Below are 72,089 nucleotides of genomic sequence, written 5' to 3' on the forward strand. Positions count from 1 at the left end.
ACAGCACTTATTTGTTCAATACATGGCAAAAAGGTGCTAAAATGATTTACCAAGAAAAGAACACAAAAACTTGTGAGCTAAAACATATTTTTTTAACAATCAATAACAAACAATAAATAACATTAACGATTAGTATTATTTTTACTAAAAAGAAAATCATATTTGTTTTAGTTAATATGATTAATGTATATAAAAAGTATTTACTTTGAAAAACCACACTATTAAATGAAAATACATTTTAACACTATAACAAGGTAATATAGTACAAATATAACTGAAGAAACAGTAACAGCTAAACACTCAAAGATAGAGGAGGAGCAACCTCCTCTGCCTCTGTGGACCAGCCTCCTCTGATGTATGGTAACCCTAAACTAGCTATCACCATTCATCAAATTGTCAGTGTCATAGCAGAAATAAAATCCAGCACAGCAAGAGTATTTCAATGGTCAACTTACTGCGCACTGTCTGGTCTTGAGACTGACCTGCAGTGCGCATTGGAGAGCAGAGCGCAGCAGCAGGTGTGTTTGATCCAGAACTGCTCTCTCGCACCTCTATGCACCAGCCTCCTCTGGTATGTAGGTAGGTAGCAGTGGCCACACTGAACACAGGGCCCGATCTGTAATCAATGTATACCAGTGATGGCACCAGTGACTTTTCTAGTCTTAAACCCCCCCCACCAAGAATTGGGTCTGAGTTCATGGTCATTGTGCTTGTACATTAGTGTATGCGTACAGTTACAATTTACAGTATCCTTGTATGTGCTCGCTTTGCTTTGTGGAATGATGTTCGTTGCTTTATTGTTGTGTGTTTCAGATGATCATTTTATCATTTTCAGAGTTAACATAACTAAAGATTCAGCAATAATTTGGTGTTCATATGTGTGTAGTGTTATCGCTATTCAATATAGTGTGCCCAGTGTGCATAATGAGAAACATGTTCAGCTCATCTGCTCTGATGTTATGGATATCAAAAATGTCAACCCTCCACAGACACACACACACAGAGACACAGACACAGACGCACTAATAGGGACAAATTTTACTCCCTCAATAAACAGGCGGACAAGGAATAATCAGGACCTGATTTAACTGAAATAATACCAAAAAAGTTTATTGAGCTACAACGAAGCGCTCCGGAGATGGTCACTGGGCAAGACACATCTAAAGTTTTTCTAAAGAACTTGCTATCATATACAAGAGGACTCCCTTTGGTTTCTGGGCAACTAGATGATGGTAATGAGGTACCTCAAACTTTAACAAACACGTCTCCTGTGTCTTACATTATGTTCTTTCTATGTCCTTGGATGAAAATGTTTTTCTAAAAATCACCTGCACAGAACTACTGTACCTGTCCTCTCCGGAGCCATACACAAAGCTTAAATTCATATATGGGTTACACAATCTTGCTGCAACAATGGTGGGAATATAATATATTTGGCACTCAGACAGGGCACTGTCCCACATCACACACAGAGACACACACACACAAGCACAGACACACACAGACAGCCAGACAGACACAGACAGTGTGCTTGACAAATACTTCCCCTCACAGTCAAGTCAACATGAGCCGCATTATCTAAAAGAAGAACCCATCATTTCCTTTTGTGTCAATATCAGCGAGACAGGGATTAAAAAACACATCTGAAAATGCTACTTGTACAAGCACGCTGAGATGCCCCGTCATCAGTAGGCGTGCAGAACAGTATGGTGACAAATGTCTTGTGTGGCTCTGTGGCTTAATGGATAGCGCGTTGGACTTCTAGTGAAAAGGGCAGTGGTCAATCAAAGGTTGTGGGTTCGAGTCCCACCAGAGTCAGTGCTCACTTCATGAAACTTAGAGCTTGCTGGGCTTCCTCGTGACAGCCAGAGGTATCTTGCAGTCAAGTGCCTTGCTGATGCCTTCACTTCTTACTTTTCTGGAATGCCAACTTTGTCCCAAATCCTTGCTTGACTATCAAGACCTCATATGCTGCTTCTTTTCCTAGCCACTGTCACTGTACCAGTCCCCCTCCGTGTCAGTTGCATCTCCGGGAACAGCTGGATCAGGTGGCCTTGTACTTAAGGCCATGGACTACTAAGCCGTTGTGTTTTGCACCCGTGGCTTTCTATCCCACCATCGTTGTGGGCATTCCTTGTTTGACATTTCTTGACGACTGACGCCGTGTACGTCCAATGGACAGTTCCAAGATTCGCAAGACAGAGCTACTTGTGCATTATTGCCCGCTTAACCTGGCTGCCTCTCGAGTGAGCAAAGCCATTTTACCAAATAGAAGAACCCATCATTTCCATCCGTCTCAAAATCAGCGAGACAGGGATTTAAAAAACACAACTGTAAATGCTACTTGTCAAATCACGCTGAGACGCCCGGTCATCTGCAGGCATGCAGAAGAGTATCTTCGTCGTACAGTTTTGTGGTTCTGTGCCACAATGGATAGTGTGCTGGACTTCTAGTGACACACACACACACACACACACACACACACACAGACACTACAATTCAATATTCAATGTGCAAACAAGTTTAGCCAGAAGAAACAGAACTCTTTCAATCAATAAATCATGAATATACATTACAAATCGATTCAGAATATGCATAATACAATGTAAAAGCCAGACACAGGGATGGAGAGAATCTCTGGTTCCGTTGGTGTCCGGGCTTTATTGTGGTTCACAGGGTAAACGGGACAAAATACAAGGGGTAAAAACAACCAAAACGAAACATCCACACAAAACAGGGTGCTCCGGGCAGTCAGGGTTGGGAGTGTCAGTCCTCCTTCTCAGCGGGTTAGCTGCCTCCATCTGGGAAGGAGAGGGATTAAATAGAGAAGGCACAGCTGCCACTGACGTCACAATCGCCTCGGTGCTCATTGCCCGCAACCGTGAGTCCACAGCCTGTTAGCGAGGGAGCGACAACACAGCTGTGGCACATGAGCACCTCATCAGCAGACGTCAGCAGCAGCCGTGCCGTGACAGACAGCGGCCTGTCACATACAATTGTATATTTCCTGCGTTCCGTTCCTGCACTCTCTCATTCACCCATTCTAGCTGAGGCAGCCAGTGAGCCCACACACGTGCTATCCCTTCCTCTTCCTCTCACTTCACTGCTATATCAGCGATGACATCATAGAAATCTCTCACCTGACAGCAATGACATTACAGAGCACATACATTATGTCTCTCGCCACACTGTCAGTGTTGACTTTCTCGCTCAGTATGCCAGCTCTCCCGGAAACACTGCAATACGTGGATGAGTTTGTACCATTTTTGGATGCTCTACCCTGCTGGGGCGGAGCTGTGATCCAGCTGAAAAGCAGGTCAGGCATGTGGGCACCTGGGCAGCGAAAGATGTATTCGTAATGAAGAGAAACCCAGGTCCAACCCTCCGGTTCAGCCACAGACAGCCACAGAAGTAGTATAGATGGCGGCATCACTTATTTTGACAGCTGGAAGTCCCGCCCTCCCTATGAACCTTTGAACGGGAACTCCTCTCTCCTTCCCAGCACCCCCCTTGGGTTACCATTTGACCCTCCCTTGTCAGCCATCTTGGATGATATCGGCTATTTTGGATGTCAGCCATCTTGGCTGATATCGGCCATTTGTAAGGTCATAGGTCATCTGGTAAGATGGTAGCCATTTTGTTAGGGTGACATCCATCATGGTGAGTGTCCAAGTGCACCTCACCCTGCTGGTGTGGAGATGTAACGTTTAATAGCGTAAACTGTGTTTTTAAGGTTATATTGTTTTCATGATACTGTGTTGGAAAATTAAGAAATAAGAAAATAAAAGTTTTATATATGTTAGGTTATAATGTTTTATGATACTGTTTAAGTAAATAAAAAGAATAAGAAAAGTTATATATATATATATATATATATATATATATATAGGTTATATTGTTTTATGAAACTGTTTTAGTAAATTAAAAAATAAGAAAAGTTTTAAATATATATATATATTTAAGGTTATATAGAGAATAAGAAAATATAAGTTTTAAATACATATATATATATATATATATATATATATATATATAAGATTATATTGTTTTATGATACTGTTTAAGTAAATAAAAAGAATAAGAAAAGTTATATATATATATATATAGGTTATATTGTTTTATGAAACTGTTTTAGTAAATTAAAAAATAAGAAAAGTTTTAAATATATATATATATATATATTTAAGGTTATATAGAGAATAAGATAATAAAAGTTTTATATTTTATTTTAGGTTAAAATGTTTTATGATTTGTTTTAGTAAATTAAAAAATAAGAAAAATAAAAGTTTTATATATATACAAGATTATATTGTATACATTTAAGAAAAATAAAAGTTGTAAATACACATTTATATTTTATTTTAGATTATGTTTGATTATACTGTTTTAGTAAATTAAAAAATAAGAAAAATAAACGTTTTATATATATTTAAGGTTACAATGTTTTATGATACTGTTTTAGTAAATTAAAAAGAAATATGAATATTTACTCAGAGTGGGATTTGAACCCACATGTGTTTTTAGTTTATATGTTTTATGATTAGGCTTAGGATGATACTGTGTTTGCAAAATAAAAAGGTAAGAAAAAATCAATTAAGAAATGTATAGACTTACATATATTGCATGTCATTACATATATATTTAAGCAAACACAGATAAACACACATACCTATATCTCTTTAGTTTATATTTATCAATAGACAATAGAGAACAACAGTGAAATGTATAGAATTATATCTGTACATTTTGACCAGCACTGTACTTATTATATTTGTTACATTAGTGAATGCTCAAACGTAGCCTTAACATGTATCATATTTAAGAATATTCTGCATTTCATTCCATTACACACACACACACACACACACACAAACATATATATATATATATATCTTGTTAGGTTTTATTTATCAAAAGACACTAAAGACATGCACACCACTTTTCTTAGAGAGACACAGTGAAGCACTATTTGTGAATACTCATATGTAATAAATAATATATGTATATATGATTTGTTTGTGCTTTAATATATAGAATTAATAAAATACACACACACACACACACACACACAATGGTGACTTTTATTGTGACAAACAAGCATTTTACAACATGGAACATAGTCAGAAGTAGAAAAAGATACTCCATGAAATGTTTTATAGATACTTGTAATCATTAATTTCTTGTTAACAACACCAACATTGGACAGAAAGAAACACTGACCTGTACAGAGTAATGTCATTTCCAGCATATTCCATATATATTCCCAGTTCCTTCTATTGGGAATCCGGTGTTGGCTTCAGCTGAGTCGCAGTAGCCTGTTAGGCACTGGCTCCTGGCTTTTCTATCCCTGTCTGCCCCTGTTGAGCATGCTTGGGAAAAGCAATGCAGAACCGTTATCCCTTCCTACCGGACTGTGACTTGTATACAGTTCATTCTATAGGTGGGAGTGCATGTGTTTTTTCACGTGTACCCCGCCATTGTACATAGTTCCTTTGTCAGCAGGCCTTGGCCCCTCCCTAGCTATACTAGCTGTGCTTAGGGCCACTGCTGCTGTATTCAGCAGTAGGCTTTGAGTTTGCTCTTGTGCCCCGCTGTGTATATAGTTCATTTATTGACATCAGTAGAGCATCTGTTGCCGCTAGCTTCCGCAGTGGGTATCCTGCTCCTGTGTCATGTGTGTGGTGCATGAACTGGCTCCTGCGCCCCGCAGTGTATATAGTTCTTTAGAATATACAGTTGAGCTTGTCCGCTCCTTATTAAGTTTAGAATGGACAACTGCTCCTGTTGTTAGCGAGGGCACTCGTGCTTCGCTATGTATATAGTTCCTTTGCCAGCAGTCTGTGGCCCCGCCCTAGCTATGCTAGTGCTGAGGCCACTGCTGCGGTGTCCAGCGGAAGGCACTTGAGTTGGTTCTTGTTGGTCCACTGTGTATATAGTTCCATTATTCGTAATTGAACTATCCAGCAGTGGCTATCTAGTCTGGGTAGCCCGCTGTATGTTGAGCACGGGCTCAACGGACTGCGACCTGTGCTTATATGGTGTGGTCTGGGTATTGGCCCTGCTCCTAGCCCTGCTAGTAGAGCAGGAGACTGCTATTACTAGGCTTCATGGTAGGCACAAGGTCTTGTTGCCTGTGGATACACCATTGCTTATTTCTTCCCAGTTCAGCGTGACTGTGGTCTTCGCGTCTGAGCAGCCCAGATGTGGCCCAAGGGGCCCCTGTGGTTCTATCATAGAGTTGGTACGGCTCCTAGTAGGTTCGCCTCGGGGCAGGCTCTCTTACCAGCTCGCTGCCTCCTCCCTTGCGACGGTTTGGTTATACTGTAACACCTCCCCCTTGGGCAGTGCTTCTGACTCGAAAGATAACGATAGGTTGCGTATGAAACCCCGGTTATCTGAGAAAACAAGCACTGCCCAAGGGTTGCAAGCTCGCGCGGGAGTTCAAGCTCCCGGCAAAAAGAGGAAGTCCTTGTGCAGACGTCACCTTTTATACAAACAGGAAGTGGAAGGGTCCTGTTTGAGTGACGGGCACAAGGGCCAATGGCAGCTTTGATAGACAAAAGTCTTCGATGCGTTCCAGCGATGCACGCTGAAAACACCTCCCCCTTGGGCAGTCCTTCTTTTCTCAGATAACCGGGGTTGCATATGCAACCTATCGTTCTTTGTCTATGGTTAAATCCCTCTCACTTTGTAACTTTTACTAGTAAGTCAAATTGAGATTTTAAAAGTTGGTACATGTGAGTCAGAGCCAAGAAGTTTGAATTCAGACTGTAGGTTGTTTATGTACATGGGTAAATTACTTTTGCTAGCCTAGTATAGTACTATATACCAATGCTTTATTGTCCTTCAGGCTAAATCATTTTGTATACCAAACAATGGTGAGTGACATATTCTGAGTAATGTACTTAAACTAGTGCTAATCATGCTCTGAAACCAACCCATAGAGAACAAGGTGAAAACTGGAATTAATGGCAAAGCACAGCCATAAACAGTCAACATAATCAAGCCCAGTTAGAAATATAGATGTCTAATTATTTTGAGCACTAATCTTACATTTCATAAAGAAAAGCATTTAATTCTTAGCAATTGTTAGGTGTATGCTGTACGTATTCCAGTTAGTTCACTGTAATGACAGAAATGAGAAGTTCATTTCTTTAGCACACTCACGGAAAACCATTTATTTTTAAACAGTTACTAGATAGCCAGTTTAGGCCTTCATCTTAGTTATTTCTAATAGCAAGAGTGCTTAAAATTATTAATTGAATTATATATCTTTGTTCCCCCTTTTTCTTACTGCTCTCATAAAATAACATTTTATTCAAGCAATAACAGGGTAGCCTAAATATACAACATATCTTAAAGTACAAGGCATCTGAAAGCTGTGTATGGTCTCAATGCATTTGATGCGGAGGATTAATTCAACTGAAAATGGTCAAAACTGTGGACTTTTATTGAATGTTAAATTTGACAGTGTTCTCTCTTAAGGACCTGTTGCCTGTGGGACGTTGCTGCTTTGGTTGTGTCCAGTGCCATTTCAGATAAGAGAGGCTCTGCAGGACAAGCAGGACAGAAACCCGTCTCACAGACACTCTGCCTGCTCTGCATCTCCATTTCCCCTCTCCACCGCACACAGCTGAACGTTATTCTGAATCTTACACAGAGCGCTCAGCTTCTGACACTGATGGCAACATGGGGCCTGGCTCCGAGCCTGAGGAAAACCATGAGGTAATTCAAACTTATTTAATTTCTATACTGTGAAATGTCAGATTGAAAGTGGTTTCTGTTCTTAATGTTTGTATTGTTTATGTATTTCATGTATTTTTGTACAGTTTTGTGTTGACGAGTCCTACATCAACATGAATGTGAATTTCAATGTGAAGAGCACGTGTCATGCTCTGTAATGCAAGGGAGCAATGAGGGGCTGTAGAGACACTCATAAGAGTAGCAGGAGCACTTTTTTATGAACTACTAATTTGTTATATTTTAATAGAATATGAAATGTAGTAGAAAGTTGTATCAGATCAGACCACTGGACAGAAACACCCCACCAAGACTGAGTTTTCATGTTTCTGCACATGTCACCTACAAACTGTTGACAGAGTGGATGAGGGTCTACAGCAGAGGTTCCCCATCCTGAGGTTGTGACAAAGTCAGGGTGAGTTTTGTTTAATATGTTTTTAAATTATTATTATTATTATTATTATTATTATTATTATTAAATTATTATATTGTTATTTTAAATATATTATTCTGTAAGTAAAAATATGATTGCTTAATATGTTTTTGCATTATTATTACTATTATTATATAGTATTTGTTATTTATATATATGAATTTGTAATTAAAAATATGATAAAATTATGTCAAATTAAATCAAAATTATAAACCACATTAATGTACATAGTATAACAACATGATACATATGATACAAAAAACATGTCTTAGTATTTTAGGGGTTGGAGGCTAATTTGAAAATGTTACAATGGGGTAAGGTTTTAAAGCCCTGGCCTACAAAGTCATTTTAAACCCCACCGCACAGCATTGTCAAAGCCCTGCTACCCGCTATCAATGCAGTTGTTAGCTCTGTATTAGACAAGTGTCTAAAAGTTGCATGAATAGATTAATAATACCCCTGTACTACTGGTAAACCTTTAAGTTTACATCATAATTTTTGTAAGTGTTGGAATATGTTGAGGGTGAGCCTATTTGTTTCTGTGTCTGTGAAATAAGCCATTTTACAAAACATAGAGTTTGTAGTGATTTTTCAGAGTTTCAGGGTTTAGTAGAATGCAGTTTTGGTTCATATAAATATGACGTTGTGCTTATTTCAGTCTGCTGTGTGTGTTTCCTGAAGACTGACTGCATTTTCACTATGTAGTTTGCAGATTACTCCTAGAAGTTACATAAATAATTTTACAAAACTTAAAATTTGCAGTAAAATACCATTTGTGCTTATTATATCCTTGCAGTGTGGTCCCTATTTCTGTGTTTTGTATGTGTGTCATGCTTGCAGTTGTCACCATGTATTTGTAGGTTTGAAAAATAAGGTATTTCCAAAGGAATAGAAACTTAAGAGTTTCTCACTTTATTTACAATAGATACCTGATGTACTTTGTCGCCAGAACCTGGTATAACTTTGAAAAAGAAGCCAAGAGTGAAAGACTGAATAGAATATATATGGAATATGCTGGAAATGACATTACTCCGTACAGGTCAGTGTTTCTTTCTGTCCAATGTTGGTGTTGTGAACAAGAAATTAATGATTACAAGTATCTATACAACATTTCATGGAGTATCTTTTTCTACTTCTGACTATGTTCCATGTTGTAAAATGCTTGTTTGCCACAATAAAAGTCACCATTGTGTGTGTGTGTGTGTGTATTTTATTAATTCTATACATTTGAGCACAAACAAATCATATATACATATATTATTTATTACATATGAGTATTCACAAATAGTGCTTCACTGTGTCTCTGTAAGAAAAGTGGTGTGCATGTCTTTAGTGTCTATTGATAAATAAAACCTAACAAGATATATATATGTTTGTGTGTGTGTGTGTAATGGAATGAAATGCAGTATATTCTTAAATATGATACATGTTAAGGCTACGTTTGAGCATTCACTAATGTAACAAATATAATAAGTACAGTGCTGGTCAAAATGAACAGATATAATTCTATATATTTCACTGTTGTTCTCTATTGTCTATTGATAAATATAAACTAAAGAGATATAGGTATGTGTGTTTATCTGTGTTTGCTTAAATATATATGTAATGACATGCAATATATGTAAGTCTATACATTTCTTAATCGATTTTTTCTTACCTTTTTATTTTGCAAACACAGTATCATCCTAACCCTAATCATAAAACATATAAACTAAAAACACATGTGGGTTCAAATCCCACTCTGGGTAAATATTAATTTTTCTTTTTAATTTACTAAAACAGTATCATAAAACAGTGTAACCTTAAATATATATAAAACGTTTATTTTTCTTATTTTTTAATTTACTAAAACAGTATAATCAAATATAATCTAAAATAAAATATATATGTGTATTTACAACTTTTATTTTTCTTATTTTTTAATTTACTAAAACAAATCATAAAACATTATGACCTAAAATAAAATATAAAACTTTTCTTTTCTTATACTCTTTTTATTTACTAAAACAGTATCATAAAACAATATAACCTATTGATTATATATATATATCTGTATTTAAAACTTTTATTCTCTTTTTATTTACTAAAATAGTATCATAAAACAATATAACTTTAAATATATATATGTATTTAAAACTTTTCTTATTCTCTTTTTATTTACTTAAACAGTATCATAAAACAATATAACCTTAAAAACACAGTTTATGCTATTAAACATTACACCTCCACACCAGCAGTGTGAGGTGCCCTTGGACATTCACCATGATGGATGTCACCCTAACAAAATGGCTACCATCTTACCAGATGACCTATGACCTTACAAATGGCCGATATCAGTCAAAATGGCCGATATCATCCAAGATGGCTGACAAGGGGGGTGCTGGGAAGGAGAGAGGAGTTCCGGTTCAATGGTACATAAGGAGGGAGGGTCAAAGAGTAACCCAGGGGGGTGCTGGGAAGGAGAGAGGAGTTCCAGTTCAAAGGTACATAGGGAGGGCGGGATTTCCGGCTGTCAAAATAAGTGATGCTGCCATCTATACTACTCACAGACACAGTTAGCCACAGCCACGGCTTCTTCCAATTCTCGTCAGTGTTCCAGATTCGATGTTTTTTTTCTTCAGTGACGTTGTAAACACGCACGTGGGGAGCACATCAAAACCCAGTTTTGTGATTCAGTTACAGAAACAACTGACACAGCGGAGCAGTAGGGGTTGTAACATTTTTTGGTCCAAGGTCTGGACCACAGCGACTGAGTGGTCCGGACCTCGGCACTGTGGTCCACGGAGTGGTCCCGATCACGTAACGCAAATTGGGATGGGTTTTTGTTTAGTTTTTTTGGACACACCGTATAAAACCCATTTACTGTCAAATATATTATCGACATATCCAAACTACAAACATAATGATCATAAATGTACAATATTAATAGTATAATTCTCATTTGTAACATAGCCGATAGCTGATTTCTTTTTTAATCTTATCTATCAGACAATTTGTAGGAAGCTGTGCTAACGTTACTCTGAAAAATGCGCTTACATTGAGCAACTTTGTCATTCTGAATGAAATTATTCAAGTTATCAATTTTTCCTCATCATGACTGAAGAGAAAAGATAGCTTATTTAGAATCTTATCTTTAATTTAATGTCAGCCTATTTACATGTCCTCTGTTTGCGCTCTGCCAAGAAATGTTTCATCAACTTTTTTGGTTAAACCATATCTTCCTTATTTTATCACTGTGAGATCTAGCAACATTAAAAACAAAAGCATAGGTTGTTTTGTTTATGTATGGTTAACATTGTAATAGTTGGTATTTTAAAGAGAGATTATAAGAGATGTATTAACGTATTGATCATCTGATGCCCTTTGTCTTTTCTTGAAGGATAATGTCATTATGAAGAAGATAAAACTTTTTTTTTTAAACACCTCCCCCCAGCAGGATTTGGGTCGCCTCCGCACTGTTTCTGCTGAAACAAAAAAACAAGTGTCAATCTCTGCAGGAATCTACTCCGGCTCCCCCTTCTGGTGATGAAGAGGAACCCGAGTCCAAGATGCTTCCAACCAGCCCTCAGGCGCTCTCTTCGGCTGTAGGTCACGCTCCAGGGGGCCGGGGGAGTTAAGAGGGTGTCACTGGACGGGGACGACAAACGCCTCCAGTGACAGACGGACGCACACAGAGAGAGAAAGAGACAGAGAGAGAGAGTTGCACTTCCTCCTGCAATGCAATAAATATGCCCAAAATAAGGGACACATTCCTTAACAAAATAATGAATGCCACCCTACCTTTGACAAAACTGAGAAAAAATAAAAATGGTCAGTCCTCCTGGAGGAGGGACACACAGCCTCCCTGGCTGCCCAATATGTCACCGCCTGCCACAGCCTGAGGGGCACAGTGACACATGAGCACCAGCTGTAAATAAAATGTAAATACTCATTTGTAATGCATGTCATTGTATTTCCAAAAAGGAATCTGTAAACACTAAACCTATTTTCTTTAGTTCTATGTATTAAAGATCATTTTTAGTTTATTACATTTTGTTTTTCTGTACTTTTATACATCTTATTGTGATTTTGGCAGGATGCTGTCTGTCACGGCATGGCTGCTGCTGACGCACACTAATTAGGTGCTCATGTGTTGCAGCCGTGTTGTCCGCTGCTTCGCAGACAGCTTGTGAGCTCACGGCTGCAGGCAATGATCACTGAGGCGACTGTGACGTCATTGGCAGGTGTGCTTCATCTATTTAATCCCTCTCCTTCCCCGAGGGAGACTTTATTGTGACTGCCCGGAGCACCCTGTTTGTGTGGATGTTTTGTGTGCTGGTTTTGCCTTGTTTTCCCCTTTTTGTGTTTTTTTCTGTTGGACTATTGTGAACCCCAATAAAGCTCGGACACCGCCGGAACCCGAGACTCTCTCCGTTTATTGTGTCCGGCATTTACATTTGGTGGCCAATGTGGGGAAGCTTTGTGACATACTTACCCTGAACTCTGTACCCGGAAGGACAGCTATGGAGGCGTCTCCAGTGGAACAGTTGTTGGCCCCAGTGGTGAAGCTGCAGGCTCAAAAACAACAAACTCTCGAGACGCTTGTCCAGCAACTTCAAGTACCAGCTCCTGCACCTAACCCTGCTGTTTACCGCAGCAAACCCGGCTTGGGCAGGTCTGCAGATTCCAAAGATGGGACCGGAGGACGACCCAGAGGCTCTGAATTTCTGTCCAATATTAAAGATCCTAGGCTCTCATTGTCTGATTTGGCTGGGGCACAATTGGGACATGTCTCTGGGGACCGATCACCATTAGTGACTGCAGGTGATGAGAGGGGCAGGGACAGCCTTCCCTCTGACTCCAGTCGTGTAGCAGCCAACAGTACCCTGTTGGACCCAGGGGAAGGAACGAGTTCTGGGACTCACCTCCTCTCTCCTTCTTCCAGTGGAAGGCCCGACACTGGATCCCGCCTTCAACCGGGTTTCCGATTTCGCTATGGACCAGACACAGGATGATGCCCTGGGACATATATATGACCAGGTCAGAGTTGTTGATGGTTGCATAGTGAATACACAGAGGGCACTTTGTGTTTCTCTCCAAACCAGCAGCCAAACCGATCATGCTGGATGATGTTGCAGACAGAATAACGTTCACCACGGTGCCTCCACACTCTTTCACGAATACCAATCGAGCTGCACGGTGCTGGGCTGTGAGCACAGGTCCCACTGGAGGATGACGGGCCCTCGTGCCACCCTCATAGAGTCTGTTTCTGACAGTTTAGTCAGAAACATGCACACCAGTAGACCGCTGGAGGTCATTTTGGAGGGCTCAGGCAATGCTCCTCCTGTTCCTCCTCGCACAAAAAAGCAGATACTGGTCCTTCTGGTTCTTCTGATAGCACGGATGAATGTGCCATACTGGAGGAGCTGGACTACCTGTGCAACCTGAATGGGCTGCAGGGAGCACCTCATAATTCCAGTAGTGACAAGGACACTAGCAAAAGGCAAAACTAGAGAAGAATCAGTCAGGAAGGATAAGGAGAGAGCTATCGTCTGTGGCCACCACCTGCAAAACCATTCCCTTTTTGGGGTTGTCTTGCTGTTGCCTATCTCCGGTGCACCTGCTGTCACTTTCATTTGCACCAAAACAAGAGACAGTGATTCACAACCGCTTAGGCTTCCTAACTGTACAGATTAATATGCCTGAACTGTAACTGACTTGGTATTATGCTGTGATGATTACTTGTTCCCTTATTTTTTTGAGAGGTGTATTATAGAAGATAGCCTTGAGAATGCGGCCACAGAATTGCGGGAATCCGTGACTTTCAACACTTATGCAACCGAGTCGAGGTGACCAACAGCTCAATGTCTGGTTGGCACCATGGCTTAGATGTGCCATTCATGAAACTTGCGTTGATTCTTGAAGCCACTGGCATTGCTTCCCTCTCCAAGTCTGTGTAATAAGGAATTGGCAGGAGCCCACGAGTTGAAACTATCAGAGGACAGAATGCAAATGAAGTGTTCTGAGAAAAGCAAAGCGGCGAAAGGACATTTTCCCGTGTGCATGTAGATGGCCGACTTTGACACGGCTTGATGAAGTCTTGTGGATCCTACCACTGCTTAAGTGCACTACTACGCTTGCCTTCAGGGAGTTTCATGTCAAACATTCAAAAAACAGGACTCGAACTAGACGGATGAGCACCTACGATCGGTCTTGGCCGATGTGGGGATCGAACCCAAGACCTTGGCGTTATTAGCACCACGCTCTAACCAACTGAGCTAACCGGCCATCAAAAGGAGTCTCTCTGCCAGGCATTTCCTCATGTTTATGTAATTTGGCTGCAAAATGCATTACACACAAGTGTGAAAAGAACACTTTTGCAATTCCTAGCATTGGTGATGCTATAAATCAATCTGTCAGGAGTGGGATTTGAACCCACGCCTCCATCAGGAGACCAGAAAACCCTTCTACATTCTTCAAGGGAACAACACCTTAAGTCTGGCAAATTAGACCACTCGGCCATTCTGAGAGGATGTATACGTCCACCGCGAGATTATATACTGATCAAGAAAACTGCGGGAACACTTAAATCACACATCGGATCTCCGTGATCAAAATCTAGGAAACCTCAAGATCTTCACCGTACATTGCATAATTCGTAACTCTCCCACCTCCATGCTTTTGAGACTGTACTGGGAGACACAGCAAACTTTCTTCAGACGGCACGTATGGATGTGCCATACTGGAGGAGCTGGACTACCTGTGCAACCTGAATGGGCTGCAGGGAGCACCTCATAATTCCAGTAGTGACAAGGACACTAGCAAAAGGCAAAACTAGAGAAGAATCAGTCAGGAAGGATAAGGAGAGAGCAATCGTCTGTGGCCACCACCTGCAAAACCATTCCCTTTTTGGGGTTGTCTTGCTGTTGCCTATCTCCGGTGCACCTGCTGTCACTTTCATTTGCACCAAAACAAGAGACAGTGATTCACAACCGCTTAGGCTTCCTAACTGTACAGATTAATATGCCTGAACTGTAACTGACTTGGTATTATGCTGTGATGATTACTTGTTCCCTTATTTTTTTGAGAGGTGTATTATAGAAGATAGCCTTGAGAATGCGGCCACAGAATTGCGGGAATCCGTGACTTTCAACACTTATGCAACCGAGTCGAGGTGACCAACAGCTCAATGTCTGGTTGGCACCATGGCTTAGATGTGCCATTCATGAAACTTGCGTTGATTCTTGAAGCCACTGGCATTGCTTCCCTCTCCAAGTCTGTGTAATAAGGAATTGGCAGGAGCCCACGAGTTGAAACTATCAGAGGACAGAATGCAAATGAAGTGTTCTGAGAAAAGCAAAGCGGCGAAACGACATTTTCCCGTGTGCATGTAGATGGCCGACTTTGACACGGCTTGATGAAGTCTTGTGGATCCTACCACTGCTTAAGTGCACTACTACGCTTGCCTTCAGGGAGTTTCATGTCAAACATTCAAAAAACAGGACTCGAACTAGACGGATGAACACCTAAGATCGGTCTTGGCCGATGTGGGGATCGAACCCAAGACCTTGGCGTTATTAGCACCACGCTCTAACCAACTGAGCTAACCGGCCATCAAAAATAGTCTCTCTGCCATGCATTTCCTCATGTTTATGTAATTTGGCTGCAAAATGCATTACACACAAGTGTGAAAAGAACACTTTTGCAATTCCTAGCATTGGTGATGCTATAAATCAATCTGTCAGGAGTGGGATTTGAACCCACGCCTCCATCAGGAGACCAGAAAACCCTTCTACACTCTTCAAGGGAACAACACCTTAAGTCTGGCAAATTAGACCACTCGGCCATTCTGAGAGGATGTATACGTCCACCGCGAGATTATATACTGATCAAGAAAACTGCGGGAACACTTAAATCACTCATCGGATCTCCGTGATCAAAATCTAGGAAACCTCAAGATCTTCACCATACATTGCATAATTCGTAACTCTCCCACCTCCATGCTTTTGAGACTGTATTGGGAGACACAGCAAACTTTCTTCAGACGGCACGTATGGATGTGCCATACTGGAGGAGCTGGACTACCTGTGCAACCTGAATGGGCTGCAGGGAGCACCTCATAATTCCAGTAGTGACAAGGACACTAGCAAAAGGCAAAACTAGAGAAGAATCAGTCAGGAAGGATAAGGAGAGAGCAATCGTCTGTGGCCACCACCTGCAAAACCATTCCCTTTTTGGGGTTGTCTTGCTGTTGCCTATCTCCGGTGCACCTGCTGTCACTTTCATTTGCACCAAAACAAGAGACAGTGATTCACAACCGCTTAGGCTTCCTAACTGTACAGATTAATATGCCTGAACTGTAACTGACTTGGTATTATGCTGTGATGATTACTTGTTCCCTTATTTTTTTGAGAGGTGTATTATAGAAGATAGCCTTGAGAATGCGGCCACAGAATTGCGGGAATCCGTGACTTTCAACACTTATGCAACCGAGTCGAGGTGACCAACAGCTTAGTGTCAGAAAATAAAAGAACACTTTTGCAATTCCTAGCATTGGTCATGCTATAAATCAGTCTGTCAGAAGTGGTATTTGAACCTACGCCTCCATCAGGAGACCAGAAAACTCTTCTACACTCTTCGAGAAAACAACTGCATTTCCGTCCTTGCACTCTCTCATTAATCCAATCTTGCCCAGTCAGCGAGAGAAGCCATGTACATGCTTTGCCTTCCTCTCCCTCTCCCTTCACTGCCAGTTCAGCGATGACATCTCAGAACTCTCTCACAGCTGACTTCTATGACATCACAGAGTGCATCAATTCCGTGGCTTCTCATCTGTCGCCACACTGTCAGGGTTGACTTTCTCACTCACTATGCCAAGCTTTCTCGGAAACACTGGAATACGTGGATGAGTTTGTACCACTTTTGGAGGTTTTGCCCACCTGGGGCGAGGCTGTGATCCAGCTGAAAAGCAATTCGGGCATGTGGGCAGCGAAAGATGTATCTGTGATGAAGAGAAACCCAGGTCGAAGATGTTTCCAATCAGCCCCATCGGTCCAGCCACAGACACACACACAGACAGCCACAAGCACAGACTGCCACAGACACACAGACAGCCACAGATAGACAGACAAACACACAGACAGTGTGCCTGACAAAAACTTTCCCTCACAGTCAAGTCAACATGAGTCGTATTATCTAAAAGAAGAACCCATCATTTCCTTTCATCTCTATATCAGAGAGAGCGATTAAAAAAACACATCTGTAAATGCTACTTGTACAAGCACGCTGAGATGCCCCATCATCAGTAGGCATGCTCTGTGGCGCAATGGATAGCGCGCTGGACTTTTAGTGAAAAGGGCAGTGGTCATTCAATGGTTGTGGGATCGAGTACCACCGGAGTCAGTGCTCACTTCATGACCCGGAGGCTTTTCTTGCCATCTTCAAGCGCACTGCCCGGTGTTGCGACTGGCCGGAGTCGGAGTGGGCGGTACGCCTGGCTCCCCTGCCACCCGAGTGCCCTAGACTACAAAAGTCTGAGGGACAGTGTCCTGGACCGGGTCGGTCTGATGTCGGACGGCCAGCGCCGAAAGCTCAGAAGCCTCCGGTTCGAACCTGGCTCCCGGTGCCTGCCACCGCTGGCTCAAGCCACGGAAGTTGCCGACCTGGTGGCCTTGGAGCAGTTCATCTGCCATCTCCCACGTCCAACCTGAAGGCTGGCACCAGGCTGGCAGAGAACCATCATTGCCCGGGACGATGCCACCTTCTGATGCCCGACGGCGGGCACCCTCCCTTCCATTCCCAAGACCCCCTCTGACCTGACTGTCCTGGATACCAGCATGTTGCCAAACACCACACCTAAACATGTTTCTCCCCGACCCACTTCCCCTTCTCGCCTTGCCTGTCCCAAAAACAAATCTGCCTCCTTAGCTCCTTCTTTTTCTCTCTCCCCCGGCAGTGTGTGGTCCCCTGGAAAAACCACGGTGACGTTGCGGGCAGCCTGGACATCGCCCGGCCGGGTGCTCGCTAGTGAAAACTATCTATCTAATATTAAGGATCATAGGCTCTCATCTGATTTGGCTGGGGCAGGTCACCTGTGTCGTGACAAGACCTTAAGCTGGATAATGGACCGATTCTTCTGGCCAGGCATCAAAAAGGAGGTAGAAAGATGGTGTGCTGCCTGTCCGGAGTGTCCGGACAATGTCAGCGACTAGGATCGCCGAGGAGCTGTTTAAGGTCTTCACTCGGGTGGGGATCCCAAAGGAAATCCTGACAGATCAGGGCTCTCCATTCATGTCACGCGTGATGCGAGACCTCTGTAGGCTGCTGGGGATAAAGTCCATCAGGACCTCAATCTATCATCCCCAGACAGACGCCCTAGTGGAGCTCTTTAATAAAACCCTAAAGAACATGATCTGTAAGTTTGTGAGCACAGACGCTTGGGACTGGGACAAGTTATTGCCACCCCTGCTGTTCGCTGTACGCGAGGTGCCCCAGACGTCCACTGGCTTCTCTCCCTTCGAGCTGCTGTACGGGAGGCGGCTGAGGGGCATCCTCGACTTAATAAAGGAGGACTGGGAGGCGACCGCCCCCTCCCAGACCTCTATGGTACAGCACATCCTGGACCTGAGAGATCGGCTATCGGCACTGGGGAAACTTGCACAGTTGCATCTCTTACAGGCCCAGGAGCGACAACAGCGCATGTACAACAGGAGAGCCCGGTTACGATCGTTCACCCAAGGACAAGGTACTGGTGTTATTCCCAAATTCAACATCTAAACTGCTGGCTAAGTGGCAGGGACCCTTTTTGGTCACACGCCGCTTAGGGGATGTTGATTATGAGGTGTGTCGCCCCGATCGTCGGAGGTAAAAGCAGATCTATCATCTGAACATGCTGAAGAAGTGGCGAGAGCAGGAAGCATTGGGTGCTTTTAGTTCCCCCCACAATAAAGAGTCTGAAGCCGCTGTTTCTGAGGTTCGCACTGAACTCAATTTAACAAACGCCCATTTAACAAACGCACAGAAACAGCAGGTTCGCTCTTTATTGTGCCGCTTCCAGCATGTCTTTTCTCACCGACCCGTGCTCACACTTCTCATTGAACACCACATCCACACAGCACTGGACCACTGCGTGCGTGTCAAACCCTATCGCACCCCCTATTACAAAAACTAGGCTGTCAATGAAGAGGTGCAGAAGATGATGGAGCTGGGAGTCATTGAAAAGTCACAATCGGAATGGTGTAGCCCTATAGTCTTGGTGCCAAAGCCTGACGGCAGCACTAGATTCTGCGTTGATTATAGGGAGCTCAATGCAGTGTCTAGGTTTGATGCCTATCCGATGCCCCGTGTGGATGAGTTGCTGGATCGGCTGGGCGCTGCTCACGGAAAACCCGGGCAAGTGAACAGTTGGGAGGAGGGAGACCAAGTATCTGGGGTACCTCTTAGGAGGGGGGCAGGTACGGCCAGTCGTTGACAAGGTGACCGCTATTGCCTCCTGTCCGCCTCCTAAGTCCAAAAAGGAAGTTCGGCAGTTTTTGGGGTTTTCCGGGTATTATCGCCAGTTTCTGCCGGACTTTGCCACCCTGGCTTACCCCCTGACCGAACTGACGCGAAAAGGTGCTCCAGATACGGTCCAGTGGACGGAGCAGTGCCAGGTGGCTTTCCAGGCAATTAAGGACCGCCTCTGCCAACACCCTTTTTTTAAATGCCTTGACTTCTCTCTCCCTTTCATTCTACAGACCGACGCCTGAGAAGTTGGAGTGGGCACGGTCCTGTCCCAGAGTGTTGGGGGTCAGGAACACCCCGTCCTCTATCTAAGCAAACAATTATCGCCCAGGAGCGTAAATATAGCACCATTGAAAAGGAGTGTCTCGCTATAAAGTGGGCTGTGCCCTGTTTATTTAATCCCTCTCCCTCCCCGACGGAAGCAGCTAACCGACAAGAAGGTGGACTGAGTCTATTACCCCTGTCTGCCCAGAGCACCCCGATTGTGGACACTTTTTGCTTTTGCTTTTGATTTTGTTTTTGTTTTGTATCTCCGCCCTTTTTTGACATACCTGAACAAAATAAAGCCCGGACACAACCGAAACCGGAGACTCTCCCTCTCTCTCCCCGTTATTTGTGTCCGGCTTTCACAGTAGGCTATTCAAGAAGGGGGGCTCAAAGATGGCCAGATATAAATTTATCTATTTTATTTTATTTTATTTATTGTGCTTTGTTGGCACAGTGTTTAATGTTCAGTCTTAAATACATATTTTTTAATTGTAGTTTTGTAATTGATTTTGTCTTTGAAAAGGAAGACAAAATAATAAAAAGCACATTTTAGATTATTTAATTTATGCAATGGTGAAAAAATTGTCAAATTAACTGAAATGTAAAAAACAACAAACAAAAAGTCCCTTTACTACCTCCTCCTCATTTATCCTGATCTCTCTTAGGGTTTGACCGGACTGGTTGTTAACCTGTGGAATGTTATCTGTTTTTTCTTTAGTAAAAACCTCAATATCGTCAGCTCAGCATACCTTAGTATAACTTAATATAAGCAACAGAGACGCTGCTGTGAAGGAGCGCAATAGTCTCTATAGCCACTCTGTCACAGCCACCTCAATAAATACATCAATTCATTAATCACTGTATTGACTTCAACCATTTAAACACATGTAATGTTTTGCTTTATGCTAGGGGTGGCTAACCCTGGTCCTGGATTTGAGCCCCCACCTCCCCAGGGATCTGTATTGGCAAACTGCTGAGCTGATGATATTGACTGCAAAGGGGAATCTCTCTGGAATGGTCCATTATACAGGGGAGCTAAAGACCTCCAGGAAAGCACTAACCTGTGGCCCTGGGGCCCTGGGGTTTGTCTGCCTAACGCTCGTCCTCTGTTCTTTGGGTCTGCACTGGTTCTGGTCCTATCTGACCAACCTGTTCTGAATAGGGCAGTGGTTCTCGACCTGCGGCCCGTCACACATGGAAGTGCGGCCCACGATATGACACCCACATTTAACACTACAAGCGCAGAGCCGGTCAATTTGACCGTTTTGGTTATTCAAATTTGAATTATACTGTGTTCCAAAATACACTGCGCATATACCCATTCGTGACTATTCCTAACTATATGTATTAAACATGCCTACAGCGTTTTAGCTGCATAAACATGAAAATAAATAAGTTATAAACACATTTACCTAGAATAGCCAAAATCGGGTTATTTTGACTGGTCATTTAAATACATAATAACTCAAATATAACACATAATCCTGCCTTCCCTTTACAATAGAGTCAGTCTGGCACTCAAGTGGCGATCTCTACCTGTCTACAATCTTTCATGTGCTTGAAAAACACATGCATTTGTACAGCATTACAGGTGTTTTCTTATAACTGTAGTAAGATTGAGTGGATACAGTGATTACCCGCAAATCAACATGGATTTGAAACGGAGATTGAAGAGAGCTCGTTTTGGAAATTGGACAAGTAAAATCATGTTCTGTGAAATTGCAGTGTCTCACCACACAATAAGATGAGTTACAACAACCTCAACTTGAACAGAATTGTAAAACTTTAAATAACGTGCTCAGGTAACCACAAAACATATGTTCTATGAACGTTTTGTGTAATGCGCATGTGCCAAAACCATCACGTCATGATGACATACTACTTTACCGGAGTTGAACATTTTTTTGTATTAATTAGCATGGGATAAAGTTGCTGATCATGCAAGAAAAGATGAAGTAGCCCGCGTTTGAATTATTATAGATGGACTTTGTGGATTGCAAATAATGAAATTAATAGTCATTCTTCCTCAACTTTCATTACTTACAGTGGGGGAAAAAAGTATTTGATCCCCTGCTGATTTTGTACGTTTGCCCACTGACAAATAAATGATCAGTCTATAGTTTTAATGGTAGGTGTATTTTAGCAGTGAGAGACAGAATAACAACAAAAAAATCCAGAAAAATGCATTTCAAAAGTTATAAATTGATTTGCATGTTAATGACGGAAATAAGTATTTGACCCCTTCGACTTAGTACTTGGTGGCAAAACCCTTGTTGGCAATCACAGAGGTCAGACGTTTCTTGTAGTTGGCCACCAGGTTTGCACACATCTCAGGAGGGATTTTGTCCCACTCCTCTTTGCAGATCCTCTCCAAGTCATTAAGGTTTCGAGGCTGACGTTTGGCAACTCGAACCTTCAGCTCCCTCCACAGATTTTCTATGGGATTAAGGTCTGGAGACTGGCTAGGCCACTCCTTGACCTTAATGTGCTTCTTTTTGAGCCACTCCTGTGTGTTTTGGGTCATTGTCATGCTGGAATACCCATCCACGACCCATTTTCAATGCCCTGGCTGAGGGAAGGAGGTTCTCACCCAAGATTTGACGGTACATGGCCCCGTCCATTATCCCTTTGATGCGGTGCAGTTGTCCTGTCCCCTTAGCAGAAAAACACCCCCAAAGCATAATGTTTCCACCTCCATGTTTGATGGTGGGGATGGTGTTCTTGAGGTCATAGGCAGCATTGCTCCTCCTCCAAACACGGCGAGTTGAGTTGATGCCAAAGAGCTCGATTTTGGTCTCATCTGACCACAACACTTTCACCCAGTTCTCCTCTGAATCATTCAGATGTTCATTGGCAAACTTTAGATGGGCCTGTACATGTGCTTTCTTGAGAAGGGGGATCTTGCGGGCGCTGCAGGATTTCAGTCCTTCATGGCGTAGTGTGTTACCAATTGTTTTCTTGGTTACTATGGTCCCAGCTGCCTTGAGATCATTAACAAGATCCTCCCGTGTAGTTCTGGGCTGATTCCTCACCGTTCTCATGATCATTGAAACTCCACGAGGTGAGATCTTGCATGGAGCCCCAGACCGAGGAAGACTGACAGTTATTTTGTGTTTCTTCCATTTGCGAATAATCGCACCAACTGTTGTCACCTTCTCACCAAGCTGCTTGGCGATGGTCTTGTAGCCCATTCCAGCCTTGTGTAGGTCTACAATCTTGTCCCTGACATCCTTGGACAGCTCTTTGGTCTTTGCCATGGTGGAGAGTTTGGAATCTGATTGATTGATTGCTTCTGTGGACAGGTGTCTTTTATACAGGTAACGAGCTGAGATTTAGGAGCGCTCCTAATGTCAGCTCATTACCTGTATAAAAGACACCTGGGAGCCAGAAATCTTGCTGATTGATAGGAGATCAAATACTTCTTTCCCTAATTAACATGCAAATCAATTTATAACTTTTTTGAAATGAGTTTTTCTGGATTTTTTTGTTGTTATTCTGTCTCTCACTGTTAAAATACACCTACCATTAAAATTATAGACTGATCATTTCTTTGTCAGTGGGCAAACGTACAAAATCAGCAGGGGATCAAATACTTTTTTCCCTCACTGTAAGTAATGAAAGTTGAGGAAGAATGACTATTTTGTCAATTAGACTTGGTTTATAGTTGTGAAAACTTGAAAAATTAAGTTCAATTAATATGTTTTTCAGTTGACTTAACTAAAAATTCTAAATGCTTATTAATTGATAGAGTACGTTGGCTCAATTTACTGCATGTTATTTCAACAGTGAGTGAACTTAACACTTCATGTTTGCTAAACTGAGTCAAAGCAACAAGATGACTTGACTAAGTCACGTTGCGTCAACAAATAATTTTTACAGTGTAGCGGTTACATTTATGATTTGAAGAAATGTGGCTTCATTTTTAGTAAGAGGCTCAACTGAGTGTAGGTCCTTGTTTTGTGAAAGTATGCCTCAAAGCTAACCATATTGTGACTGCAGTTCACCATTGGTCGTTTGAAAATATCAAATAGCATGTGCTCTCTCTGGTTGGTTCCCTGACTAATTGAGGTAGAAAGCAGTCGTTTGCCCTCTAAAACATTTCTACTACTGCTTCTGTAGTCTCAACTGGGCTTTCCCAGTCAATGTTAGGAAATCTAAAACCCCATTATAACAGCCACTATAGCCCAATTGAAAAATCGTTTAAAGTGGTAATGTTATCTCTGAATAACTAGTTGTGTGCAAGTTTCTATCAGCTACTTTCAGAGAACAAAAGTAGTGAGGGAGTTCAAGGGTGACGATCTCGAGTCATTGTACATTTTCCCTGCATGCTTTGAAGACACGCGATACTTATACTACACAATACTTCAGGTCCAAGTTCAGAACCGGACAGCCGTCTTTAGACTCTTTAATAAAGGCAACCTAAATTAATCAGTGGGCCGTAAGTCTGGGTGTCAAATAAGCACCTGGGCCACAACAGGAGCGTAGCCATGGGTGGGCCTGGGTGGGCCTGGTTGGGCCATGGCCCACCTACTTACCTCTCAGGTCCACCCAATCAGAGAGTGTAAAATTTCTCCCGCGTGTTAAAAAAACATTATAAATACAAGATTCTGAAGCAATAACGTGTTTCGGAAAATCACAGGCTTTATTCCAAAGCATGGGGGCTGGTTCTTTTCAAGTCTAATGGTTACATTTTGGCTAAGTTATGCACAAGCAGGTTATAACTGGCTGTGGTAAATGTTTTTTTACGTAGTGCATCACACCATGACAACTGAACAAATGTAGTTGTGAACGGAGTTCCTACAAATGGTGAAACAAAATTATTTGTTGAATTATTTCAAAAGACGAGAAGAGAACTATCAGAACAGCACATTACACAACCTGATAAATCACCAACTGCATCGGAAGAAACCAATATAAGCACTGCTTTGCATCCACAGGCCAGTGTTGAATTCGGTAAGGAAACATTTTACTGTCCCTCGGATTTATAAGGAATAGATGAGTCACCTACACGGCCAAAATTGCAGGCATTTGCTTTAATTTGTGTTAAATCCCAAAGTTTTTCATCACAGCGGTGGTATGAGAAGTATCGCTGGATGGAATACAGCATAGCCAGAAATGCAATTATCTGTAGATATGCAGGCATTTGTTCTGATTCCCACACCGAAGAAACATTCACTAAAAATGGTTTTAAAGATTTTAAGCATTTGAATCAGAGCCGTTCAAAACATGAAGCAAGCAATTGGTACTGTCCATCCGAAGGTTACAGACAAAGCCACACAGAAACATTTTTAATCGGTTAAATCGGGATTCCAGGAAGGCTTATTTGAGAGGAATTGTGATTAAAGCTGTGACTGACATTCTGATGTACTGCACAAAGCAGTGAATTCCAATCAGGGGTCTCAGAGAAGCTCTAAATAAAGGACATTTCTCTGAGCTATTTAAAGTAAACATGATAGTGAAATACAAACCTGTGTTGAAGAACTCCGCAAAAATGCAACACTATGAGCCCTGATACTCCAAAAGAGCTACTGCTTTACCATCACGCACACCTCATCACAGGGTACATTTCATGACCAGCATCAGTTCAGTATAGACCAGTGTCTCTATGGTTACCTTGTCCCAGTACAGACAAGTGTGTCTCTATGGCTATTATTATTATTATTATAATTATTATTATTATTATTATTATTATTATTATTTCTTGGCAGATGCCCTTATCCAGTGCTATACAAATTGCAAGAATACAGTTAAGGCATCAAATATTACAAATACAAATTTACATTGTACAAAGCAATTCAAAATATAATACATTTTACAACTTCCAATTTACACAGGTAAGTACAGTAAGTTAGGTCATACATCCTGGAACGTAAAAGCTAAGTGCTGTCAAGATGTAAGGTCACAGTCAAGGGTTACGGGAAAGGGAGCAAGGGGGAAATCAATCAATAATACAAGTATTAGTAACACAAGAAGCATGATCAAATGCTGTGAAGTGCTATCTTCCAGGGAATAAAAGGACTAATACGTAATATTACTAATGGTTACCTATGTAGAAGCCCCAGTATAGAACAGTGTCTCTATGGTTACCTATGTAGAAGCCCCAGTATAGAACAGTGTGTCTCTATGGTTACCTAATCCCAGTATAGACCAGTGTGTCTCTATGGTTAGCTATATAGAAGCCCCAGTACAGAACAGTGCGTCTCTGTGTGTAGAGTCACAAACACACAGAGGGAATTCTAGATGGGCAGGAACCAGAACCCTTGGATGATCTAGAGCAAGAGAGGGAGGATTCCCCTGTTGTGAGACGCTCCTAGAGATATAACAAGGGTACACTTCCAGTAAGCTTAATAGAAGGGTATTTACAAAAAATATGCAGTGTATTGTCATTATAGATCACAGACCCCTTAAAAGGTATCCTGAAATTGCCTTGAATGTTTTGATATATAACCTGTATTAATTCAGCAGGTTTTCAACAGGGGGGATACTGTAAGGGATACTACTTTGTTCAGAATACGGTATTGTTACATTAAGAACACCAGAGAGGTCTAATGTAATGGATGGCTTCGCAAACCAACTGAATTACTGAATCGCCTAACCTGCTGTCCAATCGGAATGTAGCTTTCTCGAGAAAAAGGGTGGGCTGTAGTTCGGGAAGAGTAGTCGCCATGATTAGTTGAGTGTGCAAATTGGAGCTGTGTAGTGTGCAGAGGAAATAAACATGTTTTTTATATGAAAACAATGAACTTTGTTTTTGAACACTGGCCTGGAATTGTGTATCTTTTCAAGTTTTTTTTTAGAAGAGACTGTTCTAGGTGCAAAGTGAACGGGACCCGTGTGACACGCAGTTAAGGAGAGCCCGCGTTGAACTAAGATGACTACAGTGAGATTTCCTGGACAAAGCTCGGGCAAAGGATAGCGCAGGGTGCACCTGCACCTGAGTTTTTGTCAAAAAGCATTGTGATCAGAGAAGGTAAAAAGGGAAAAACGCAAGTAAGCAGCAATAGCATTTTCTTTCTTTGAAGCATAGCATGACCATAGTTTTTCTATTGTATAAGTATCTTGGTGTAGGGGTGTCTCGCCTGTCCTGTAAGATTCAGGAGGGTAGGAATAGTTTAGTTATCCTCTCTGTTTACTTTTTGTGTGCCCCATTACTGTTAGTTCAGGTAGCCATTGTGAATTTAAATCTTGAACCCTACTTTGCCAAATTAGGTCACAGCTATACTTCGGTATGTAAAAAAATATATAACGCAGGATGGGCACATACCTCAAATTTGGGGGGTATAGGGACAAACTGTGTTGGGGGCGCGGACTTAGATCCTTTAGTTTCTCATCCATCCAAGATATCTAGCTTAGAACCCCTACAACAGCAGGACATTTACTAACTCCTCGTTACATATGGTTACCTATGTAGAAGCCCCAGTATAGACCTGATGCTGATGAAGTGAGGTCCGGGGGAGCTGGGGGGCTGCGAAAGTGAGGTCCGGTGGGGTCCAGGTTTCCTTCTTTGTTACCATCACTTAAGTTTACAAAGTGATCAAACACAAAGGCTTCTCTGACATTGTGAAAGTGTTTGTCCAAATCAGTAGGCAGTGGGTCCTCAGCCAGTCCAGGTTCAATCACAAAATTAGGGTTCTCAGTAAGAGTCCAAATCAAAAACGCAAGCAATCCTTAAAATATATATATATATTAACACAGTCAAAACCACCACAATCTTTCTACCCAACAAACAAGGAGAGCGAGGTAGGTCCTTATATAGTAAGTTTTAGAACAGTGGGTAATTTAAGATGGTTCTTGTGATATATCCTTCCCAACAAGAGCGCAGGACTAGGACACTGTCTTGTATGAGTGTCTGTTAGGTGGATGAGGAACTCATTGGCTGAGATTCAGATAATTATTACAAAATAAATTTTTCAGCACTTCCAAATCTCACAGCCACTGCAAATCTCGCAGCTGCTGTTTTATTTTTTCAGCAGTTGCACTTCAGGGCCACCGTAAGAAAGAAACTAGGTGTAACTCAAGTAACAGAAAGGTTGAGTACTTGTATGGTTTAAACGGGTCCACTGTGCCATCCTTAATGGACAAGTTTTCGGTCCAGAAATGTACCAGCTGAATGTCTCCATCCTGCCATCGGCTCCAGTGCGTCTCTTCAGTTTTCTGTGTCATTGTGCCCGCACCGTGTGAGTTCACCCGTGCACATGTTGCAGCAAACTCTCCAGTGTAAATTCAATGTAAAGTGCTCCTTTACTTTCCACGGGTGAAGCTGTTGCCTCTCTCAAGGTTTTTTCTAGTAGCTGCGCCCCAGGTAGACCCAAGTAATCGACGATTAATTACATTTTAAGATTTTATTCGATTTTAATCAACTTTATCGCTAAGTCGTTGGAGGCCCCGCTGTCGCTGAGTACTACTGTATCTGTAAGTGTGTTTTAATGACGAGGCGGCTAACGCCAGATGGTAGGTGATTGGATGTCGTACCAAATGTACCGCTGCAGCACTGGGTCATGAACGTCATTCACGGTTCTTGTAGTTTTCATTGCCTTCTCGGTTAATTGCGACAATCCACAACCGAACTACATTTCCCACATTTTCTAACGTAATAATGATTAGTGTAAAATATAATTATTATCAAAATCCTGTCAATGTAGTGTTTACTTATAGAGTTCAAATATTGTACATGCACTGTGCGCCCAAATTGTATTTCACACTCGCACATTATTTTCACTCACAAATTCGAGCATAACGCTCACACTGTAGAGCCCTGGGTTACCTATGTAGTAGCCCCATATAGACCAGTGTGTCTCTATGGTTACCTATGTAGTGGCCCCAGTATAGACCAGTGTGTCTCCATGGTTACCTATGTAGTAGCCCCAGTATAGACTAGTGTGTCTCTATAGTTACCTATGTAGTAGCCCCAGTATAGACCAGTGTGTCTCTATGTTTACCTATGTAGTAGCCCCAGTATAGACCAGTGTGTCTCCATGGTTACCTATGTAGTAGACCCAGTATAGACCAGTGTGTCAGGAAAAGAAAATTGTTGAAAATATTGTCAATTTGTATTATTTAAAACTGTAACAAACTTTGTTATTTCTTATTTAATTTGCACTCACTGTCACTCAATGTTTTGTCAATTTGCTGCATCATTCAGGCTTCTAAATGTGCTGTATTTGAACAATACCACTTAAAACACATGAAATACAGAGTATTCAAATTCCAGCTGCCATTTGGCCTGAACTGTAATACTCATTATTAAGAAGTCACACACATTGAGTGACATTGCCTTCAAGAATCAAAACATTTCATAAACATGGAACCATCGATCTTCATCGATTTTTACCAATCATTGTTTCATTATCAATTCACATCTGATTCATATACTCCTGAGCATTCTGAGGCACAACGTGAAAAGTAAATTTTAAAATCAAAAGTCATAGGCAGGACCATACTGGACTAGACCCAAAGAGAAACAGTTCCCACTGACTAGTGACTGACTAATGCAAGCCAGCTTGACTACTGTATAATTAACAGACTTCTCACTACGTTTGACACAACATTTGGCACAATGTGACAATTATAAGTCTAACTCTATAATACAGTCCATCTAATAGACCAGAGACACACTGGTCTATACTGGGGCTTCTACATAGGTAACCATAGAGACACACTGTTCTACTACAGGGGTCGATCTTAACGCGAGCCCGCTTGCCAATGGCTAGTGCAGCTCGCTGCGGGCCAGTACAGATTCTCTAGAACTAGTCCGTGTGGCTAGTGCATATTATCTTACGTTTTACAGCTGTTACGATTTAAATCCTCAGATTTTTCCTCGGTGCGCTATTCGGTGCGCTAGTTTCACGAATGCGTGCAACTGACAATGTGCCAGCGGTTGCGTTCGGTTTGTGTCCTCCAGCCTAACTCCGGTAGTATTTTATATAGAAATGTACTGGAAACGATCGCTACTAGCGCACGTCAAGATGTAATCGAATGTACCACTTGCAGCAGACAACAGAGGCAGTCTGTGGAGTGACCAGAGCATCATTAAACGTGAGTATAACCCTAAAACAAAGCCAAAAGACAAGAAAACGTGTGTATCAATCCTTAAATACAGTTGCATAGACCATAAATAAGCTACGTTAAAATACAAGTAAACGTATAGAGTGATATTGTGCAGTTAGGGATGGGCCATTTGGTATTGGGGGGGGGGTACTGGATTAAACTGAAGAAACCTTGTACATAAATCCTTTAACACAGTTGCATACACCATAAATATGCAACACCGTATTTAAGTCAATATATAAGCAAACATATATGATATAGATAGTGATATTATGGAGCTAGGGATGGGCCATTTGGTTTGTTGGGCGCTCACTATGGGTCGACCCTGGAGAGCTGTGGTGCAGGTGAGCGTTTCTCTCTCCTTATTTCCCTTTCTTCCTTTTCACTCTCGTCCTTTCTTGTGTTTGGTTTCAGCGCAGGGCACACACCCTGATTTCCAGTAACCATTCTGAACCGTTTTATTTTATTTCTCCAGGTATGGTGAGGACAATGACACTTTTAAAGTGGAGAGTTTCCCCAGCAGCGGCGATGATGACAATACCTAAGGAAGTGACGAGTGCCACAGAGAAGGTGACGTCAGACTACCACTCGGGCTCCACCTCGGTCTAAGACAGCAGCACCTGGGATGCCCAGCACGCCCCCCCCGCCACCCCACACACACACACACACACACACACACACACACACACACACACACACACACACACAGTGTACCGGTACTGAGCCAGCACTGTCCCCAGTCCCCTGGATCCAGCGATAATATAGAGAGCACAGAATTCAAGTGAGAAAAGTAAATTCGGATAATTGTGAAAGTCTACAGAAGCCCCCGCACTGCGACTGTCTGTTTACTCTGATGGTGCTCAATTCATGTTGCCGTTCTAGACAAGCGGCCTGTGTCATTAATGCTGGCTGAACACGGCTGATCGTGGCACAGAGCGCCAGCAATTGTGAAAAGGCACATTAAATGGTTATGGTTCCTTTCATCGCTTAGCTGGCTTGCCCTGTGTGATAAATGTCTGAGCTTTTATCGAGATCATGTATTCTACAATTTATGACAGTTGAGCAATAACATATAAACTGTTTTGCAGGCGCCTGATTTTGTGTGCCAGCCTGTTCCAGCATGGCAGCAGCTACCCAGGAATAAGTGTGTTCTGTACATAGCGTAGTGCTTTGCCAAACATAGTGCATTGTTTCTCTGACAGCAGATGGTGAAAGTTATCTAATATGTAAACATTGGTACAGGATTAAGTTAGTAACTCAAAGGTGTTGCCCTTTGGGTCAGATTGCAACACAAGTGCAGGATACGCACTAAATTGCAGCCTAGTATATAATTTCCTGGGGGATTGTACACACCTGGGGCTTATACCAATCAATTAGCAACAAACAAATGATCCGGAGGTCCGATATAGAGCAGAGGAACAGCTTTCCAAAGCCCAGTGGGTCATAGGGAACATGTTGCCTTTGTGATTGAAAGATGCTTCTTAAATAATGCTCAATTTGCTCTGCTTGTGCAACCAATGCATATATTGTTAGAAAGTGAAATTGATACGCGGGATACTCATTTTGCTGCCCTTATCCTTGTAGAATTTGTAATTCGTGTTCAGATCCTTTATGGAGAAAAAAATATGACATTCAATGTGCATCAATTTACTCCTCTGGCCTCAAATGTCAATAATTGGGGAGCCCTGTGAGCACATTCTGCTTCTTATTTTGAAAATGGAAATGGAAAGCTTGTTAAGCTGTTGAGGTGCACCACTACACAGTTAATATGTTTATGCTGTCAAAGACTCTCCATTTAGCAATCTACACAACATTACTGAGAGGGTATCGAATTTCTGTAGCAAATTAACTGAACCACCAGTTTTTTTTTAAAAAGGAAAATTAATAAAATCGTCTTGAATGGTTCAAAAACTGTACTCCTTGGTTTAAGTACATTTGAAGAAAGAAAAGAATGAAATTATTAGAAGGGAAACCACAAAACTTGAGACAGGGGTGACAGGTAGCGGTGATCTGGGGAATCCATGCAGCAGGTCCGACAACGAGACACTTGGCACTGGCAGCACATGCTTTAGTGCTCTGGGAGTGTTTACAGCCTGTGAGTTTAACACTTCATGACCGACAGCTGCCCTTCATGCCAACACAATACACATCAACAATGACTTTCATCACCATGTTCATCTGGACACTATGCACTCAGGGTGGGAATTATTTTGATTTTATTATTTCCATTTTGTATGTATTTCTTTGTAATATCTAAACAGGCACACATCAAACTCATAGACCAAATCAGATTGTTTTCATGTATATTACATATATATGTAAGCATTATTTTTATTCTTCGTTTCCAGAATCCAGCGGACAGTATACTGTGACTCAGACTCCATCAGTGAAATCTGTTCAGCCAGGAGAGACATTCACTGTGACCTGTAAACCCAGCAGTGCAGTGTATATTAACAACATCCTACACTGAGACCAACAGAAAACTGATTTATTTTGCCACTACCCGTCAGTCTGGGATCCCCATTATAGTGTTGGGCTGTGGTGAATGAGGGCCCAGAGTGTGAGCCATCTCTGAGTGACTGTGCTACACTGCTCCACAATATCACAATATGTACTGCTGGTCATAGCAATACAACAATAACAATACCCTGCACACAACACATGCCCTTAATAAGCTCCTTCTCTGTCAGAGGGCAGCCTGAGACACGTCTTGGAATCCAGCATGACTTCACTATTGACAAATAGTACATAGATTAAAAAAAAAAAGTTTCTACCTACTTTAGTCAGCTAATGTGTCACCTCACCCCTTTCTAGAAAATAAAATGATATTTGTTACATCAGTAATACTTGCATATCATATGAAAGAGGGAGACTGGGACACAGATTAATCTGATTAGACATTAGTATTAAACTGGGATCTCTGACAGGGGTAAAAATAGAAGAAAACCAGGAAAGTGTCCCACCCCTATCAAGTCCCACCTGTGTTCACAGCTCCCAACTCATCTAACTTTCTGTGACAGGATTTGGATGAAGGAAGCTGCTCTGCATACCTGTCCTCCCCGAGGTAACTGGATTTAAACTGCATTTTAGGTAACTTTTGTTTAATCATGCTGACAATGGATTTTATGTATTTTTTTCTTTGTTTTTATCCATCTTTAAACTATTGTTATATTATGATTTGTAACGTACAATAGTTTTAAAAGTCATCTGTCTAATTGCCACTTGGTGAACGGGTAGTTGGGGTTTCTTATTTGAATGGTTTCTTTTTTGGAGTTGAGTTGTTACAATGATCACGATTTGTTTTCACATTTAGAGTTTGGTTTGTAGTGTGGTTTATTTGTTTATTTTACTTCACTAACCCCAGTTCGCCTGTGGCATTTAAGATGAATAATTATTGAATCGTTTATTGCATATCCTGCTTTTATTCTTGGATTTTTGCTTGTAATAAACTGATAAACATTTTGTACAATTTATTCCGGTCTCTGCTTACTTTTATTTGATTAAAAAGATCTTGTAGGGGGAAACCTGAGTTGTGCGCATTATATCTAAAACTATTTGGGCGAAACAAGTGGCATGGTCAGTAATTTAGCCAAGGGTAGAGTGTACACATCAGCCACCTGGTTACAATTATTATGATGCACAAGACAATATGAATTATTGTGAAAAAAAAAATATATAGAGAGAGTCTGCCCATGATGACATCTGTCTAGGTCACTCACAGCAATAATTGCCCTCATAGAAATCTTGCACAGCGTCAGGGGTGGCGGCGGGGTATGGCTTGGTTAGGCTACAGCCCCACTTTAGCACCACCATGGAACAACCAAGAATATCACCGAGCAGAATAAGTGCCAGCCAGTTCCATTTGTGTCACTGCGTCATTGCTGCGTGAGCATGCAGTGTAGTGATGCAGCGCATCACACATTACACTGATCTGAGTCAAATTAGTTAACGCTAGCTAGCTATGTAAGTTGGGAAATTGGAACATTGTTAGCATTATTATGGATCGATCCAACCACGACAACCGGCAGATTGTGCTCCTTTGAAAACGTAAATGCCGAGTTTGAATATATTTTAAATAATAGGGTCGATTTGGAAACTGTGCTGACTTTGTCGTGTTTTGTGTGGCCTATGCGGCCACCTTTTGTGCTCCGTTAATTACTGTAGCGCTCTCTCTCTCTATCTGTCTCTCTCTGTGTCTCTCTATATCTTTCTTTGTGTGCGTCTGTGTGAGGGGAGTGTGATGCGTGATGTACAATCCGCTGGGTTTGCCAGACAATGTGAACGACTTTAAATAGCATGCATAGTAATTATTGCCTGAACTCAGTAGTAGTGACCATCCATGTCTGTTGCTCTCGATGTAATTTTGCGTGTGAAAAAAGGAGTCAGTGCAATCGTCTAACCCAGTGGTTTTCAAACCGGTCCTGGAGTACCCCCTGCCCTGCTGGTTTTTGTTCCAACTGCAGCGTACATTTTGTTGTCTCAAATTTGCATAGTAGTTATGCTAATCAAATATAATTTTGCTTAGCAACACGAGTTGCTTGATTAGCAACTTAAATTGGTCTACCAATTATCAAAAGTGGTGATTATTTGTTCTCACACAAACCCGCAGCGCAGCCAAGTACTCGGATATGGGCGTGTCTGGTGTAATTGGAAAGCTACAGCCCTGCCCTGTATGAGTGACAGACCCGCTGGCCAATGAGGGACGGGATTCGGGTAACAGGGCACGGAGTGCGGGCCGCCTCTCGGGCGTCACAGTAAAAAAAAAAAAATACGCGTATCTTAAAGGGGAGGTACCTCAGCATTGCTTATACGCATTTTTGATGCTTGATTTGGGACGGAAAAACGTATTTTAATGCATCGCAGAATCAGCGAATCGATGAAGAAAATACATCGCAAATGGAGGTGAATTTGTCTCACATTTTGCGATGTGAACCCTGACAAAATGTTCACTGCAACTGAGGTCTTAAATTGCTTAATTGAATCCTTAATTGACCTAACAAAGCAATATACCATTCAATTAAGTAATTAAAACCTAAATTGGAACAAAAACCAGCAGGGCAGGGGGTACTCCAGGACCGGTTTGAAAACCCATGATCTAACCCATAGCAGCCTAATGCGTGGTATTTCTAGCTACTGGGAAGGGTGCTATTTTATTGTGTATGTATTCACACTGAAATTCAGACGTTGCATTACGGGTTCGCCATCCCTGCCATAGTGTGTGTGTGTGTGTGTGTGTCAGTCCGACAGAGCAGAGCAGCGGCTGCAGCTGCGTGATTTCCAATGACACCGACACGTTCAAAAGAACCGTAACGTCGGAGCTCATCAATACTACAGTCTTTAATCATTTAGCACCGGGGCCCGTTTAATACCGGGTTGGTACACAGCCCTTCTCATGGCCAGTGAAGCAGTGTTTTTTTTTCTTATCTAGTGAAGTGAATGTGCTAACGTTACTTAAAGGTTAAGCTTTCTAGCTGACGTTTTATTTGCGAGTCTACCAGCTCCTCACTTTTGCCATGTTCAGCTTCGCCTATCATACCTGGTGTTCATGCTTTGCAAGAAATGTGGCCATTGCCTCTCTGCTTCTTTCGATTCCTTTTCCTCTCTGTCCCCTGATTTTTGCCTTTGGTGAGGCATTTTGACTCGCTAGTCAGTTTCCGCTTTGCTGAGCTGCAAAATGCACATCAGTGTGTTCCGCACATCTGACTGGCCAAGTGTTTCGACCGCACCATTTTCACAATAACAGCGTGGGAGTGGGGTATCAGATGTCCCGCTGCGTGAGGCTTCCTCTAGTTCAACTGCGTGTTGAGCTTTCTTTTCATACTTTCCCTACCATGGAAGATACTCTCAAAAAGTGGATACAAAATATTTGGTGTGAGCAGTTCAGCATAACCCCTCATACTATCGTCTGCAGTCGCCACTTTCAAGAGGAAGATTTGAGTGAGCCTAAGCTCCAGGCTAAACGGTCCCGAATTAATAAATTGGACAGTTTACTGTACAACCATGATAATAAGAAATCAATTCTGTACAACATGAAAAACAGGACAAAAATCATTTCACTGATTCTAGGATTTTGAAAATGGGGCGGGGGCCATAAGGAGGCCATGATTATTACAGAGAGGTCTGCTAGGGGGGTCTGGGGGCATGCTTTTAAAATTGGTTTTAAAAACTCAGTTTGTAAGTCAAGATTGAAGCAAATTACAAGGATAAGCTGGGCTATTCATAACAATCCAGCATTAATGTACCACCATATTTGCTACCATTTGCTAGTGACAAATGTATTTTAAAATGAACACAATAGACAACGGTGATGCCTTCTTGCCATGAACACAAGACAATACAGACAACTTTTCCACCCGCCTCACCCCCAAAAGTGCTTCAATATTGACACATTCCTTGAGCATGTGTTCAGTGCAAGAGGGAATGGTATTAGTGAACAAAATAGGGTCCCCTTAATATGCAAAAATAAAGAAAATGCCTGACTGGAGAGAATGGGTACACAACTCCCCCCAACATCACTAGAATGCATCTTTAACACTGTATGTTAAGAAGTACCTTTTACAACAAAGTGTTATGACGTCAAACAAGTATTTACGTGCAAAACAAAATCTATGTATTAATGTCTGAACAATAAGTTATGAGTGTAACATTCAATCCCTGGACCCTTATGTAACATTATATACTGTGCAAATATATACAAATAGGTCAAATAAAAAACAGCACTTATTTGTTCAATACATGGCAAAAAGGTGCTAAAATGATTTACCAAGAAAAGAACACAAAAACTTATGAGCTAAAACATATTTTTTTAACAATCAATAACAAACAATAAATAACATTAACGATTAGTATTATTCTTACTAAAAAGAAAATCATATTTGTTTTAGTTAATATGATTAATGTATATAAAAAGTATTTACTTTGAAAAACCACACTATTAAATGAAAATACATTTTAACACTATAACAAGGTAATATAGTACAAATATAACTGAAGAAACAGTAACAGCTAAACACTCAAAGATAGAGGAGGAGCAACCTCCTCTGCCTCTGTGGACCAGCCTCCTCTGATGTATGGTAACCCTAAACTAGCTATCACCATTCATCAAATTGTCAGTGTCATAGCAGAAATAAAATCCAGCACAGCAAGAGTATTTCAATGGTCAACTTACTGCGCACTGTCTGGTCCTGAGACTGACCTGCAGTGCGCATTGGAGAGCAGAGCGCAGCAGCAGGTGTGTTTGATCCAGAACTGCTCTCTCGCACCTCTATGCACCAGCCTCCTCTGGTATGTAGGTAGGTAGCAGTGGCCACACTGAACACAGGGCCCGATCTGTAATCAATGTATACCAGTGATGGCACCAGTGACTTTTCTAGTCCTAAACCCCCCCCACCAAGAATTGGGTCTGAGTTCATGGTCATTGTGCTTGTACATTAGTGTATGCGTACAGTTACAATTTACAGTATCCTTGTATGTGCTCGCTTTGCTTTGTGGAATGATGTTCGTTGCTTTATTGTTGTGTGTTTCAGATGATCATTTTATCATTTTCAGAGTTAACATAACTATAGATTCAGCAATAATTTGGTGTTCATATGTGTGTAGTGTTATCGCTATTCAATATAGTGTGCCCAGTGTGCATAATGAGAAACATGTTCAGCTCATCTGCTCTGATGTTATGGATATCAAAAATGTCAACCCTCCACAGACACACACACACAGAGACACAGACACAGACGCACTAATAGGGACAAATTTTACTCCCTCAATAAACAGGCGGACAAGGAATAATCAGGACCTGATTTAACTGAAATAATACCAAAAAAGTTTATTGAGCTACAACGAAGCGCTCCGGAGATGGTCACTGGGCAAGACACATCTAAAGTTTTTCTAAAGAACTTGCTATCATATACAAGAGGACTCCCTTTGGTTTCTGGGCAACTAGATGATGGTAATGAGGTACCTCAAACTTTAACAAACACGTCTCCTGTGTCTTACATTATGTTCTTTCTATGTCCTTGGATGAAAATGTTTTTCTAAAAATCACCTGCACAGAACTACTGTACCTGTCCTCTCCGGAGCCATACACAAAGCTTAAATTCATATATGGGTTACACAATCTTGCTGCAACAATGGTGGGAATATAATATATTTGGCACTCAGACAGGGCACTGTCCCACATCACACACAGAGACACACACACACAAGCACAGACACACACAGACAGCCAGACAGACACAGACAGTGTGCTTGACAAATACTTCCCCTCACAGTCAAGTCAACATGAGCCGCATTATCTAAAAGAAGAACCCATAATTTCCTTTTGTGTCAATATCAGCGAGACAGGGATTAAAAAACACATCTGAAAATGCTACTTGTACAAGCACGCTGAGATGCCCCGTCATCAGTAGGTGTGCAGAACAGTATGGTGACAAATGTCTTGTGTGGCTCTGTGGCTTAATGGATAGCGCGTTGGACTTCTAGTGAAAAGGGCAGTGGTCAATCAAAGGTTGTGGGTTCGAGTCCCACCAGAGTCAGTGCTCACTTCATGAAACTTAGAGCTTGCTGGGCTTCCTCGTGACAGCCAGAGGTATCTTGCAGTCAAGTGCCTTGCTGATGCCTTCACTTCTTACTTTTCTGGAATGCCAACTTTGTCCCAAATCCTTGCTTGACTATCAAGACCTCATACGCTGCTTCTTTTCCTTGCCACTGTCACTGTACCAGTCCCCCTCCGTGTCAGTTGCATCTCCGGGAACAGCTGGATCAGGTGGCCTTGTACTTAAGGCCATGGACTACTAAGCCGTTGTGTTTTGCACCCATGGCTTTCTATCCCACCATCGTTGTGGGCATTCCTTGTTTGACATTTCTTGACGACTGACGCCGTGTACGTCCAATGGACAGTTCCAAGATTCGCAAGACAGAGCTACTTGTGCATTATTGCCCGCTTAACCTGGCTGCCTCTCGAGTGAGCAAAGCCATTTTACCAAATAGAAGAACCCATCATTTCCATCCGTCTCAAAATCAGCGAGACAGGGATTTAAAAAACACAACTGTAAATGCTACTTGTCAAATCACGCTGAGACGCCCGGTCATCTGCAGGCATGCAGAAGAGTATCTTCGTCGTACAGTTTTGTGGTTCTGTGCCACAATGGATAGTGTGCTGGACTTCTAGTGACACACACACACACACACACACACACACACAGACACTACAATTCAATATTCAATGTGCAAACAAGTTTAGCCAGAAGAAACAGAACTCTTTCAATCAATAAATCATGAATATACATTACAAATCGATTCAGAATATGCATAATACAATGTAAAAGCCAGACACAGGGATGGAGAGAATCTCTGGTTCCGTTGGTGTCCGGGCTTTATTGTGGTTCACAGGGTAAACGGGACAAAATACAAGGGGTAAAAACAACCAAAACGAAACATCCACACAAAACAGGGTGCTCCGGGCAGTCAGGGTTGGGAGTGTCAGTCCTCCTTCTCAGCGGGTTAGCTGCCTCCATCTGGGAAGGAGAGGGATTAAATAGAGAAGGCACAGCTGCCACTGACGTCACAATCGCCTCGGTGCTCATTGCCCGCAACCGTGAGTCCACAGCCTGTTAGCGAGGGAGCGACAACACAGCTGTGGCACATGAGCACCTCATCAGCAGACGTCAGCAGCAGCCGTGCCGTGACAGACAGCGGCCTGTCACATACAATTGTATATTTCCTGCGTTCCGTTCCTGCACTCTCTCATTCACCCATTCTAGCTGAGGCAGCCAGTGAGCCCACACACGTGCTATCCCTTCCTCTTCCTCTCACTTCACTGCTATATCAGCGATGACATCATAGAAATCTCTCACCTGACAGCAATGACATTACAGAGCACATACATTATGTCTCTCGCCACACTGTCAGTGTTGACTTTCTCGCTCAGTATGCCAGCTCTCCCGGAAACACTGCAATACGTGGATGAGTTTGTACCATTTTTGGATGCTCTACCCTGCTGGGGCGGAGCTGTGATCCAGCTGAAAAGCAGGTCAGGCATGTGGGCACCTGGGCAGCGAAAGATGTATTCGTAATGAAGAGAAACCCAGGTCCAACCCTCCGGTTCAGCCACAGACAGCCACAGAAGTAGTATAGATGGCGGCATCACTTATTTTGACAGCTGGAAGTCCCGCCCTCCCTATGAACCTTTGAACGGGAACTCCTCTCTCCTTCCCAGCACCCCCCTTGGGTTACCATTTGACCCTCCCTTGTCAGCCATCTTGGATGATATCGGCTATTTTGGATGTCAGCCATCTTGGCTGATATCGGCCATTTGTAAGGTCATAGGTCATCTGGTAAGATGGTAGCCATTTTGTTAGGGTGACATCCATCATGGTGAGTGTCCAAGTGCACCTCACCCTGCTGGTGTGGAGATGTAACGTTTAATAGCGTAAACTGTGTTTTTAAGGTTATATTGTTTTCATGATACTGTGTTGGAAAATTAAGAAATAAGAAAATAAAAGTTTTATATATGTTAGGTTATAATGTTTTATGATACTGTTTAAGTAAATAAAAAGAATAAGAAAAGTTATATATATATATATATATATATATATATATATATATAGGTTATATTGTTTTATGAAACTGTTTTAGTAAATTAAAAAATATAGAAAAGTTTTAAATATATATATATTTAAGGTTATATAGAGAATAAGAAAATATAAGTTTTAAATACATATATATATATATATATATATATATATATATATATATAAGATTATATTGTTTTATGATACTGTTTAAGTAAATAAAAAGAATAAGAAAAGTTATATATATATATATATATATATAGGTTATATTGTTTTATGAAACTGTTTTAGTAAATTAAAAAATAAGAAACGTTTTAAATATATATATATATATATTTAAGGTTATATAGAGAATAAGATAATAAAAGTTTTATATTTTATTTTAGGTTAAAATGTTTTATGATTTGTTTTAGTAAATTAAAAAATAAGAAAAATAAAAGTTTTATATATATACAAGATTATATTGTATACATTTAAGAAAAATAAAAGTTGTAAATACACATTTATATTTTATTTTAGATTATGTTTGATTATACTGTTTTAGTAAATTAAAAAATAAGAAAAATAAACGTTTTATATATATTTAAGGTTACAATGTTTTATGATACTGTTTTAGTAAATTAAAAAGAAATATGAATATTTACTCAGAGTGGGATTTGAACCCACATGTGTTTTTAGTTTATATGTTTTATGATTAGGCTTAGGATGATACTGTGTTAATAAAAAATAAATAAAAATAAAATAAATAAAAAGGTAAGAAAAAATCAATTAAGAAATGTATAGACTTACATATATTGCATGTCATTACATATATATTTAAGCAAACACAGATAAACACACATACCTATATCTCTTTAGTTTATATTTATCAATAGACAATAGAGAACAACAGTGAAATGTATAGAATTATATCTGTACATTTTGACCAGCACTGTACTTATTATATTTGTTACATTAGTGAATGCTCAAACGTAGCCTTAACATGTATCATATTTAAGAATATTCTGCATTTCATTCCATTACACACACACACACACACACACACACAAACATATATATATATATATATCTTGTTAGGTTTTATTTATCAAAAGACACTAAAGACATGCACACCACTTTTCTTAGAGAGACACAGTGAAGCACTATTTGTGAATACTCATATGTAATAAATAATATATGTATATATGATTTGTTTGTGCTTTAATGTATAGAATTAATAAAATACACACACACACACACACACACACAATGGTGACTTTTATTGTGACAAACAAGCATTTTACAACATGGAACATAGTCAGAAGTAGAAAAAGATACTCCATGAAATGTTTTATAGATACTTGTAATCATTAATTTCTTGTTAACAACACCAACATTGGACAGAAAGAAACACTGACCTGTACAGAGTAATGTCATTTCCAGCATATTCCATATATATTCCCAGTTCCTTCTATTGGGAATCCGGTGTTGGCTTCAGCTGAGTCGCAGTAGCCTGTTAGGCACTGGCTCCTGGCTTTTCTATCCCTGTCTGCCCCTGTTGAGCATGCTTGGGAAAAGCAATGCAGAACCGTTATCCCTTCCTACCGGACTGTGACTTGTATACAGTTCATTCTATAGGTGGGAGTGCATGTGTTTTTTACACGTGTACCCCGCCATTGTACATAGTTCCTTTGTCAGCAGGCCTTGGCCCCTCCCTAGCTATACTAGCTGTGCTGAGGGCCACTGCTGCTGTATTCAGCAGTAGGCTTTGAGTTTGCTCTTGTGCCCCGCTGTGTATATAGTTCATTTATTGACATCAGTAGAGCATCTGTTGCCGCTAGCTTCCGCAGTGGGTATCCTGCTCCTGTGTCATGTGTGTGGTGCATGAACTGGCTCCTGCGCCCCGCAGTGTATATAGTTCTTTAGAATATACAGTTGAGCTTGTCCGCTCCTTATTAAGTTTAGAATGGACAACTGCTCCTGTTGTTAGCGAGGGCACTCGTGCTTCGCTATGTATATAGTTCCTTTGCCAGCAGTCTGTGGCCCCGCCCTAGCTATGCTAGTGCTGAGGCCACTGCTGCGGTGTCCAGCGGAAGGCACTTGAGTTGGTTCTTGTTGGTCCACTGTGTATATAGTTCCATTATTCGTAATTGAACTATCCAGCAGTGGCTATCTAGTCTGGGTAGCCCGCTGTATGTTGAGCACGGGCTCAACGGACTGCGACCTGTGCTTATATGGTGTGGTCTGGGTATTGGCCCTGCTCCTAGCCCTGCTAGTAGAGCAGGAGACTGCTATTACTAGGCTTCATGGTAGGCACAAGGTCTTGTTGCCTGTGGATACACCATTGCTTATTTCTTCCCAGTTCAGCGTGACTGTGGTCTTCGCGTCTGAGCAGCCCAGATGTGGCCCAAGGGGCCCCTGTGGTTCTATCATAGAGTTGGTACGGCTCCTAGTAGGTTCGCCTCGGGGCAGGCTCTCTTACCAGCTCGCTGCCTCCTCCCTTGCGACGGTTTGGTTATACTGTAACACCTCCCCCTTGGGCAGTGCTTCTGACTCGAAAGATAACGATAGGTTGCGTATGAAACCCCGGTTATCTGAGAAAACAAGCACTGCCCAAGGGTTGCAAGCTCGCGCGGGAGTTCAAGCTCCCGGCAAAAAGAGGAAGTCCTTGTGCAGACGTCACCTTTTATACAAACAGGAAGTGGAAGGGTCCTGTTTGAGTGACGGGCACAAGGGCCAATGGCAGCTTTGATAGACAAAAGTCTTCGATGCGTTCCAGCGATGCACGCTGAAAACCCCTCCCCCTTGGGCAGTCCTTCTTTTCTCAGATAACCGGGGTTGCATATGCAACCTATCGTTCTTTGTCTATGGTTAAATCCCTCTCACTTTGTAACTTTTACTAGTAAGTCAAATTGAGATTTTAAAAGTTGGTACATGTGAGTCAGAGCCAAGAAGTTTGAATTCAGACTGTAGGTTGTTTATGTACATGGGTAAATTACTTTTGCTAGCCTAGTATAGTACTATATACCAATGCTTTATTGTCCTTCAGGCTAAATCATTTTGTATACCAAACAATGGTGAGTGACATATTCTGAGTAATGTACTTAAACTAGTGCTAATCATGCTCTGAAACCAACCCATAGAGAACAAGGTGAAAACTGGAATTAATGGCAAAGCACAGCCATAAACAGTCAACATAATCAAGCCCAGTTAGAAATATAGATGTCTAATTATTTTGAGCACTAATCTTACATTTCATAAAGAAAAGCATTTAATTCTTAGCAATTGTTAGGTGTATGCTGTACGTATTCCAGTTAGTTCACTGTAATGACAGAAATGAGAAGTTCATTTCTTTAGCACACTCACGGAAAACCATTTATTTTTAAACAGTTACTAGATAGCCAGTTTAGGCCTTCATCTTAGTTATTTCTAATAGCAAGAGTGCTTAAAATTATTAATTGAATTATATATCTTTGTTCCCCCTTTTTCTTACTGCTCTCATAAAATAACATTTTATTCAAGCAATAACAGGGTAGCCTAAATATACAACATATCTTAAAGTACAAGGCATCTGAAAGCTGTGTATGGTCTCAATGCATTTGATGCGGAGGATTAATTCAACTGAAAATGGTCAAAACTGTGGACTTTTATTGAATGTTAAATTTGACAGTGTTCTCTCTTAAGGACCTGTTGCCTGTGGGACGTTGCTGCTTTGGTTGTGTCCAGTGCCATTTCAGATAAGAGAGGCTCTGCAGGACAAGCAGGACAGAAACCCGTCTCACAGACACTCTGCCTGCTCTGCATCTCCATTTCCCCTCTCCACCGCACACAGCTGAACGTTATTCTGAATCTTACACAGAGCGCTCAGCTTCTGACACTGATGGCAACATGGGGCCTGGCTCCGAGCCTGAGGAAAACCATGAGGTAATTCAAACTTATTTAATTTCTATACTGTGAAATGTCAGATTGAAAGTGGTTTCTGTTCTTAATGTTTGTATTGTTTATGTATTTCATGTATTTTTGTACAGTTTTGTGTTGACGAGTCCTACATCAACATGAATGTGAATTTCAATGTGAAGAGCACGTGTCATGCTCTGTAATGCAAGGGAGCAATGAGGGGCTGTAGAGACACTCATAAGAGTAGCAGGAGCACTTTTTTATGAACTACTAATTTGTTATATTTTAATAGAATATGAAATGTAGTAGAAAGTTGTATCAGATCAGACCACTGGACAGAAACACCCCACCAAGACTGAGTTTTCATGTTTCTGCACATGTCACCTACAAACTGTTGACAGAGTGGATGAGGGTCTACAGCAGAGGTTCCCCATCCTGAGGTTGTGACAAAGTCAGGGTGAGTTTTGTTTAATATGTTTTTAAATTATTATTATTATTATTATTATTATTATTATTATTATTAAATTATTATATTGTTATTTTAAATATATTATTCTGTAAGTAAAAATATGATTGCTTAATATGTTTTTGCATTATTATTACTATTATTATATAGTATTTGTTATTTATATATATGAATTTGTAATTAAAAATATGATAAAATTATGTCAAATTAAATCAAAATTATAAACCACATTAATGTACATAGTATAACAACATGATACATATGATACAAAAAACATGTCTTAGTATTTTAGGGGTTGGAGGCTAATTTGAAAATGTTACAATGGGGTAAGGTTTTAAAGCCCTGGCCTACAAAGTCATTTTAAACCCCACCGCACAGCATTGTCAAAGCCCTGCTACCCGCTATCAATGCAGTTGTTAGCTCTGTATTAGACAAGTGTCTAAAAGTTGCATGAATAGATTAATAATACCCCTGTACTACTGGTAAACCTTTAAGTTTACATCATAATTTTTGTAAGTGTTGGAATATGTTGAGGGTGAGCCTATTTGTTTCTGTGTCTGTGAAATAAGCCATTTTACAAAACATAGAGTTTGTAGTGATTTTTCAGAGTTTCAGGGTTTAGTAGAATGCAGTTTTGGTTCATATAAATATGACGTTGTGCTTATTTCAGTCTGCTGTGTGTGTTTCCTGAAGACTGACTGCATTTTCACTATGTAGTTTGCAGATTACTCCTAGAAGTTACATAAATAATTTTACAAAACTTAAAATTTGCAGTAAAATACCATTTGTGCTTATTATATCCTTGCAGTGTGGTCCCTATTTCTGTGTTTTGTATGTGTGTCATGCTTGCAGTTGTCACCATGTATTTGTAGGTTTGAAAAATAAGGTATTTCCAAAGGAATAGAAACTTAAGAGTTTCTCACTTTATTTACAATAGATACCTGATGTACTTTGTCGCCAGAACCTGGTATAACTTTGAAAAAGAAGCCAAGAGTGAAAGACTGAATAGAATATATATGGAATATGCTGGAAATGACATTACTCCGTACAGGTCAGTGTTTCTTTCTGTCCAATGTTGGTGTTGTGAACCAGAAATTAATGATTACAAGTATCTATACAACATTTCATGGAGTATCTTTTTCTACTTCTGACTATGTTCCATGTTGTAAAATGCTTGTTTGCCACAATAAAAGTCACCATTGTGTGTGTGTGTGTGTATTTTATTAATTCTATACATTTGAGCACAAACAAATCATATATACATATATTATTTATTACATATGAGTATTCACAAATAGTGCTTCACTGTGTCTCTCTAAGAAAAGTGGTGTGCATGTCTTTAGTGTCTATTGATAAATAAAACCTAACAAGATATATATATGTTTGTGTGTGTGTGTGTGTGTGTAATGGAATGAAATGCAGTATATTCTTAAATATGATACATGTTAAGGCTACGTTTGAGCATTCACTAATGTAACAAATATAATAAGTACAGTGCTGGTCAAAATGAACAGATATAATTCTATATATTTCACTGTTGTTCTCTATTGTCTATTGATAAATATAAACTAAAGAGATATAGGTATGTGTGTTTATCTGTGTTTGCTTAAATATATATGTAATGACATGCAATATATGTAAGTCTATACATTTCTTAATCGATTTTTTCTTACCTTTTTATTTTGCAAACATAGTATCATCCTAACCCTAATCATAAAACATATAAACTAAAAACACATGTGGGTTCAAATCCCACTCTGGGTAAATATTAATTTTTCTTTTTAATTTACTAAAACAGTATCATAAAACAGTGTAACCTTAAATATATATAAAACGTTTATTTTTCTTATTTTTTAATTTACTAAAACAGTATAATCAAACATAATCTAAAATAAAATATATATGTGTATTTACAACTTTTATTTTTCTCAAATGTATACAATATAACCTTGTATATATATATATATATATATATACACTCACCTAAAGGATTATTAGGAACACCTGTTCAATTTCTCATTAATGCAATTATCTAACCAACCAATCACATGGCAGTTGCTTCAATGCATTTAGGGGTGTGGTCCTGGTCAAGACAATCTCCTGAACTCCAAACTGAATGTCTGAATGGGAAAGAAAGGTGATTTAAGCAATTTTGAGCGTGGCATGGTTGTTGGTGCCAGACGGGCCGGTCTGAGTATTTCACAATCTGCTCAGTTACTGGGATTTTCACGCACAACCATTTCTAGGGTTTACAAAGAATGGTGTGAAAAGGGAAAAACATCCAGTATGCGGCAGTGCTGTGGGGGCGAAAATGTCTTGTTGATGCTAGAGGTCAGAGGAGAATGGGCTGATTCAAGCTGATAGAAGAGCAACTTTGACTGAAATAACCACTCGTTACAACCGAGGTATGCAGCAAAGCATTTGTGAAGCCACAACACGTACAACCTTGAGGCGGATGGGCTACAACAGCAGAAGACCCCACCGGGTACCACTCATCTCCACTACAAATAGGAAAAAGAGGCTACAATTTGCACAAGCTCACCAAAATTGGACAGTTGAAGACTGGAAAAATGTTGCCTGGTCTGATGAGTCTCGATTTCTGTTGAGACATTCAGATGGTAGAGTCAGAATTTGGCGTAAACAGAATGAGAACATGGATCCATCATGCCTTGTTACCACTGTGCAGGCTGCTGGTGGTGGTGTAATGGTGTGGGGGATGTTTTCTTGGCACACTTTAGGCCCCTTAGTGCCAATTGGGCATCGTTTAAATGCCACGGCCTACCTGAGCATTGTTTCTGACCATGTCCATCCCTTTATGACCACCATGTACCCATCCTCTGATGGCTACTTCCAGCAGGATAATGCACCATGTCACAAAGGTCGAATCATTTCAAATTGGTTTCTTGAACATGACAATGAGTTCACTGTACTAAACTGGCCCCCACAGTCACCAGATCTCAACCCAATAGAGCATCTTTGGGATGTGGTGGAACGGGAGCTTCGTGCCCTGGATGTGCATCCCACAAATCTCCATCAACTGCAAGATGCTATCCTATCAATATGGGCCAACATTTCTAATGAATGCTTTCAGCACCTTGTTGAATCAATGCCACATAGAATTAAGGCAGTTCTGAAGGCGAAAGGGAGTCAAACACAGTATTAGTATGGTGTTCCTAATAATCCTTTAGGTGAGTGTATATACAACTTTTATTTTTCTTATTTTTTAATTTACTAAAACAAATCATAAAACATTATAACCTAAAATAAAATATAAAACTTTTCTTTTCTTATACTCTTTTTATTTACTAAAACAGTATCATAAAACAATATAACCTATTGATTATATATATATCTGTATTTAAAACTTTTATTCTCTTTTTATTTACTAAAATAGTAGCATAAAACAATATAACTTTAAATATATATATGTATTTAAAACTTTTCTTATTCTCTTTTTATTTACTTAAACAGTATCATAAAACAATATAACCTTAAAAACACAGTTTATGCTATTAAACATTACACCTCCACACCAGCAGTGTGAGGTGCCCTTGGACATTCACCATGATGGATGTCACCCTAACAAAATGGCTACCATCTTACCAGATGACCTATGACCTTACAAATGGCCGATATCAGTCAAAATGGCCGATATCATCCAAGATGGCTGACAAGGGAGGGTCAAATGGTAACCCAGGGGGGTGCTGGGAAGGAGAGAGGAGTTCCGGTTCAATGGTACATAAGGAGGGAGGGTCAAAGAGTAACCCAGGGGGGTGCTGGGAAGGAGAGAGGAGTTCCAGTTCAAAAGTACATAGGGAGGGCGGGACTTCCGGCTGTCAAAATAAGTGATGCTGCCATCTATACTACTCACAGACACAGTTAGCCACAGCCACGGCTTCTTCCAATTCTCGTCAGTGTTCCAGATTCGATGTTTTTTTTCTTCAGTGACGTTGTAAACACGCACGTGGGGAGCACATCAAAACCCAGTTTTGTGATTCAGTTACAGAAACAACTGACACAGCGGAGCAGTAGGGGTTGTAACATTTTTTGGTCCAAGGTCTGGACCACAGCGACTGAGTGGTCCGGACCTCGGCACTGTGGTCCACGGAGTGGTCCCGATCACGTAACGCAAATTGGGATGGGTTTTTGTTTAGTTTTTTTGGACACACCGTATAAAACCCATTTACTGTCAAATATATTATCGACATATCCAAACTACAAACATAATGATCATAAATGTACAATATTAATAGTATAATTCTCATTTGTAACATAGCCGATAGCTGATTTCTTTTTTAATCTTATCTATCAGACAATTTGTAGGAAGCTGTGCTAACGTTACTCTGAAAAATGCGCTTACATTGAGCAACTTTGTCATTCTGAATGAAATTATTCAAGTTATCAATTTTTCCTCATCATGACTGAAGAGAAAAGATAGCTTATTTAGAATCTTATCTTTAATTTAATGTCAGCCTATTTACATGTCCTCTGTTTGCGCTCTGCCAAGAAATGTTTTATCAACTTTTTTGGTTAAACCATATCTTCCTTATTTTATCACTGTGAGATCTAGCAACATTAAAAACAAAAGCATAGGTTGTTTTGTTTATGTATGGTTAACATTGTAATAGTTGGTATTTTAAAGAGAGATTATAAGAGATGTATTAACGTATTGATCATCTGATGCCCTTTGTCTTTTCTTGAAGGATAATGTCATTATGAAGAAGATAAAACTTTTTTTTTTTAAACACCTCCCCCCAGCAGGATTTGGGTCGCCTCCGCACTGTTTCTGCTGAAACAAAAAAACAAGTGTCAATCTCTGCAGGAATCTACTCCGGCTCCCCCTTCTGGTGATGAAGAGGAACCCGAGTCCAAGATGCTTCCAACCAGCCCTCAGGCGCTCCCTTCGGCTGTAGGTCACGCTCCAGGGGGCCGGGGGAGTTAAGAGGGTGTCACTGGACGGGGACGACAAACGCCTCCAGTGACAGACGGACGCACACAGAGAGAGAAAGAGACAGAGAGAGAGAGTTGCACTTCCTCCTGCAATGCAATAAATATGCCCAAAATAAGGGACACATTCCTTAACAAAATAATGAATGCCACCCTACCTTTGACAAAACTGAGAAAAAATAAAAATGGTCAGTCCTCCTGGAGGAGGGACACACAGCCTCCCTGGCTGCCCAATATGTCACCGCCTGCCACAGCCTGAGGGGCACAGTGACACATGAGCACCAGCTGTAAATAAAATGTAAATACTCATTTGTAATGCATGTCATTGTATTTCCAAAAAGGAATCTGTAAACACTAAACCTATTTTCTTTAGTTCTATGTATTAAAGATCATTTTTAGTTTATTACATTTTGTTTTTCTGTACTTTTATACATCTTATTGTGATTTTGGCAGGACGCTGTCTGTCACGGCATGGCTGCTGCTGACGCACACTAATTAGGTGCTCATGTGTTGCAGCCGTGTTGTCCGCTGCTTCGCAGACAGCTTGTGAGCTCACGGCTGCAGGCAATGATCACTGAGGCGACTGTGACGTCATTGGCAGGTGTGCTTCATCTATTTAATCCCTCTCCTTCCCCGAGGGAGACTTTATTGTGACTGCCCGGAGCACCCTGTTTGTGTGGATGTTTTGTGTGCTGGTTTTGCCTTGTTTTCCCCTTTTTGTGTTTTTTTCTGTTGGACTATTGTGAACCCCAATAAAGCTCGGACACCGCCGGAACCCGAGACTCTCTCCGTTTATTGTGTCCGGCATTTACATTTGGTGGCCAATGTGGGGAAGCTTTGTGACATACTTACCCTGAACTCTGTACCCGGAAGGACAGCTATGGAGGCGTCTCCAGTGGAACAGTTGTTGGCCCCAGTGGTGAAGCTGCAGGCTCAAAAACAACAAACTCTCGAGACGCTTGTCCAGCAACTTCAAGTACCAGCTCCTGCACCTAACCCTGCTGTTTACCGCAGCAAACCCGGCTTGGGCAGGTCTGCAGATTCCAAAGATGGGACCGGAGGACGACCCAGAGGCTCTGAATTTCTGTCCAATATTAAAGATCCTAGGCTCTCATTGTCTGATTTGGCTGGGGCACAATTGGGACATGTCTCTGGGGACCGATCACCATTAGTGACTGCAGGTGATGAGAGGGGCAGGTACAGCCTTCCCTCTGACTCCAGTCGTGTAGCAGCCAACAGTACCCTGTTGGACCCAGGGGAAGGAACGAGTTCTGGGACTCACCTCCTCTCTCCTTCTTCCAGTGGAAGGCCCGACACTGGATCCCGCCTTCAACCGGGTTTCCGATTTCGCTATGGACCAGACACAGGATGATGCCCTGGGACATATATATGACCAGGTCAGAGTTGTTGATGGTTGCATAGTGAATACACAGAGGGCACTTTGTGTTTCTCTCCAAACCAGCAGCCAAACCGATCATGCTGGATGATGTTGCAGACAGAATAACGTTCACCACGGTGCCTCCACACTCTTTCACGAATACCAATCGAGCTGCACGGTGCTGGGCTGTGAGCACAGGTCCCACTAGAGGATGACGGGCCCTCGTGCCACCCTCATAGAGTCTGTTTCTGACAGTTTAGTCAGAAACATGCACACCAGTAGACTGCTGGAGGTCATTTTGGAGGGCTCAGGCAATGCTCCTCCTGTTCCTCCTCGCACAAAAAAGCAGATACTGGTCCTTCTGGTTCTTCTGATAGCACGGATGAATGTGCCATACTGGAGGAGCTGGACTACCTGTGCAACCTGAATGGGCTGCAGGGAGCACCTCATAATTCCAGTAGTGACAAGGACACTAGCAAAAGGCAAAACTAGAGAAGAATCAGTCAGGAAGGATAAGGAGAGAGCAATCGTCTGTGGCCACCACCTGCAAAACCATTCCCTTTTTGGGGTTGTCTTGCTGTTGCCTATCTCCGGTGCACCTGCTGTCACTTTCATTTGCACCAAAACAAGAGACAGTGATTCACAACCGCTTAGGCTTCCTAACTGTACAGATTAATATGCCTGAACTGTAACTGACTTGGTATTATGCTGTGATGATTACTTGTTCCCTTATTTTTTTGAGAGGTGTATTATAGAAGATAGCCTTGAGAATGCGGCCACAGAATTGCGGGAATCCGTGACTTTCAACACTTATGCAACCGAGTCGAGGTGACCAACAGCTCAATGTCTGGTTGGCACCAATGCTTAGATGTGCCATTCATGAAACTTGCGTTGATTCTTGAAGCCACTGGCATTGCTTCCCTCTCCAAGTCTGTGTAATAAGGAATTGGCAGGAGCCCACGAGTTGAAACTATCAGAGGACAGAATGCAAATGAAGTGTTCTGAGAAAAGCAAAGCGGCGAAAGGACATTTTCCCGTGTGCATGTAGATGGCCGACTTTGACAGTGCTTGATGAAGTCTTGTGGATCCTACCACTGCTTAAGTGCACTACTACGCTTGCCTTCAGGGAGTTTCATGTCAAACATTCAAAAAACAGGACTCGAACTAGACGGATGAGCACCTACGATCGGTCTTGGCCGATGTGGGGATCGAACCCAAGACCTTGGCGTTATTAGCACCACGCTCTAACCAACTGAGCTAACCGGCCATCAAAAGCAGTCTCTCTGCCAGGCATTTCCTCATGTTTATGTAATTTGGCTGCAAAATGCATTACACACAAGTGTGAAAAGAACACTTTTGCAATTCCTAGCATTGGTGATGCTATAAATCAATCTGTCAGGAGTGGGATTTGAACCCACGCCTCCATCAGGAGACCAGAAAACCCTTCTACACTCTTCAAGGGAACAACACCTTAAGTCTGGCAAATTAGACCACTCGGCCATTCTGAGAGGATGTATACGTCCACCGGGAGATTATATACTGATCAAGAAAACTGCGGGAACTCTTAAATCACACATCGGATCTCCGTGATCGAAGTCTAGGAAACCTCAAGATCTTCACCGTACATTGCATAATTCGTAACTCTCCCACCTCCATGCTTTTGAGACTGTACTGGGAGACACAGCAAACTTTCTTCAGACGGCACGTATGGATGTGCCATACTGCAGGAGCTGGACTACCTGTGCAACCTGAATGGGCTGCAGGGAGCGCCTCATAATACCAGTAGTGACAAGGACACTAGCAAAAGGCAAAACTAGAGAAGAATCAGTCAGGAAGGATAAGGAGAGAGCAATCGTCTGTGGCCACCACCTGCAAAACCATTCCCTTTTTGGGGTTGTCTTGCTGTTGCCTCTCTCCGGTGCACCTGCTGTCACTTTAATTTGCACCAAAAAAGGAGAGAGTGATTCACCACCGCTTTGGATTCTTAACTGTACAGATTGATATGCCTGAAGTGTAATTGACTTGGTGTTATGCTGTGATGATTACGTGTTCCCTTATTTTTTTGAGAGGTGTATTATAGAAGATAGCCTTGAGAATGAGGCCACAGAATTGCGGGAATCCGTGACTTTCAACACTTATGCAACCGAGTCGAGGTGACCAACAGCTTAATGTCAGAAAATAAAAGAACACTTTTGCAATTCCTAGCATTGGTCATGCTATAAATCAGTCTGTCAGAAGTGGTATTTGAACCCACACCTCCATCAGGAGACCAGAAAACTCTTCTACACTCTTCGAGAAAACAACTGCATTTCCGTCCTTGCACTCTCTCATTAATCCAATCTTGCCCAGTCAGCGAGAGAAGCCATGTACATGCTTTGCCTTCCTCTCCCTCTCCCTTCACTGCCAGTTCAGCGATGACATCTCAGAACTCTCTCACAGCTGACTTCTATGACCTCACAGAGTGCATCAATTCCGTGGCTTCTCATCTGTCGCCACACTGTCAGGGTTGACTTTCTCACTCACTATGCCAAGCTTTCTCGGAAACACTGGAATACGTGGATGAGTTTGTACCACTTTTGGAGGTTTTGCCCACCTGGGGCGAGGCTGTGATCCAGCTGAAAAGCAATTCGGGCATGTGGGCAGCGAAAGATGTATCTGTGATGAAGAGAAACCCAGGTCGATGATGTTTCCAATCAGCCCCATCGGTCCAGCCACAGACACACACACAGACAGCCACAAGCACAGACTGCCACAGACACACAGACAGCCACAGATAGACAGACAAACACACAGACAGTGTGCCTGACAAAAACTTTCCCTCACAGTCAAGTCAACATGAGTCGTATTATCTAAAAGAAGAACCCATCATTTCCTTTTGTCTCTATATCAGAGAGAGCGATTAAAAAAACACATCTGTAAATGCTACTTGTACAAGCACGCTGAGATGCCCCATCATCAGTAGGCATGCTCTGTGGCGCAATGGATAGCGCGTTGGACTTTTAGTGAAAAGGGCAGTGGTCATTCAAAGGTTGTGGGATCGAGTACCACAGGAGTCAGTGCTCACTTCATGACCCGGAGGCTTTTCTTACCATCTTCAAGCGCACTGCCCGGTGTTGCGACTGGCCGGAGTCGGAGTGGGCGGTACGCCTGGCTCCCCTGCCACCCGAGTGCTTCGTCCCGAGGATGCCCTAGACTACAAAAGTCTGAGGGACAGTGTCCTGGACCGGGTCGGTCTGACGTCGGACGGCCAGCGCCGAAAGCTCAGAAGCCTCCGGTTCGAACCTGGCTCCCGGTGCCTGCCACCGCTGGCTCAAGCCACGGAAGTTGCCGACCTGGTGGCCTTGGAGCAGTTCATCTGCCATCTCCCACGTCCAACCTGAAGGCTGGCACCAGGCTGGCAGAGAACCATCATTGCCCGGGACGATGCCACCTTCTGATGCCCGACGGCGGGCACCCTCCCTTCCATTCCCAAGACCCCCTCTGACCCGACTGTCCTGGATACCAGCATGTTGCCAAACACCACACCTAAACATGTTTCTCCCCGACCCACTTCCCCTTCTCGCCTTGCCTGTCCCAAAAACAAATCTGCCTCCTTAGCTCCTTCTTTTTCTCTCTCCCCCGGCAGTGTGTGGTCCCCTGGAAAAACCACGGTGACGTTGCGGGCAGCCTGGACATCGCCCGGCCGGGTGCTCGCTAGTGAAAACTATCTATCTAATATTAAGGATCATAGGCTCTCATCTGATTTGGCTGGGGCAGGTCACCTGTGTCGTGACAAGACCTTAAGCCGGATAATGGACCGATTCTTCTGGCCAGGCATCAAAAAGGAGGTAGAAAGATGGTGTGCTGCCTGTCCGGAGTGCCAGAAGACCAATGCCAGTGCAGTACCGTGGGCTCCGCTGGTACCGCTGCCTCTCATGGAGATACCATTTGAGCGCATTGGGATGGATTTGATCGGTCCGTTGGAGAAAAGCTCCGCGGGGTATCAATTTGTGCTGGTCATAGTAGACTATGCCACTCGGTACCTGGAGGCAATTCGTCTACGGACAATGTTAGCGACTAGGATCGCCGAGGAGCTGTTTAAGGTCTTCACTCGGGTGGGGATCCCAAAGGAAATCCTGACAGATCAGGGCTCTCCATTCATGTCACGCGTGATGCGAGACCTCTGTAGGCTGCTGGGGATAAAGTCCATCAGGACCTCAATCTATCATCCCCAGACAGACGCCCTAGTGGAGCTCTTTAATAAAACCCTAAAGAACATGATCTGTAAGTTTGTGAGCACAGACGCTTGGGACTGGGACAAGTTACTGCCACCCCTGCTGTTCGCTGTACGCGAGGTGCCCCAGACGTCCACTGGCTTCTCTCCCTTCGAGCTGCTGTACGGGAGGCGGCTGAGGGGCATCCTCGACTTAATAAAGGAGGACTGGGAGGCGACCGCCCCCTCCCAGACCTCTATGGTACAGCACATCCTGGACCTGAGAGATCGGCTATCGGCACTGGGGAAACTTGCACAGTTGCATCTCTTACAGGCCCAGGAGCGACAACAGCGCATGTACAACAGGAGAGCCCGGTTACGATCGTTCACCCAAGGACAAGGTACTGGTGTTATTCCCAAATTCAACATCTAAACTGCTGGCTAAGTGGCAGGGACCCTTTTTGGTCACACGCCGCTTAGGGGATGTTGATTATGAGGTGTGTCGCCCAGATCGTCGGAGGTAAAAGCAGATCTATCATCTGAACATGCTGAAGAAGTGGCGAGAGCAGGAAGCATTGGGTGCTTTTAGTTCCCCCCACAATAAAGAGTCTGAAGCCGCTGTTTCTGAGGTTCGCACTGAACTCAATTTAACAAACGCCCATTTAACAAACGCACAGAAACAGCAGGTTCGCTCTTTATTGTGCCGCTTCCAGCATGTCTTTTCTCACCGACCCGTGCTCACACTTCTCATTGAACACCACATCCACACAGCACTGGACCACTGCGTGCGTGTCAAACCCTATCGCACCCCCTATTACAAAAACTAGGCTGTCAATGAAGAGGTGCAGAAGATGTTGGAGCTGGGAGTCATTGAAAAGTCACAATCGGAATGGTGTAGCCCTATAGTCTTGGTGCCAAAGCCTGACGGCAGCACTAGATTCTGCGTTGATTATAGGGAGCTCAATGCAGTGTCTAGGTTTGATGCCTATCCGATGCCCCGTGTGGATGAGTTGCTGGATCGGCTGGGCGCTGCTCACGGAAAACCCGGGCAAGTGAACAGTTGGGAGGAGGGAGACCAAGTATCTGGGGTACCTCTTAGGAGGGGGGCAGGTACGGCCAGTCGTTGACAAGGTGACCGCTATTGCCTCCTGTCCGCCTCCTAAGTCCAAAAAGGAAGTTCGGCAGTTTTTGGGGTTTTCCGGGTATTATCGCCAGTTTCTGCCGGACTTTGCCACCCTGGCTTACCCCCTGACCGAACTGACGCGAAAAGGTGCTCCAGATACGGTCCAGTGGACGGAGCAGTGCCAGGTGGCTTTCCAGGCGATTAAGGACCGCCTCTGCCAACACCCTTTTTTTAAATGCCTTGACTTCTCTCTCCCTTTCATTCTACAGACCGACGCCTGAGAAGTTGGAGTGGGCACGGTCCTGTCCCAGAGTGTTGGGGGTCAGGAACACCCCGTCCTCTATCTAAGCAAACAATTATCGCCCAGGAGCGTAAATATAGCACCATTGAAAAGGAGTGTCTCGCTATAGGGCTGTGCCCTGTTTATTTAATCCCTCTCCCTCCCCGACGGAAGCAGCTAACCGACAAGAAGGTGGACTGAGTCTATTACCCCTGTCTGCCCGGAGCACCCCGATTGTGGACACTTTTTGCTTTTGCTTTTGATTTTGTTTTTGTTTTGTATCTCCGCCCTTTTTTGACATACCTGAACAAAATAAAGCCCGGACACAACCGAAACCGGAGACTCTCCCTCTCTCTCTCCCCGTTATTTGTGTCCGGCTTTCACAGTAGGCTATTCAAGAAGGGGGGCTCAAAGATGGCCAGATATAAATTTATCTATTTTATTTTATTTTATTTATTGTGCTTTGTTGGCACAGTGTTTAATGTTCAGTCTTAAATACATATTTTTTAATTGTAGTTTTGTAATTGATTTTGTCTTTGAAAAGCAAGACAAAATAATAAAAAGCACATTTTAGACAATTTAATTTATGCAATGGTGAAAAAATTGTCAAAATAACTGAAATGTAAAAAACAACAAACAAAAAAAAACTATCAAAACAATCTGATGCATTTAAAAGAACAATAACGGTCAATGCATTTGACAAATAAAAAAAACATCAAAACATTCAAAAACAGTGAAACCAGTGCTATTTAGAAATAATTAATACAATCATTTCCATAATTTCTTTACGTACTGTTGGAAATATACCATCTGGCCCAGGTGATTTGTTTGTTTTTAATTCTGCTAGTCCCTTTACTACCTCCTCCTCATTTATCCTGATCTCTCTTAGGGTTTGACTGGACTGGTTGTTAACCTGTGGTATGTTATCTGTTTTTTCTTTAGTAAAAACCTCAATATCGTCAGCTCAGCATACCTTAGTATAACTTAATATAAGCAACAGAGACGCTGCTGTGAAGGAGCGCAATAGTCTCTATAGCCACTCTGTCACAGCCACCTCAATAAATACATCAATTCATTAATCACTGTATTGACTTCAACCATTTAAACACATGTAATGTTTTGCTTTATGCTAGGGGTGGCTAACCCTGGTCCTGGATTTGAGCCCCCACCTCCCCAGGGATCTGTATTGGCAAACTGCTGAGCTGATGATATTGACTGCAAAGGGGAATCTCTCTGGAATGGTCCATTATACAGGGGAGCTAAAGACCTCCAGGAAAGCACTAACCTGTGGCCCTGGGGCCCTGGGGTTTGTCTGCCTAACGCTCGTCCTCTGTTCTTTGGGTCTGCACTGGTTCTGGTCCTATCTGACCAACCTGTTCTGAATAGGGCAGTGGTTCTCGACCTGCGGCCCGTCACACATGGAAGTGCGGCCCACGATATGACACCCACATTTAACACTACAAGCGCAGAGCCGGTCAATTTGACCGTTTTGGTTATTCAAATTTGAATTATACTGTGTTCCAAAATACACTGCGCATATACCCATTCGTGACTATTCCTAACTATATGTATTAAACATGCCTACAGCGTTTTAGCTGCATAAACATGAAAATAAATAAGTTATAAACACATTTACCTAGAATAGCCAAAATCGGGTTATTTTGACTGGTCATTTAAATACATAATAACTCAAATATAACACATAATCCTGCCTTCCCTTTACAATAGAGTCAGTCTGGCACTCAAGTGGCGATCTCTACCTGTCTACAATCTTTCATGTGCTTGAAAAACACATGCATTTGTACAGCATTACAGGTGTTTTCTTACAACTGTAGTAAGATTGAGTGGATACAGTGATTACCCGCAAATCAACATGGATTTGAAACGGAGATTGAAGAGAGCTCGTTTTGGAAATTGGACAAGTAAAATCATGTTCTGTGAAATTGCAGTGTCTCACCACACAATAAGATGAGTTACAACAACCTCAACTTGAACAGAATTGTAAAACTTTAAATAACGTGCTCAGGTAACCACAAAACATATGTTCTATGAACGTTTTGTGTAATGCGCATGTGCCAAAACCATCACGTCATGATGACATACTACTTTACCGGAGTTGAGACATTTTTTGTATTAATTAGCATGGGATAAAGTTGCTGATCATGCAAGAAAAGATGAAGTAGCCCGCGTTTGAATGATTATAGATGGACTTTGTGGATTGCAAATAATGAAATTAATAGTCATTCTTCCTCAACTTTCATTACTTACAGTGGGGGAAAAAAGTATTTGATCCCCTGCTGATTTTGTACGTTTGCCCACTGACAAATAAATGATCAGTCTATAGTTTTAATGGTAGGTGTATTTTAGCAGTGAGAGACAGAATAACAACAAAAAAATCCAGAAAAATGCATTTCAAAAGTTATAAATTGATTTGCATGTTAATGAGGGAAATAAGTATTTGACCCCTTCGACTTAGTACTTGGTGGCAAAACCCTTGTTGGCAATCACAGAGGTCAGACGTTTCTTGTAGTTGGCCACCAGGTTTGCACACATCTCAGGAGGGATTTTGTCCCACTCCTCTTTGCAGATCCTCTCCAATTCATTAAGGTTTCGAGGCTGACGTTTGGCAACTCGAACCTTCAGCTCCCTCCACAGATTTTCTATGGGATTAAGGTCTGGAGACTGGCTAGGCCACTCCTTGACCTTAATGTGCTTCTTTTTGAGCCACTCCTGTGTGTTTTGGGTCATTGTCATGCTGGAATACCCATCCACGACCCATTTTCAATGCCCTGGCTGAGGGAAGGAGGTTCTCACCCAAGATTTGACGGTACATGGCCCCGTCCATTATCCCTTTGATGCGGTGCAGTTGTCCTGTCCCCTTAGCAGAAAAACACCCCCAAAGCATAATGTTTCCACCTTCATGTTTGATGGTGGGGATGGTGTTCTTGAGGTCATAGGCAGCACTGCTCCTCCTCCAAACACGGCGAGTTGAGTTGATGCCAAAGAGCTCGATTTTGGTCTCATCTGACCACAACACTTTCACCCAGTTCTCCTCTGAATCATTCAGATGTTCATTGGCAAACTTTAGACGGGCCTGTACATGTGCTTTCTTGAGAAGGGGGACCTTGCGGGCGCTGCAGGATTTCAGTCCTTCATGGCGTAGTGTGTTACCAATTGTTTTCTTGGTGACTATGGTCCCAGCTGCCTTGAGATCATTAACAAGATCCTCCCGTGTAGTTCTGGGCTGATTCCTCACCGTTCTCATGATCATTGAAACTCCACGAGGTGAGATCTTGCATGGAGCCCCAGACCGAGGAAGACTGACAGTTATTTTGTGTTTCTTCCATTTGCGAATAATCGCACCAACTGTTGTCACCTTCTCACCAAGCTGCTTGGCGATGGTCTTGTAGCCCATTCCAGCCTTGTGTAGGTCTACAATCTTGTCCCTGACATCCTTGGACAGCTCTTTGGTCTTGGCCATGGTGGAGAGTTTGGAATCTGATTGATTGATTGCTTCTGTGGACAGGTGTCTTTTATACAGGTAACGAGCTGAGATTTAGGAGCGCTCCTAATGTCAGCTCATTACCTGTATAAAAGACACCTGGGAGCCAGAAATCTTGCTGATTGATAGGAGATCAAATACTTCTTTCCCTAATTAACATGCAAATCAATTTATAACTTTTTTGAAATGAGTTTTTCTGGATTTTTTTGTTGTTATTCTGTCTCTCACTGTTAAAATACACCTACCATTAAAATTATAGACTGATCATTTCTTTGTCAGTGGGCAAACGTACAAAATCAGCAGGGGATCAAATACTTTTTTCCCTCACTGTAAGTAATGAAAGTTGAGGAAGAATGACTATTTTGTCAATTAGACTTGGTTTATAGTTGTGAAAACTTGAAAAATTAAGTTCAATTAATATGTTTTTCAGTTGACTTAACTAAAAATTCGAAATGCTTATTAATTGATAGAGTACGTTGGCTCAATTTACTGCATGTTATTTCAACAGTGAGTGAACTTAACACTTCATGTTTGCTAAACTGAGTCAAAGCAACAAGATGACTTGACTAAGTCACGTTGCGTCAACAAATAATTTTTACAGTGTAGCGGTTACATTTATGATTTTAAGAAATGTGGCTTCATTTTTAGTAATAGGCTCTACTGAGTGTAGGTCCTTGTTTTGTGAAAGTATGCCTCAAAGCTAACCATATTGTGACCGCAGTTCACCATTGGTCGTTTGAAAATATCAAATAGCATGTGCTCTCTCTGGTTGGTTCCCTGACTAATTGAGGTAGAAAGCAGTCGTTTGCCCTCTAAAACATTTCTACTACTGCTTCTGTAGTCTCAACTGGGCTTTCCCAGTCAATGTTAGGAAATCTAAAACCCCATTATAACAGCCACTATAGCCCAATTGAAAAATCGTTTAAAGTGGTAATGTTATCTCTGAATAACTAGTTGTGTGCAAGTTTCTATCAGCTACTTTCAGAGAACAAAAGTAGTGAGGGAGTTCAAGGGTGACGATCTCGAGTCATTGTACATTTTCCCTGCATGCTTTGAAGACACGCGATACTCATAATACACAATACTTCAGGTCCAAGTTCAGAACCGGACAGCCGTCTTTAGACTCTTTAATAAAGGCAACCTAAATTAATCAGTGGGCCGTAAGTCTGGGTGTCAAATAAGCAACTGGGCCACAACAGGAGCGTAGCCATGGGTGGGCCTGGGTGGGCCTGGGTGGGCCATGACCCACCTACTTACCTCTCAGGTCCACCCAATCAGAGAGTGTAAAATTTCTCCCGCGTGTTAAAAAAACATTATAAATACAAGATTCTGAAGCAATAACGTGTTTCGGAAAATCACAGGCTTTATTCCAAAGCATGGGGGCTGGTTCTTTTCAAGTCTAATGGTTACATTTTGGCTAAGTTATGCACAAGCAGGTTATAACTGGCTGTGGTAAATGTTTTTTTACGTAGTGCATCACACCATGACAACTGAACAAATGTAGTTGTGAACGGAGTTCCTACAAATGGTGAAACAAAATTATTTGTTGAATTATTTCAAAAGACGAGAAGAGAACTATCAGAACAGCACATTACACAACCTGATAAATCACCAACTGCATCGGAAGAAACCAATATAAGCACTGCTTTGCATCCACAGGCCAGTGTTGAATTCGGTAAGGAAACATTTTACTGTCCCTCGGATTTATAAGGAATAGATGAGTCACCTACACGGCCAAAATTGCAGGCATTTGCTTAAATTTGTGTTAAATCCCAAAGTTTTTCATCACAGCGGTGGTATGAGAAGTATCGCTGGATGGAATACAGCATAGCCAGAAATGCAATTATCTGTAGATATGCAGGCATTTGTTCTGATTCCCACACCGAAGAAACATTCACTAAAAATGGTTTTAAAGATTTTAAGCATTTGAATCAGAGCCGTTCAAAACATGAAGCAAGCAACTGGTACTGTCCATCCGAAGGTTACAGACAAAGCCACACAGAAACATTTTTAATTGGTTAAATCGGGATTCCAGGAAGGCTTATTTGAGAGGAATTGTGATTAAAGCTGTGACTGACATTCTGATGTACTGCACAAAGCAGTGAATTCCAATCAGGGGTCTCAGAGAAGCTCTAAATAAAGGACATTTCTCTGAGCTATTTAAAGTAAACATGATAGTGAAATACAAACCTGTGTTGAAGAACTCCGCAAAAATGCAACACTATGAGCCCTGATACTCCAAAAGAGCTACTGCTTTACCATCACGCACACCTCATCACAGGGTACATTTCATGACCAGCATCAGTTCAGTATAGACCAGTGTCTCTATGGTTACCTTGTCCCAGTACAGACCAGTGTGTCTCTATGGCTATTATTATTATTGTTATTATTATTATTATTATTATTATTATTATTATTATTATTATTATTATTATTTCTTGGCAGATGCCCTTATCCAGTGCTATACAAATTGCAAGAATACAGTTAAGGCATCAAATATTACAAATACAAATTTACATTGTACAAAGCAATTCAAAATATAATACATTTTACAACTTCCAATTTACACAGGTAAGTACAGTAAGTGAGGTCATACATCCTGGAACGTAAAAGCTAAGTGCTGTCAAGATGTAAGGTCACAGGAAAGGGAGCAAGGGGGAAATCAATCAATAATACAAGTATTAGTAACACAAGAAGCATGATCAAATGCTGTGAAGTGCTATCTTCCAGGGAATAAAAGGACTAATACGTAATATTACTAATGGTTACCTATGTAGAAGCCCCAGTATAGAACAGTGTCTCTATGGTTACCTATGTAGAAGCCCCAGTATAGAACAGTGTGTCTCTATGGTTACCTAATCCCAGTATAGACCAGTGTGTCTCTATGGTTAGCTATATAGAAGCCCCAGTACAGAACAGTGCGTCTCTGTGTGTAGAGTCACAAACACACAGAGGGAATTCTAGATGGGCAGGAACCAGAACCCTTGGATGATCTAGAGCTAGAGAGGGAGGATTCCCCTGTTGTGAGACGCTCCTAGAGATATAACAAGGGTACACTTCCAGTAAGCTTAATAGAAGGGTATTTACAAAAAATATGCAGTGTATTGTCATTATAGATCACAGACCCCTTAAAAGGTATCCTGAAATTGCCTTGAATGTTTTGATATATAACCTGTATTAATTCAGCAGGTTTTCAACAGGGGGGATACTGTAAGGGATACTACTTTGTTCAGAATACGGTATTGTTACATTAAGAACACCAGAGAGGTCTAATGTAATGGATGGCTTCGCAAACCAACTGAATTACTGAATCGCCTAACCTGCTGTCCAATCGGAATGTAGCTTTCTCGAGAAAAAGGGTGGGCTGTAGTTCGGGAAGAGTAGTCGCCATGATTAGTTGAGTGTGCAAATTGGAGCTGTGTAGTGTGCAGAGGAAATAAACATGTTTTTTATATGAAAACAATGAACTTTGTTTTTGAACACTGGCCTGGAATTGTGTTTCTTTTCAAGTTTTTTTTTAGAAGAGACTGTTCTAGGTGCAAAGTGAACGGGACCCGTGTGACACGCAGTTAAGGAGAGCCCGCGTTGAACTAAGATGACTACAGTGAGATTTCCTGGACAAAGCTCGGGCAAAGGATAGCGCAGGGTGCACCTGCACCTGAGTTTTTGTCAAAAAGCATTGTGATCAGAGAAGGTAAAAAGGGAAAAACGCAAGTAAGCAGCAATAGCATTTTCTTTCTTTGAAGCATAGCATGACCATAGTTTTTCTATTGTATAAGTATCTTGGTGTAGGGGTGTCTCGCCTGTCCTGTAAGATTCGGGAGGGTAGGAATAGTTTAGTTATCCTCTCTGTTTACTTTTTGTGTGCCCCATTACTGTTAGTTCAGGTAGCCATTGTGAATTTAAATCTTGAACCCTAAGTAGATAGTAGGGTTTTTTGGGCGCGGCCTATTTTGTTATGACGTATGCCCTAAGCTTATTAATATTCCTACGTCATAATTGGGGGGCGTGATTTTAGGTAGATTTATTTCCTTAATTATTCCTACGTCATATCCGTCAGAAAGTGTACACCCATAAAACCCTGAACAACAAGGCCGCCCATAAAGACCCCCACCCCTCTGAAGGCAACGCCCCGAAACTCTCCTCTCTATTTAAGAACCCGCGCTGCTTTTAGGCAATACCTCTTTAATTCTCAGCATCTGAAACATCCCGCTTCTTCAACATGGCCAGCGACATCAACATGAAACCCCGCAAGAAACAATCCCGGGCAAGGGTTCCTGTACTCACCAATTTGAAGATTGAACACTCCTGGGTGTTGTTCTGGGGGGGTCGACGGGGTTACCGCTTTAAAAGGGATCCCAGCTATGTTGGAGTGGAGCTTTATGCTTTGGGAGAGAAGGAGGGTACGTTGGAACCTTTTGAGACGGTGATTGAATACTCTTATGAGGACTGGTTGAAGGTGATGGCATGGAGAGACCAGGGGCTTGTGGATAAGACTCTAGAAGGCTTGCATGAGGTTCCAAGAGAAGGCGAAAAGGAGTCTCCGACGCAGAGTTTTGAAAGGTGTGAATGGGAAAGCTTGCAGAACTATGGTACAGTGGTGAAGAGTCTATCTCTAACTACTGATCGTAAGGTTTTGTTTAGCAGTACCCTGGTTACAAACCCTATTGAAGGGGTTGTGGAGGATCCAGAAAAACAGGTTACTGAAATTATGTTTGACGCCGTGGACTGGCCGTTCTTGAAAGAGGTCATAAACTGTATAAATGATGGTTTTGACATCTTGACCAAATGTTCACAACTGGATTCTGTTAGAAGGAGAATATGTTGGATTATGGATTATATAGCCCCCTTGAATGACGACGACGATGATAAAACAGACGACCTGTGGGGGTTTGGAGGGGGGTCTGACGGCTCAGGGTCTACTCTCTTCTAAGAGGGCGGTGTGTCGTGACGTAGTGAAGAGATAGGATAAAAGGCGCAACAATTCATTCATGGTTTAAAATTAAAGAGAATGTCTTACCCGAAAGCTGCGGACGTCGACAGGCTCTACAGGCCTCTTCAAACCCGGGATCAACCCTGGTTCTATTCCCCAGATTTTGTATACACACCGGAACCCTCTGACTGCGGTTACCCTCCAAGACCTCAGACCCCGGTCCCTCAGGACGAAACAACATGCGGGGCGATGGATGTCCAAATGAGTCTCGTGGATCCCCAGCCTCTGGAGCTCCTGGAGGGCCTCGATTTTGCCGAACTGTCTACCGTCTGTGCGTCTCAGGAGGGGGTCAGTCCAATGGATGTAGAAACACCCCACAAACCACCAGGCGACCCAATGAGCATCGGACTGTCTCGGGGGCGTGATGAAGACGCAGGATTTATGCCCGGGGTATGTGACCAAGTAAGCAGAGTGGTTAAAAGCACCCTGGTGTATATTCTGAGTGCTCTCATCGACAGAGCTCTGAAAGAAGTCTGTCGAGGGTGTGAAGTGAATCACCCCAGTCAGTTGAGACACAGTTGTTTGTTTGAACCAGACCGTTACTATTTCCTGTTCTATTTCAACGTGTTTTACAGAAGACTGAACAAACCGTGGCTGAAACCGGCACTAATCAAGGCTCTGTCTTACTCCCACATACATGTCACTGCGGGACAAGTCCAGAAAATCATAGATGAGATTTTGCTGGAGCTGAAAAAGGAGCCGTTTATAATAGAGAAACTTGGGCAGCTGCTCAATGACCTGGATGAGCCAAGTAGAAAAACCGCTGGCAAGCTAAAAGCTTATTTCTTCCGTAAAGAAGTTAAAGCTGGGGGCAGCGACGAAGAATTCGACATCTACGCCACTGATTCAGACTCTGACCTGAACTAAGGGACTTTGAACATGGGGAATGTTCTGGACTGCTGCTGCAACTGGTTCTGTCATCAACACTCTGCAGCTAACCTGAGAGCGCTATTACACCATGTGCTTGACAGAAAAGTAGCCAATGCGAGCCTTTTCTCTACAGATTTAACCATCGATGAGGATCAACTTTCAAACCTGGAAAAGTTAATGGTTGCTGTAACAAAGACCGGGGGGTACGAACACTGGGATGAAGCGCTCAAGGGGGCCAAGAATGATATTAGGCCATTTCATCAACATCTGTATGACCTTTTACTGAACATGTTTAATACCCCTCTGTTTACTTTTAAAATAGGTCATATTGTTGTTTTATTTACATATGTAACTGAGGTGTGTGCCTACAAGATAAAGAAACAGGTATTTGTTGATATAGATCAAGTAACCAATCATATGATTTCTTTTTGTCTGGACCGTAGAAAAAATTGTTGTGTATGTTATACTTTTCTCAAATGTCTAAAAAGGGGTATCTGCTCTCCTGAAGTTGAATAAAAAACCTTGTATAAAAACTTTGGCGCATAGTGTGGGTCTGTGTGTTTATTTGCCAGAATGACTCGGCAAGCTCCCCAAATGCATGAACTATACTACAACCCAGCAAAGATTGGGGGTTTGGCGGGTAAGAAGGGTTTTCAAAGAGGACTCGCTGAGGCCGGTGTGAAGGTTAATGATGTGGTTGTTTCAGAATGGTTACGGGAACAAGACGCCTATACCTTACATAAACCTCTCAGGATTAACTTTAAAAGAAACCGCGTATATGCAACTGACATAGACTCACAATGGCAAATGGATCTAGTCGATATGTCAAATTTATCAAAACATAACAATGGTCACAAATTTATGTTGATGTGTATCGATGTGTTATCAAAATATGCCTGGGCTCGCATTCTACATAATAAAACAGGTCGGGCGGTGACAAGAGCCTTTGAGGATATATTGTCCCAGGGCCGATGTCCTAAAAAACTGCAGACTGATAAAGGAAAAGAGTTTCTCAACAGAGAATTTCAGAATCTACTGAAGAGACACAAAATACATCATTTCACCACCGGTAATGAGCTTAAGGCATCGGTGGTGGAGAGGTTTAACCGCACCATAAAGACCAAAATGTGGAGATATTTTACAGCGGTCAACACGTTCAAGTATTTTGATAAAGTTCAGGATTTTATCGATGCTTACAACCAAGGGTATCACGCCAGTATTAAAATGAAGCCTATAGATGTTGATCAAAGTAATTCTTTTAAGGTCTATAAAAAATTATACGGCCCATTTATTAAGAAGGGGAAAACTACTTATAAGTTCAACATCGGCGATGTGGTTCGCGTTTCAAAGCTAAGGAGTACTTTTGCCAAAGGTTATGAACAAACATTTTCTGACGAATATTTTACAGTTACCGAACAGGTGGCTAGAGACCCCCCCGTGTACCGGTTAAAAGACTATGACGGGGAGGATATAGAAGGAACGTTTTACGAAGCCGAGTTACAAAAAATTATTGTGGGTAAAGACATTGTATACAGAGTTGAAAAGATATTAGCTGAGAAAACCCAGAACCGGAAAAAATATGTGTTGGTGAAATGGCTTGGATGGCCTGAAAAGTTCAATAGTTGGGTCCCGGAACAACAGGTTTGTGATATTCAAGCCTTATAACAACGTGTCCGCGGGGGTGTTGGGGTCATTACTTTCGATACTCAAGATGGAATCAGGAGGCTTCTACGTGACTCTACCCAGTAACGCCTCTCTCGATATATACCCTAAAAATGAAATATCCAGTTACACGGTACAATTTGGAAAATCTATAGATCTAAGGGGTTCGTGGGAAGTGGGGTTGGCGGAAATACAGTATCCTTACACTTGGGCTGTTTTACAAGATAAGGATGCCACCTTCGCCATTTTTGATGATGTTAAAAAGAGTCAATGGACATTCACGATACAAGGAGGTTATTATGACAATGTGGATACAATATTAGATGAGATGCATAAACAGTTCTCAGAAGGCACCCCCAACATCAAGCTATATTACAACCCTATTAAAAACAGAGTGTACAAGGTGTCAAAACCTTGTATTAGCATTCAAACCAACGGACAACTGGGTCGTATATTAGGGTTCTATTCTGACACAGAGAGCAGGTTCTCAGAAGTGGTGGCCCCCTTCCCGGCCGACATCAGGGGCGGCTTTTACACTCTTTATGTGTATACGGATATCATAACACACCAGAGGGTCGGGGATAGCTATGTCCCCCTTTTGAGAAATGTACTTATTAAAGGTAAAAGCAATGACATGGTCACAATTACTTATGACAAGCCACACTACGTACCAGTCTCAAAGACCCACTTTGACAACATCACGATCGAAGTAAAATCGGATCAGAATATCAACGTGCCCTTCCGCTTCGGTAAAGTTATTGTCAAACTACATTTTCGACCCCTGAAACAGTGTGTACATTATTAAAATGGCTACCTCGAGGGGTTATGTAGATCCTAGCGCCTATGTGGATTATTACAAGATGCAAGCCGGGAACGGCTTGCCCGGTTTTGTAGGAGCCCCTACAATGTATGGAGCCGGTCTAGGAGGACTCTTTCGTGGTCTCTTTAGAATGGCCGTACCCCTGCTTAAGAGAGGCTTTGCTATAGCCAGACCCCACTTGAAATCAGCGGCTAAAAATATTGTTAGTGACGTGTTCACCAATGTTATGAACCGGGCAGCTAGCCATGAGCAGCAGGAGGGTTCGGGTCTCATGGTAATGGCGAGGAGGGGGGGTAAAAGAAGAAACAGTATGTGTCCACCAGGGCGACGAAGATCCGTGGCTAACAAAAAACGAAGAATCTCTCATTCTCCAACATATCGTGGAAACACTCGGAGAAGGAAGCAGCACAAGAAAAAACCGGCAAAAAGAAAGTCGCAAAGAAAGACAAATAGAGCCTCAGGATACATCTTTTAAAAATGTCTTTTGTCCACAGTCTATCGGAAGAATGCGTCAAATCAGAACTGGATCTGTTTACAGTTCCATACACTCAAACGAGTATAGATAAGAGCATATATGTAGAGATACCCCCTCTTTCCGCAATTTCAGATACGGCCCCTCTGGAGTTTTTTATAGCTGGCAATGGCGAGGATTATATTGATTTGAATAACACATTTATTTTAATGAACTGTAAAGTGACTGATGAGGATGGCGATGCAATCGAGAAGACGGCCAACGCGGGGGTCATCAATTACCCGGTGGCCACCATGTTTTCACAGGTGGATGTGACCCTGGGAGATCGGCTCATTAGTCAAAGCAGCAATACTTACCCCTATAGGGCCATGATGGAGTGTATCCTTAATTATAGTGAGGAGACCCTAAGCAAACAGTTCAGCCCCGGCCTTTTCTTCAAAGACACCCCGGAAGCTATGGACGACCAGGATCCAGAGGGACTCAATAAGGGTTTGCAAAAAAGAACGGCCTTTTCAACAGAAGGGAGGACCTTTGAGCTAATGGGACATATCCATGCAGACATATTTTTCCAAGAAAAACTCATGCTCAACGGGGTAGACATTAAAATTAAAATGATCCGTAGTAAAAGTGCTTTTTGTCTGATGACCCCTGATACTGAAAAATATAAACTGACCATATTATCGGCCTCGCTGTTTGTGAAAAAAGTATCCGTCTCCCCGGCGGTTAAACTAGGACATGCCCAGGCTTTAATGACGGCAAACGCCAAGTACCCGATCGAAAGAGTCTATATGAAAGTCCACAGTATCCCCTCAGGGACACGGGTGATGAACCAGGAAAATCTGTTTCTAGGACAGCTCCCAAAACAGGTTATTATAGGTCTCGTGGATAATGATGCATTTACCGGGGTTTACAACAAGAACCCCTTTAACTTTAAACATTATAACGCGGAATTTATAGCACTGTACGTCGATGGTGTGCAGGTTCCATCCAGACCTTTTCAACCTGACTTTGAAAACGGCAACGCGGTTCGTGAATATTACAGTCTAGTACTGGCTACGGGTCGCCATCTCAAGGATCAACCTCTGCTGATCGATCGCCGGGAATACTGCAGCGGTTACACCCTGTACGGTTTCAACCTGACCCCTGACGAAGAGTGTGGACAACATTTTTCACTGATGAAGACGGGCAATATGCGTTTGGAGATGCGTTTCAAGCAGCCTCTACCACGCACTGTAAATATGGTCGTGTATGCTGTGTTTGACAACATTATTGAGGTGAATCAGAGGAGAAACGTTCTGTATGATTATTATTAAAATGAACACCAGAGAGCTCAACCACATCATGAATGCCCTGGCCGGCTCACGGAAAGTGTTTCAAGGAGTCTACGCCTGCGACCAGCTGCCTAAATTTAAGATCAAGAATTTACCTGCAATGTACATAATCAACACACACCCTAAAAATATGCCCGGAGAACATTGGCTGGCTATTTATCTAAGGGAGGACCGCTGTGGGGAATTTTTTGATTCCTATGGAAACCCCCCGGATTTCAGACCTTTCCCTCGGAAGATCAATAACTTTCTGCTCAACAACTGTCAAGAAACCATTTACAGCGGTCGTCAAGTACAAAGTCTTCAGACCTTCACTTGTGGTCAACACTGTGTGTTTTTCTTATATCATAGATCTAAAGGAAGGTCATACCCCGATATTATGTCCTTGTACAGTGAGGATTTAGGCCAAAATGATAAAAAAGTGGCAGAGTTTGTCAGGACACTGTGGACCCCTCCTTATAACACAATTACTTACGAACCTAGCCAGCCATGTATACAGATGGGGTGTTCTTGTGAGGATTTTAAAAGATGTCATGCGTGTTAAAGTGAAAAATAATGAAAACAGCCTTTGAATCATTAGTTTTGTTTTTATTCAACACAATTCTTATACAAAGCAGGGTTATGTTATAAATAAATGTACAACATTTGAAAATAAAAATAAAAAATAAAAAAATTGTTTGTCGGTTCCTTATTTACAGGGGAGACAAATAAAAACATGAGATTAATAAGCTTCCCAACGATGGATAGATCCTGAGGATGTTTGCTCAGCACGGTCAGAGTAATGAGATATCGGCGTCAGATCAGTCGCCACCTCTTTACACAGACGGATTTTTTGTCGCGTTTCCTGGTTAGGGACTGTTGATTGGGGCATGTTCAGACAGGCCATCGCCTGTAGGAAAGCATTCCAGCCTACAGGTCGGCGACTATCGGGGACCTTATTAGTGCTAGTGACACTCTTCAACAAATCAAACATGTGTGAACCTTTGATCAGTTGTCCTTTAAAAACAAATTCACCCTGTTCATTCCAAGTCGTTACCCGCGGTTTCTGAACCATTTTGTGCAGAATATATTCTGCATGTCTTTTGCTTCTGGCCGGCATGTTTCTCAAAACATCCGTTACAACATCTCCCTCTGAACTCTCAACAGGTTCGGGCACCGCAACATCTTTATCAACCGTACCCCCCGCATCAGCCCCAGAACCATTTTCTTGAGAGGCCATGGTTAAAGTTAAAATGTTTTGATCTTTTTCACCCTGTCTAACCAGACGGAGGTAGCGCTGTAACGTGTTGCTATACATCTGGGCTTTGGAATACTGATTTAAATCGTCCCTGGCCAGTATAGCTTTCATTTCAGAGTCCAGGTTGTTTTCGGCCGTTTGTCTAATGGGCTCTGGCCCGACAACATTTTTTCTCAGTTTCTCAAGCTGCTCCTGAGGGATCAAAAACATTTTCTGAGCATATTCCATTATTAACTCACTCTGGAAGCTAGAAGACTGGTTAGGAAAGGCACGGCTATGCTCAACAGCGGTCCTATAAAACCTCCGGTTTGATTAATCTTCTTTCTTTTTCTTTTAATAGAATACTTCTTATTAGCGATGATCTTGATAACCGCTTTTTGTTTTTTGAGTTTAGAATGTTGAGAAGG

General features: G+C 42.0%; 3 non-coding genes across 3 annotated transcripts; all 3 read right to left on the minus strand.

The window, feature by feature from the left end:
• Positions 1-14,366: 14,366 nt before the first annotated feature.
• Positions 14,367-14,440, minus strand: trnai-aau (transfer RNA isoleucine (anticodon AAU)). Its single transcript has one exon. It is a non-coding gene; the product is annotated as a tRNA-Ile (tRNA).
• Positions 14,441-15,691: 1,251 nt separating this feature from the next.
• trnai-aau (transfer RNA isoleucine (anticodon AAU)) lies at positions 15,692-15,765 on the minus strand. The gene has a single exon. It is a non-coding gene; the product is annotated as a tRNA-Ile (tRNA).
• Positions 15,766-52,396: 36,631 nt separating this feature from the next.
• Positions 52,397-52,470, minus strand: trnai-aau (transfer RNA isoleucine (anticodon AAU)). Its single transcript has one exon. It is a non-coding gene; the product is annotated as a tRNA-Ile (tRNA).
• Positions 52,471-72,089: the final 19,619 nt, after the last annotated feature.

This window comes from Amia ocellicauda, chromosome 12, assembly GCF_036373705.1.
Source record: "Amia ocellicauda isolate fAmiCal2 chromosome 12, fAmiCal2.hap1, whole genome shotgun sequence".
Taxonomy (NCBI): domain Eukaryota; kingdom Metazoa; phylum Chordata; class Actinopteri; order Amiiformes; family Amiidae; genus Amia; species Amia ocellicauda.